The sequence below is a fragment of the Triturus cristatus genome, chromosome 8 (assembly GCF_964204655.1).
Source record: "Triturus cristatus chromosome 8, aTriCri1.1, whole genome shotgun sequence".
Lineage (NCBI taxonomy): Eukaryota > Metazoa > Chordata > Amphibia > Caudata > Salamandridae > Triturus > Triturus cristatus.
Window position 1 is genome coordinate 1,060,627,261 of NC_140591.1, and position 72,089 is coordinate 1,060,699,349.

Here is a 72,089-nt window from a genome sequence, read left to right on the forward strand (position 1 = left end):
GATTAATGTTCCTGTAAAATTGGAGCATCCCTCTTATGTCAGGTAAAATCCAAGGCATGTGGAAGCGAAGGGCCTGTGGTAAGGCAATGATAAACTGACAAAATGGGCCCATGGACAGTAGTCTCTGGTGTGGGCTCTCATGTTGCCTCATTGAGTCTCACTAGGTACATTAATCCCATATCATGTTCCTGTAACATTCTTTCAGCTCACATCTGAGGATCTCCAGGTCTGCAGGGGGAGTGCTTTGTGTATCTGTTACTTTGGGTAATATTCTCTGCCTCAGCTTGGGCCATGGAGCATGCAAGCCACATTTCAAAGTCAGTGTTTAATCTCAGCATGCTGAGGACACTGTACCCACATGACCACATATACCATACCTTGCAATATATCTAGTGCCCATTCTATATTAGCATAGTAGGTCAAAATGAAGGGGTCTGTGAGGTCTTGGTACCTGACTGATGACAGGTTGGTAATGCCTAATGTGCTGAGCACTTGGTGGGACTGTACAGTTAGATCACATGTCTCATAAAAACCCACACACAGGACATATACTCAAGTAAAGACACACATTTTTCCCTGAAATCTGCCATAACATGATAAGCAAAGTCAGCATTGTAACACAATAGGTCCATGCATGCATAGATATGTGCATTTAACTGGTGTATGGTTCAGGGGTTTATGCACATCACCTTGAATCTGTTATCTCCACAAATATCAGTGCCACATGTACCATGTACCATAACTATTAGAGTCCTATGTTATGGCCACCACATCACAATTACAATACACTAACATCAGAATGGGAATCTGATCCACAATGCGGGTCATGGGCTTGGTTAGGTTAATCCATAAGGAGTAAACTTTGCATCTGCAGTACTCACCTGCTCCTCTGGTGAGCCATAGAACTAGTGGTAAGGGAAAGGACCCCTTCTACCAGGGTCTGAAGCTCCTCTGGAGTTAAGGGAGGGGCCCTCTGCCCTGTAGTGTGTGACATGGCAGCTCTCAGAGGTGGCAAACAGCACCTGGAGATGAGGAGGTGTAGTAAGCATCAGAGTCTGGAGGCAAGTGTTTTATTTTTCAAACTGCATCCTTTAAGTATACACCACACAGCTGGTCTTCTGTGTATACAGCCACGTACATTGGACCGAGGTGGTCGCATTTTACAACGTTAGCCAATGGCTGTGGTGACAGTGGTAGAAGAAGCCTACCACACAGTTCAAATCAGTTGGCGATCACCGATTGGGCATGTTCTATAGGCGACTTCAGGCATTCATTTAGGTGGTCACCTCTGTCTGCAAAAACTTCACTAGAATCACACCGGTCACATTTTACAAGGGTAGCCAATGGCTGTGACTGCTGTGGTAGACTCCGTGTACCGTGCAGTTCATATCAGCCTGTGGTCAGCTGTCCTGCATGTCTCATTGGAGACACCTTGTCAGGGTTGAAACAGACATCATTAAATGGTTTTCTACATACATATTCAACAATATATGTATGTAATAACATCATACATGATGTATGATACCATTCCCAGGCCTATACCTTTGCTCACACATCTGTGTTGAACATGACGGCAAGTGCACATGTTTACCTGTGTACAATGGCACAAGCGGTTGTGATGTGTGCAATGCAGACTTCACTACATGATGGAGTCCTCCATACCTAAGAAGTGTGCAAGATGTGCACAATACTATTACAGACACATGTGTTCTCCAGATTGAAGATGAAGACGGCAAGTTATATGTAAAGCAGTGCATCTTAATCATCCTGCTGACTCCAGTAAATATAATGGCATGTGATATTTGTATGTGGTTCTTTAGACTGTCTTCCATATGGAAAGGGGTCTCCCACAACAGTGGCCAATGTTAGAAATGTAGTATCCAGCTATGTGTAATGCATCTCATCCAGTTGCATCATACAAGAACTAGCAAAGTAAACTGCTGTGTACTGCTCACATGTGCATTAATGTCTTTTCAAATCAGTTTTGAGTGTGACTTGGAAAATGTTTTTTGGACACTATGATCTGTATCCATGTGTCTCTATTCCACACATAGGTTTTGTGCCAGAGGGAGGAGACAACAGCCTCCAGCATACCGGCCATTCCCAGACCTCCTAACTCTGGAAGAAAGAGAAGTAATCTGGAAATGTTGTCTTAATAGGCAAACAATACAATATTTATGTGCCCAGTTGGAACCTGATTTACGTCCTCAAAGAAACTATCCCATAGCTCTGACACCAATGGTAAAAGTCATGGCAGAACTACATTTCTTTGCCACAGATTCCTTTCAGTACACTGTGGCCATATCAGGAGTAATGTCTCAACCTATGTTTAGTGGAGTACTGCGTGATGTACTTGCTGCAATGGTGAGACACATGGGCAGCTATATTCAGTTTCCCAGGAATGAAGATTTGGCCAATGTGAAGGGAGATTTTTATGGATTAGGTCACATCCCACATGTGATAGGATAGATAGATGGCACACATATCGCCTTGGTGGCACCACAGACCAATGAACAGGTCTATAGGAACAGGAAGCATTTTCATTCTATCAATGTCAAGTGTTTTGGTTAGCCGATATATACATCTCACACATCTGTTCCAGATTCACTGGTTCTGCCCAGGACTCTTTCATACTATGGAACAGCACCATAGCCAGGCTGATATCACAAGTACTACTGGAGAGGGCCTAGCTTGTTGGTGAGTATGATGTGTCCAACCTTTGTGTGTGTGATGTCAGGTATCAGGATCAGAACGTGTGTGAAAATGTTTAGCAATTCTGTCTGTATTCCATCTAGAAGACTCAGCATATTCCAACCACCCATGGTTGTTGAAATCCCTGAGGGGAATCCAATAACGGAGAGGAAGTCTGCTTCAATGAGGCCCATGGAAAAATGCAGTGGCCAGTGGAGTGGGCTTTTGTGCTCCTGAAGGCCAGATTCAGATGTTTGGACCGGACTGAGGGGGGCCCTCCTCTTCTCACCCGGGAAGGTGTGTCAGACTACCGTTGCCTGCTGTATGCTCCACAACCTCACACTGCAATGTAACATCCCTTTCATAGCAAAAGATGGAGACCTGCAGGAGCCACTGGGTGAGGATTCTGAAATGCAAAATGAAGATAATAGTGGTGTAGAGGGAAGAGTTGACATGTGTCAAGTGGTCATCAGCAACTTCTTGTCATGAGTGTAAGTATGATGTGCTCTGTCATTACTTAGCCTCTTACAGTGACTGCAGTTGGGATGATGTGAGGAGTCTGTTGCTGGCTACCTGTTTGGTGTATACAGCTGTGCACCATATGTTTGTGGAGGGAGATCTTGACACATGCTCACATAATAGTTGTTGATTCGTGTATGTGACATTTGGATATGTACTGTGTACTCCAGAAGTGGACTGTATTTGGTGTCGAATGTATGGCTTCCTTGCTAATCTCCCCGACACAGAAGGGGGCCCCTGGAAATGATGGCTGGCAGAGGGAGCAGGGGAATACAGCTACTGAAAACACAGTGAGGACACGGCCCTCTGCCCACATATAACTTTAACTGGCACTAGTAAGTCACCAATAGAAAAAACTTGGTCCTGAGGTTCCGTGTGAATTGGAACCACACTTTTGGGTGTCTTGAATATGGACGAGTCTGGTATCAGCGAACCGCAAATGACGAGTTTAGTGGGTGTACGTGTTTTCGCTACGCTGCTATGTATGGATCGTCTCATTTCCCGGTATGTCCATTCGAACCCCCGGGTTCCATTTTAGATGCGGCATCCATTTTGTCTCTTGCCCTCAAGTAGCCAGCGAACGGACCTTGTCCGCTTTGTGACCCTGGGATTCCCAAGTTTTCACGGAGGACACGTGTTCCTTTGAGGGTGTCTTTTATGATGAGGGAAGTGTCACGGCAGAGGCAGATGGCCCCGCTCAGGGCTCATCTTGCCGTATTGGTCTATTGTTTCAGTCATGCTTGTATTTAGTCACGAGGTCTTTGATTCTGCGATCTGGTTTCCGTTATTACCCTCTACACTCGTTTCTAATCTGTTGTGCATCCTTGTTCTTCCTTTGCATCTGTTTCTGTCTTTCCTCTTAATGTGTTTACAGCCGAAATGGAATGTGCTTAATGTGGGGATGATCTGCTTTTACAGTTGGGAACCGGTAATGAAGCTGAAATTGTATTCCGGGTTTCTGAAACGTCAATGCGACCCTTTTGAAGTTTACTGTGGGAACTAAACTGTAACCTTTGTCTGCCATGTTGTTCTATGACCAAAATGTGTATAAAAGGAGCGATCCACTTGTGTAATTTGAAGCAGTCTCCCAGAACCTACACGTTGTGTACTTCTTGTGACTTCTGTATCCCTGCAGTAAATAAACGCTGATCTTTGACGCCGCCGGAAGTGTCCCGAGTCTCTGTGTTTCGTACGCCGGAACAGGTAACCCACGAAGGTTTCAGGAGTTGTCCCCTGGCACCGCTGGGTCTTAGAATAGCCCAGTCCTTCAGTTGGCGCCCAACATTGGGCAACATCAGCGGTACCGGTCCAAGCCCGACGATCGTGAGGAACTTCGTGTGAAATCTCCGAGGGAAGGTGCACCCCGCTTCATCGATCCAGTTGTCGAAATAAGTGGCCCGAAGACTTTTCCCGCGAAGATTCCCGCCTCCTGACGGCTGCGACGGACTGATGCCCTGACTGTCGACCTGTTTTGGCGCCTGGCGTAGTCCTTTGTACGGCGAGACGATAGACGGGCCTTCCTGGTGACGCCATTGCTCTTTCAGTTAAGTATTCGTGGGTCGCTCCCAGAGTTCTTGGTTTAACTTGGTTGTTTGCATGGTTCCATTGCATTTGTGGTTCTTAGTTATTGGTTCTTAGTTGTTGGGTTTTATTTGACGATTGCAATTGCCAAAAACCGAGGGTCTTGCATTTTTGCGAGGACATCGTTATTCGATAGCCCTTGAAGTTTGTCAACTCGGTTAGTGTGCACGATGCCTGGCCGTAGTACTTTGTTTGGTTTCCTTAAATGTTGCAGCACGGATTCCCGACTAGAGGATTCATGCCCGATACCTCCGGTTGGAACTCCAATTTATGAGCTCTATAGTCGCCATGGCGTGGGTCCTATTGTGTATAATGACTATTGGATCCGTTACACTAAAAATGATGGTGTTCTTAGTTGGCCATCACATGGTAGTTTCGAAACTGCAATCCTAGATAATCTTGAAGCTAAATTGTTTAAGAAGAAGGCTAGACCGGCCATGTTTGATTCCTTTCGGTTATGGCGCAAAGAGGCCAAGCAGAAAGAAATCAAACAGATAAAGAAAAATAAGAGAGAAGGTGTCATCACGGTGATGCGAAATGCAGAACAGTATCAGCGGGATAAAGATGAGAAGGAGCAGGAAGTTAGTGCTCGACTTCATCATATGGCGGTGGATAGATGTTATCCGGCATTGCCGTCTGTTTCTGATAAACCTGGCGAGGAAGTGATAGAGGATCCCCTATTATCTTATCTCTTGAAATCACCACCTCCCTATGCTCCAGATATTGTGGGTCCGGTGATTCCTCCTGTTCCTCGACCTGTTGTTCTGGCGGCTGCTGGTCAGCCTGCCGTTCCTCCTGTTCTTCTGAATCCCCTTGTGCCACAGATTGTCCATCCTCCTTTATCGGCTCCTTTCCCTACTGCTCCTTTACCGGTACCTCACCAGCCTCTCGTTACCGTTACTCCTGTTACCCCGACTACTGCTACTGTTTCTTCGCTTCCTCCTACTACTGTTGCTCCTGTACCTTCTTCTTCATCCCCTTCCGTTCGTAGTCGACTATTTAATGCTGTCGCTACTCTCTATTCCCCGTTTTTTGGACCCGTACTTGGGTCAAATCTTTCTGATGTTGCTCAGAGGCGCAGTCAAATTCCTGATGGTAGGGAACGTGAGTCGTTAGTGAAAATGGCGCGTAAATGGATTCGGCATCCTGCGAAGTATTCGTCGCGCATAGTTTTCGAGACGTTTTCCCAGTTTAATGAGCCTACACAGAGATTTGTGCATGAGGAAATGTGTAAATTCTTACGAGAAGAGTGGGATACTGATGCCGTAGATAATGTACCGTCTGAGATAACTGAGCTTCAGAATCAGTTTTCGACTGGTACGATTATAGGTGATAACGTTCGACATGCTCTAGAGCGTTTATTATCTTTTCGCTCTGTGGTACAACCTCGAGCATTGTTTAAGGACGAAACTGCGGAGTGGATGGCACAACCTGGTCATTATCCTATGCGGGAAGTTCCCCCAGTATGGATGCCAGGTAATCCTAATGCTAATCCTGCTATTCCACCTCACTTTCAGAGAGTTTGGATACACCTCCCATGGAAGCGATCGGAAGTTTTGCAGGTGAAGCAAACTTTGCCCGACCCCCGTAAAAATCCTGCAGGTTATTATAAGGAATTGTCCCAATTAGTGGCCGCTACTGTTATGAATCTTGCAGATATCGACATGTTGTTTGGTAACGTAGTACCTCAACCGATTTGGGCGAAAATTCACCAAGAGGATCACGCAGCTGAGTTAGGCGGTGATTGGGCTGCTCTTGTGGCGGCTGACGCACAGCAGGTTGGTGGGGCTAAACCTGAACAGCTCATTGAGAATTTGCCTCAGAGGATCATTACGCTTATGAAGACACTTATGCCCGCCATACGTGTTACCTGGGACAAATTGTCTGCGTGTAAGCAAAAGAAGGATGAGAGTGTCTCCGATTTCTTTACGAGATTTGAGGAGGCATTTATTGATCATAGTGGTCAGGATATGAGCTCTGAGGGAGGTCAGCGATTGTTTGTTGATAAATTTGTATCTAATTTATTGCCTGAACTGAGTATCAAGTTGAAAAATTCTGAAAGTTCGTGGGCCGTCTCTACAACTGCTCAGATATTAGCAACGGCCCAATACTATGAAAATAGAGAGAAGGAAGAAAGCGAACGCGCAGATAAGAAAACGAAGGATCTTAAAACTAAGGTCTTATTGCAGCAAGCGTATCCTCCGCGCTCAAATCAAAATGACTCGCAGCAGTCACATCGGTCACAAACGCAGTTTTCTAGATCACAGCTACGTACCGACTCCTCTACGCCTCGTTTTGTGTTGGGGTATAATCAATGTGCATATTGTAGGGGTGAGGGTCATTTGAAGTTTAATTGTCCGGTGCTGCGTGACCGTAACAATGGTGTTTCGGCTCGAGGAAGTCGCAGTGGTCCTCAACAAGCATCACGTGGTAGAGGTCGCGCTGTTACTCAGAATCAGAACGAGCGTCTTGCCACTTCATCAGATTCGCAAAATTGTTTTGATCGGCGCGATCTTCCGTCTGGACGATCTGCACAGTATCATGTGGACGACTATTACGTCGAGCATGATGTTAACGCGGACGGTACTTACTAGGACAGCCATAGACAAAGAGAGGGAGTAGTATCAGTTCCGGTTGATCAGAGAGGGCCTTATGTTGCAGTTGCCACATTGGGTGTAGTTGAGCCTTTTCTGTTGGACACTGGTGCAGCGAAAAGTTCCATCATGCGTTCGAAACTCCCTGGCGCACCCTTGTCTGGCTTAACGAATGTTTCCGTTGGATTCTCTGGCGCCCCCGTTAGCAATCCGGTTTCTAGCCCTTTGCCCCTTACAATTGGGTCTCGAGAGTTAGAAGCTCCTTTGATTTTGACTACTGGTTGTGGTGAGAATCTTTTGGGTTTGGATTTATTGAAGCGGTTACATGCGACTTTGTACTGCTCCCCTGCGGGAGTAGAGTTGACGCTAGGTCAGAGAGTGATCTCTCCTATGTATCTGTCGACTGATAAGCTCCCACCGGAATTGAGTTCTCTTCCTGATTCTTTGTGGGCGACAGGCCCCAATGACGTGGGCCTGCTGGACATACCACCATATGTTGTTCAATTGAAGTCAAACGTGCGATTGCCACGCATTCCCCAGTATCGTATTTCTCTTGATGGTGAACGAGCACTTTTAGCGATCATTTACGATTTGATCGATAAAGATGTTATCAAGGAAACGCGGGGTAACGTGTGTAATAGTCCTGTGTTGCCTATTTTGAAACAAACTGATCCCTCTCAGCCTCCTGTGTATCGTTTTGTTATTGACTTACGGGAGGTCAATAAAATTGTTGTTCCGCAGTTCCCCGTGGTGCCTGGCATTACAGCTTTACTGACTTTGATTCCGGCTTCTGCATCATGGTTCTCGGTAATCGATCTTAAGAATGCGTTCTTTAGCATTCCAATTGCTGAGGAAAGCAGAGATTTATTCGGTTTCTCATTAGGTGGTTGCAGCTTCAGGTTTAAGCGCGCACCTCAGGGCTACTGTGAGAGTCCATCGATCTACAGCCAGGCTCTTAAGGGTCAACTTGATGCGTTTGTGTTGCCGGCTGGTGCGGCTTTGATTCAGTACGTCGATGATCTGTTGGTAGCTGCTGACACTGAACAGATTTGCAAAACTGCTACAGTGTCACTGTTACAGCACTTATGTGACTTACATCATAAAGTGTCACCTTCTAAACTACAATATTGTTGTCAAGAAGTAACCTATCTAGGTCACTTATTGTCAAAGGCGGGACGGAGATTGACCCCTGAAAGAATTGCAGCAATTGCTCGAATGACTGTGCCAACAACTCAGAGAGATGTGCGTGCCTTTCTGGGTATCACGTCATACTGCAGACAGTGGATTCCAAATTTTTCACTGTTAGCGAAGCCATTGATAGCTCTCACGTGCAAGGATGTCTTGACTCCTTTGCCATGAACGGAAGAATGTCAGAAAAGTTTTTCTGAACTACGTGACGTGCAGTGTTCGGCTCCTGTGTTAGGTACTCCTGACTACAGTAAGCCATTTACACTATACGTTCACGAGAGAGAAGGTTGTGCGTTGAGCGTTTTGACGCAACAATTTGGTGGTAAGCAGCGTCCATGTGCGTATTTTTCCACGACTTTAGACCCGGTAGCTAGGGCGTTGCCAAGTTGCTTGAGAGCGACGGCGGCAGCTGCAGTGTCTATTCGACAATCTGCAGGTCTGGTCATGGATAATATGCTCATAGTGATGGTTCCGCATACAGTTGACACTCTCCTGAATCGGACAAAAACTCAACATCTGACGAGTGCAAGGTTGTCCGGGTATGAGTTGACGCTTTTGGCAAGTCATACACAGATCAAGCGTTGTAATGTGCTGAATCTGGCGACATTGTTGCCGATTAACATGGAACTAGATGGTGTACCACCGCATGATTGTTATTTACGAACTGAGGAAGAAACGAAGGGTCGCGTAGACCTGAAAAACACTCCGTTGGCAGATCCTGATGGCACTCTGTATGTGGATGGTTCGTGCTTTAAATTGCCGAATGGTGATGTGACAACTGCATATGCTGTAGTGACATTGAGCACGGTTGTGGAAACCGCGAGATTGAGTCAGAATTCAGCGCAAGCAGCAGAATTGATTGCGTTAACAAGAGCGTGTGTTTTGTCTAAAGGAAAACGAGTGAATGTGTTCACCGACAGTCAGTATGCGTTCGGTGTTGCGCATAGTTTTGGGCAATTGTGGAGAGAAAGAGGATTTATGACATCGCATGGTACGAAGATCCAACACGGGCAGCTCGTGAATGATCTTTTGGATGCACTTACATTGCCTAAACAGGTAGCGATTGTTAAATGTAGTGCACATCAAAAGGTTACGGATGATGTTGGTTGTGGTAATGCATTTGCAGATGAGATTGCTAAGGAAACGGCCAAGAATCTTGCAACCCGAATGTATGTTGCGGGATCAGTGAGATGGCCGACGGAGACTGGTATGTGTGAAGACACTGTTGAAAGTGTGAAATCAATTCAGAATGAGGCCACTGAAAGTGAAAGAACCAAGTGGAAAGAAAGTACGGGCAAGTTGGACATGCATGGATGTTGGGTTGATTTGACTGAACGGCAGAGGTGGATGTTACCGGATGCGTATGTATTAGCTGTCGTGACTATGGCTCATGAGATGAACACTACCAACTGTTGGGTGTGTGGGTTAATGCCACATACCATGGATAGGGGTATTCCGTATCTGGTTCTTCCGTATAGCTCCCAAGGGTCAGCTCGAGCATTCCAAACTATGTTCCGTAGTGCACTAGATTCCTACCCCAGTCGAGAACCGCGCTCTGCAAACTTTGGTCCTGGTCCATACCACAAGCCTTTGGCAATAGCGATTGCGGATTTAGATAGAGATGTATTTGATGCATCGCTTATTCCAGATGAAGAGGTGCAAGCCTATAAGGACCTGAGTGAAGCTGAGTACAGTACGTCAGTGGGTGATAGACAGCTCAAGAGCTCGTCTCCAATATGGATCGTACCCCACCTCGGTAATTTTTGCTTGAAGGGTCTTGGTCGAAATCCGAGAGCGCAACTCGGGAACAGTGCTTGCACTGATACGTATGTTCTCCCGATGCTCTCTTCCCCTGTTTTTCTGACTGCCAAGGGTACCTATTTCGTATGTTATGAACGTGCATACACATGGTTGCCCCGTGACTTCTCGGGTACCTGTTATATCGCGAATCTTTTACCACCGACCTTTTCAGTTGCCTCCGACTATCACAAGACAAGAGTTGTGAGAGGCGTTATTAGCGAAGAGGACACTGCCGGTCAAGAAGCAGGAGACTTCTTTAAGGGTTTCTTGCCGTTTTGGGGACCTATGGTAAATAGTAGAAACCTGAGACAGTTGACCCGTGTGGTAGAGATGACTGCTAATATAACCGCGAGTGCTCTTGGTAATTTAACAGCAGAACTGCAGGCGGACAGACTCATGACGTTACAGAACCGTATGGTTCCCGATGTTGTTCTTGCAGATAGAGGTGGTGTGTGCAAAGTTATCCATTCGAGCTGTTGCATTTTCATTCCTGACAACGCTCCAACTGTTTACCAAGCCATCTCGAAGTTGCATAAAATTTCTGAGTCCATACACGTGGACGAGGGTAATTGGACACTTCTAGGATGGTTCTGGGGCCTGCTATCCACTTGGGGTTGGAAGATTCTGATGATCGTAGGGGTTGTTGGAACGTTCCTATTCACGTGTTGTCTTTGTGTGCAGTGTGGTCCTGCCTTATGTAGTCTTTGTGCTACAGCATGTATAAGACGGCCATCTGTTACCAAGGAGACATTGATGGATAGAATGATGTTCCAGCAACAGCTGAACGATCTGATGAATATCGAAATCGACTCTGATCTCGATTAGTGCTTGCCTACATGAGGGCAAAAGGAGCGTCTGAGGTTCCGTGTGAATTGGAACCACACTTTTGGGTGTCTTGAATATGAACGAGTCTGGTATCAGCGAACCGCAAATGACGAGTTTAGTGGGTGTACGTGTTTTCGCTACACTGCTATGTATGGATCGTCTCATTTCCCAGTATGTCCATTCGAACCCCCGGGTTCCATTTTAGATGCGGCATCCATTTTGTCTCTTGCCCTCAAGTAGCCAGCGAACGGACCTTGTCCGCTTTGTGACCCTGGGATTCCCAAGTTTTCACGGAGGACACGTGTTCCTTTGAGGGTGTCTTTTATGATGAGGGAAGTGTCACGGCAGAGGCAGATGGCCCCGCTCAGGGCTCATCTTGCCGTATTGGTCTATTGTTTCAGTCATGCTTGTATTTAGTCACGAGGTCTTTGATTCTGCGATCTGGTTTCCGTTATTACCCTCTACACTCGTTTCTAATCTGTTGTGCATCCTTGTTCTTCCTTTGCATCTGTTTCTGTCTTTCCTCTTAATGTGTTTACAGCCAGAATGGAATGTGCTTAATGTGGGGATGATCTGCTTTTACAGTTGGGAACCGGTAATGAAGCTGAAATTGTATTCCGGGTTTCTGAAACGTCAATGCGACCCTTTTGAAGTTTACTGTGGGAACTAAACTGTAACCTTTGTCTGCCATGTTGTTCTATGACCAAAATGTGTATAAAAGGAGCGATCCACTTGTGTAATTTGAAGCAGTCTCCCAGAACCTACACGTTGTGTACTTCTTGTGACTTCTGTATCCCTGCAGTAAATAAACGCTGATCTTTGACGCCGCCGGAAGTGTCCCGAGTCTTTGTGTTTCGTACGCCGGAACAGGTAACCCACGAAGGTTTCAGGAGTTGTCCCCTGGCACCGCTGGGTCTTAGAATAGCCCAGTCCTTCAGTCCTACAAATTCATTGTTCTCCCAAATATAATACGTACAAGTGAGTTGGAAAAATATATATATATATTTTTTAATCAATGTTATTTGATTCGTTTAGTACAAAAACTATAGAAAAGATCTGATGTCCCCCACTTCTATTTTCCTTCTGGAAAAGACAATATATTTTGGAACTGTACGAGAACTGAAGAACTGTATATTCCTCCTGTACAATTGTCGATCTTTTCTGATATTGTAACCCATGCCAATATACTTTGGTTAAGAGTCTTTTTGGCATCTGTTGAGAAGTATTAATGTGATTTGATTAACTATGAATTGTTACTTTTGGGGGTGTAGGAGTATGTGTGAGCATGTGTTTGCGTGATAGATAGACTGAATGATTGAGCGTGTGTGACTCATGATGTAAATCTATACTGATCTTTTTTTATATTTATCCTTACGTGTTTTTGTACTACACAAAACAAATAACATTAATGAAAAAAATATATATATATTTCCAACTCACTTGTACGTATTATATTTGGGAAAACAATGAACTTGTAGGACCAAGGTTTTTCTATTGGTGACTTACTAGCACCAGTTAAATATATATATGGGCAGAGGGCTGTGTCCTCACTTTGGGGCATATCAACAACACCCGGTGATAATTATTGCTCAGCGCTCTTAGCGTGAGGATAATTATCGCCGGGTAACATGGATTTTTATCGCTGAGATAGCGTGCTATTAGCAACGCTCATCTCCTCGGCGATAAAAATCCTCACGCTAACTGCCTAACGTGAGATTATCGCTGGAAACCCAGCGATAATCTCACGCTAGCTTGCTGATTGGGACTCACAAACTTAGCCATGATATCCACCTTCCATAGGATATCATGGCTAAGTCAGCCCTGAAGCAGGCGTAAGGAAAGTAGCGATAACAGGGGTTATCGCTACTTTTCCTGACGCTATGCTTCATAGCGTGGGGCTTGATGATAGGAGAAATGTCGCTTAGGGACATTTCTCCTGTCATGTTAGGTCAGGAACGCCCTCTTTGCATCTCATTAGAGATGCAAAGCTGGGCGTTAGGAATCCTGACGCTAAAGCAAGGTTTCACGCATTAGCGTGTCCTTGCTAATTAGGCGATAAAATTATCGCCGTTTTTCGGCCGAAAACGGCTGCAAAAGCAGCGATAATTTTTTAGCGCCACATTGTAAATATGCCCCTTTGTTGTCAGTAGTTCCTTGCTAATCTTGTTATATTGCCCTGTTGTAGGTACCTTCACCATGTCATCCTGAATTGGGCATTTCGGAGCTGTGACATCGGCAAGTATGTGATGCTGCTACAAAGTACAACGTGGACATGGATTGTTCCTGGAGATGTCTGGCACAGACTTTGGGTGTACAACTCCTATTCCAAGCCTGCTTGCACTCTGATAGGATGTAAGTTGCAATGAATCCATTGGACCTGTCATGTGGTGGTCCAATTGCCATATGTGTGCCATTATGTTTTCCAACAGAATCTTTTTGTTAGGCCAATTCACGCTAGTCTCCCTTCACACTGGCTAAGTCCTCCATGGGTATGGATCCGATGTAGCTGTTGATGTGTCTCATCGTTGTGAGATACAGTGCATGAGGCCCATCACTAATATTTGTGTGGGATATTCCACCAGATGCAGCTACACAGAAGTGGAAAGAATCTGTGCAGTAAAACCTGTTATTCTGCTATATATTGCTTATATTTTTTCTCACTGATTTGGGATTCCTATTGCGAGATAGTAAGTATAGCACCAGGTGATGACATGATCAAATTGGCATGTGGCAAAGGTTTTTGCCATTGTGATATGTATCCTGTCCTACCATTTTGTTCTGTTCTAGAAATGACCTTTGTGATGCATAAGACTGATTATTTCACTGTTGTATAATTTTGGCTCTGTTACTGACATTATGCCAGCCTAAGGTTGGTACTCTGGAATAAATCTGGGATGCGACTAGACACTTGTTTGTCTGTGTTGGTGTGAAATGTTTGTGATACTCATCTGCACATAGTAGACAATCCCCTTGTTGATGTTACACATGTCGGTCATAGTTAGAAATACATGATGCCCTACTAGATGTCAATGATGCTACAGTAGCCTGAGAAATTGTGAGCATGGAAATTATTGCAGTGCACAAAGTGATATAACAAAAATTAAGATTTAACATAAAATTTATGAAGGTATAAGAGTGTAGTAGTCAGTGTTGATGGGTGAAACTGTTATAGTAATAGGCACATTGTCTCTAGTTCAAAGTCCATCAGACTCCTCCAATCGGAAAGGGGAATGTGCACTTGGAGAGTCAACAAAGTGAAGGTGTGGCACATAAAGTGGGACATCAGTTGTGATGCCTCTTCCTGGCAGCGGTTGGTGCCTTGCCACCCGAATCTTCTAGAGTTTTCTTAGGATGGCCAGTTCTGCGATAGGTAGGGAGATCCGCTGCTCCATTGTCAGGCATGTCTAAGGAATCTTCTTCTGTCAGGGCTTTCCTTCCTGTGGCAGCCACAGATGTTGAAAGGCAACATGTCTTTGTACAATGGGAAAGGGGTAGTTATGGGGGGGAAATCCCTGCAGAGTGTGGTGTTTATCTCCCTGTTCAACCCAATCGGCTAGACTGCGTTTTCATTGTGTGTTTCGAGCCGCTGATGTATGGACCTCTGTAGATGCTTCTTTTCCCGGAAGTCCTCTACTATCTGCCCCATCACACCCAGGAGTCTCTCAAGGTTGGCCTGTGCTTCATTAGCAGCAGTGGCCTCCATTACCCAGCCCACTGTTACACTCCCACCATCCCTGGCCCCACAGGCCTGTGTCCTTGACACAGTCTTTACCCTCTCACTGCTTCCTATGTCCTTAGTGAGAAGGTTGTTACTTCTCAACTCTTGAGTGTTGAACTTGGCCATTTTTGCAGTGTCATCCCTGAACTTTTTGCCTTCCTCCTAGTCTTTTTTTCTGACCTGGTGTTGGTGTTTTAGGACTCTGGGCACTTTAGCACTTCTGTGCTGTGTAAAGTGCACATGCTCTCTGTGGTAAACATGGTAGGATTGGTCTACACCTGTTTGGCGTATTTAATTTACCTGTCAGTCCCTGGTAAATTGCATCACGCATGTTGTCTTTGCTGGAGAGACAACTAGAGGGGCACTTGAGATGCCTACGACCATAGGGTCCCACAGCTGCACCGCCTGATTGCGGGCAGCTGCAACGTTGGGGGCATTGTTTTGGGTCTCGAGAGAGACCAGAGTGGATTACACCCTCGTCCTCATTTTGGGTGCTGGCCTGTTGGGCCTGCACCCTGCTGCAGTGGCAACTTAGTGCCCTGACTTTGGTGGTCATAGGGCATGACAGGTTAGTCCCAGATGGGCCCCTGAGGAAAGGCCAGTGGCCTGTGAAGCACCTGATATGCTGGTAGGGCATAAGATCCTAATATGATGCACAATGTGTTTATGCCTAATGTGATGCATAATGTGTTTATGCCTAATTCAATGCTTAATGTGTTTATGCCTAATGTGATGATGCTGAGTACAGTATGTTACCAGTAGTTGCTGGTGGTTTTATATTTACTACTTTTGCTTTCTAATGGTTCTGGCAGTGGCCAGACTGGCCCTGTCCTGTATATAATCCCCTATGAAGTATAACCAAGTGCCAGTTTGCACAGTGTATATTTGTGATTATGATCTAATGAGTTTATGAGTAAGACAAAGGCTATTTTTAATATAACCTTATGTGGAGTTTCTCCTGTGGTATGCCTAGTGTGTCGCTGCTGTGTGAGTGTGTTGCGCAAACGCTTTACACATTGCATCTGGGATAAGCCTGACTGCTCGTGCCAAGCTACCAAGGAGGTGAGCTGGGGTTATCTTCAGCATGTAACTCCCTTGCCCTGACTAGAGTGGTGGTTTCTGCCTGGCTTTGGCGCTTGCCCTAGTCAACCACAAATCCAATTTCTAACATTGAGGTTATATTGGGATGCAGGAGATGTTGCCGGCTATGCTAGAAGCACCGGTTGTTGGGGCAGAGGTCAGGATAGATATTGCAGCTGGGGTGGGAGATGTGGATGTGTGCATGGAGAAACTCACAGTTGTTGTCTGCTCAGGCTCACTAGATGGGCCAAGTTGGTCCTCCACGTCTACTTCAGCAGGAGAGCCAGCATCACTTTAGGCCTGATCATGGTTTGGAGATGGAGTCTGGGTGGTGTCTTGACTCTGGGCAGATGTTGTGCCAGATTCACCGGTTCAGATAAAGAGTACATTGTCATTGTTGTAAGTGTGTTTTGTACATCCACATCTTCATTGACACAGTGGGTTGGAACCCGTGAAAAACATTGGGGTGTAGGTTAACATTGAGAGCTCTCCCTTGGAGAACAATTGAGACATAGCTGACAAGTGAGAATGGGCAAACATCACTTTTGGTGTTGAAATAACAGTGCCTCCCGGTAGATGTAGTCACTTCAGTCTCCCCTCTCCCTGACTTGAGCAATGGCTATCTGCATGTGCGCTAAACATCTGCTGCAAGATGGCTGACAAATGGGTATGGAAGAAGGACACTGGGGCATTTTGTTTGGTGTTGAGACAACAGGGCCGCATGGTAGATGTAGTCACTTCAGTCTCCCATCCCCCGACTTGAGCAATGGCTATCTGCATGTGAGCTAAACCTCTGCTGCAACATGGCTGAAAAGTGGTTATGGAGGAAGGACATAGTACATCTTGTTTAGTATACAAACAACAGGGCCTAATGCAGGTTTATCCAGCAGCTTGACATTACTATGGCAAGAACTGTGATATGTGCAAACAGAACATAGACATGTTTTGACAGTTGTTGAGGTGTTTACTTAGCAGTCTTCAATCCCCCAGGTATTCTTGTCAAGCCCTCTGAATGCAGGATTGTGTGGGTTCCAATGGTGGTTTGGGAGGACCACAGCTAATCTTCAGTGCCACAAGGTGGTGCCTGGAGGGCAATTTATTTACCCTTATCTTCAGGTTGTGCCCCCTCTTCCTGATGTCCTCTTTTGTGCGAACGGTGGTACCAACAGAATCACCTTGTTGTCTATCCGGTCTCACATTTCATTTCTTCAATTGTGAGAAGTGTGTTGGACTTGAGATCCAAAGATTATTGGCTTTACTCTAATAATTTCACCCACCAAAACTGTCAACTTGGTGTCTGAAAAATGTGGATTTTAGGCTGGTGACATTGTGCAAAAAATCAAAAAGGTGTGTGACAGAGAAGGAAATGAACAATGTGAACAGACCATGGAATGACAAAGTAATAAGTGCATAAAATGTGCGTGGAGTGTGTGATGGAATTGTGGTCATGGGTGCCTTCTCTACAAATGGTATCTAGCTGTGCTGGCGTGTAGTGGCAAAGGATCACGGTCTGGGATGGCGTGTGCTATGTACTTTGAATTGTAGCTTTGCCGACTTTGGAAATAGCCATCAGCTGTGTTTTCTTTTAAATCATCTCATGGACATGCTCTGCGACCACCGGGGTCCATGGGCAGAGTTTAGCGACCGCCACACTCCATGCCAGGTGCTCGACAACCACCATGAACCATGCCAGGAATTTTGAGAACCCTGCAATCCATGCCCAATTCATTCCAACCACCGCAAATCATACCCAGTACTTTCTGACTGCCGCGGTCCATGCTGATGGCTTTCTGACCACCGCTGTCGGATTGTGGTGGAGACTACTCCGCTGCCCCAGCAGTCAGAATCAAACTGCGGCCACCGCTGTTGGATGGTTGGTCCATCTGGTATCGTTACGAGGCCCTTTACTTTTTTTTATTATGTTATGTGTGCTTGATATTTTTATAGCTAAGTATATGAAGTCGATATTTTTATTATCGATATAACATTTCGGATATTTGTGTTTCTTAAAATTTGTTGGATCAATATTGTACCACTTATCTGTCCCTTGCAAGGATGAATATAATGAATGCTACTTTGTTTGGCTGTGGTCAGAACCTGGGTTTGGGCATTCACTCAGGGCACCAACATTCAGTGGGGCATAATGAGATACTTCCATAGCCTCACAAAGCAACAAAGCATGCCATGTTTTTTCATTAAATGGGGCAGGAGTGGCATAATTGATTCTGCACATGGCACAATCTGAGCAAAGGCCGGCCCTGATCATGGGAGTAAGCTTTCCGACAGCTGATGAAGTGGTGCGCTGCCACTGCAATTATAATAATCCACTCAGCTATAAGGAAGGCATGAGTACCATCAGTTTTGTGGACAGGGTCCTCCATCATGTTTGGGATGAGTACTCTGCCCACCAAAATCACAACCAGATAGTATATGTTCCCATGCATACCTAGGGTCTATTCTACAGGCACAGAGGTGAATTAAAGCACAATAATCTGTAATTTGACAGTGGCACTTTAGGTAAATATTTTAGGTAAAACAACATACTGGGGCCATTAATAACATGGGATAGTCCATCACATATATGGAGTATATCACATTCAGGGAATTACAAGTGCCACAGGATAAAATGCGCGTGTAATACATCCGTTCTTGTGACAGAGTATCCCATCCCCAAAGTTTGCTGCCCCTACCTTCTTAAAGAAAGTTTCTGAGATATCGTAAAAAATAATTTGATTTGCCAGCCAATAATCCAGAATCAGCCCAATATTTGTGAAGCTAAATTCACATTTGTTTTCATTACTGTATTGTTTAAATATGTGATGTTTTCCATTACATGCTTGTTAAGTGGATTTATTTTATCACCCTCAGAGCACATTAGCCCCCCCCCCGAAAACATAACTGATGGGCTATTGCTAGACGTGTGTGCCATCAGGGGTATCTATAACTGGCCCAGCAATCTACTGCAGGAAGCATTTGGAGGATCATTAGTGGGGGTCCCACCTCATTGTCTTAAATCAGCTTTCAGCAGAAAAAGTGGGTGCATCATGCTCCACTTTCTTGGGGTCCACTACCCTTACTTGTATGGAGAGCACATGTCCTGGGAGCAGCTGCAAGGGGGTGAGTTCGATCAACTTTTCAACAATTGATATTGGTTATGTGTCTGGACAAGCATTTGTGTGTCAATACCAATGACTCTTAACTAATTCTTCTCATGTATATTTGCATGTTATCATGTTGTCAACAACCTCACCCCCAAAGAACAGATTGCCAAAAAATAAAGAAAGTCTGGTACCAGCTCCTTCTTAAAAAGAAAATCAGACCTTTTCTCCCAGAAAGTGACTTTGAACTGCTTTTCAAGCCCTCATAATCTCACATCTTGAATGTGATGATGTCCTTCTCCACACTCACCTAGACTCCATACTGATTCCCTTTAATAGCCTCCTGCACACCTCAGCACATCTCATCCAGGACCTAAAGAAATATGATCCCATCAATTCCATCCTAATGAAACCCAGTAGGCTCCCCTTGCAGGCAGGCCTGCACCATCTCCAAAACCAGCTGCAACATTTATGAAACCATCCCAATCCTCACTACCGCTTATCTTGAAGACAAGCTCCCCATCTCTTGTGGTTCTTGGCACACGCACAGCCAAGACACCATCAGACTGTAGACTATGGAGTGTAAAAAAACACACAAGACAGCAAGCCTAGTCGATTTATGCACCCAGGATTTGGAACACCATCCCTGTATCCATTAGGAGCACCCCAACGCTGCTCCAGTTTAGGAAACATTTGATGACTCTCCTCTTTAAAGAACACTACATCACACTATATTAACTGACCACTAGGGCTGTGCGACATTTGTAGAATTTGCCTTCACTTAATCACGCAAAATTATGGCAAAATTACGTGATTCAGGCACAATGCAAATCTGTCATTTCACAATATTCAGAAATGCATCCTTGCATCAATTTTTAGTGCAAGGATGCATTTAAACATGAGCACCACAAACAACAGCTGCATACATTATCTTGTTCCTGGTGGTTGAGAATTACCACAAATAATGCCATTCGCAGTGATTTTTTTTACTGCAAACAGCACATAATTACACAAAGTGGCATAATGGCAACATTTTGGGAATTGCAGGTAACAAGCGTAATGCAAAATTCCCCAAATCACACAGACTATGCTAGTGAAATTAACATTTCAGCCAATCCTTTTCACAACCCAACTTCCTCTCCTGTTATTCATTATCTTTACAATTGTATTTGGCCATGTATCGTGCTCTGCTGCTTTTTGGTTATGTTTGTGCTACAGAAATAGCATGTACATCCATCCATCCATACATACATATATATATATACATAATACAGGCTGTGACAAACATGTGACAAAAAATAACTTTGGCGTTAATTGTTTTGTGACTTTAAGAATGCTAAGATTATTTGGAGATTGGTGGATAGGATACTCTGTCTGAACGTGGTGGATGTCCAGTTCAGCGTATTACAACTGTGCATAGGGAGAGCCAACAGTAACCAAAATTTAAAGTACAAGCTGAAGACACACTGATTTGCTCATACTAATATACATTATTTAAACACATCATCAAACCCCATACCCAGAGATACATGATCTCTTGATTTAGCACAAGAATTGTGATTTCAATAATATCAGCTTTAAAAGAAATCAAGTAGATTGACACTCATGTGGTGCTGGTAAAAAGTAGGAGTATGCAAAAAACATGTCAAATTACGCATAATTAAATTAAGAGAAATACAAAACTGGCATTTGGCACGTAACTTCGCACAAATTACGTTGTCGTGTTTAATTTGGATGCAAAGATGCATTTCCCTTTAAAAACCATGAAAAAACGACCAAAAAACAACAGCCGTTCGCGCTCTGCTATTTGCATTGTTCCGGTGCTCTTGTGCTACTGCATTTTGCATTTACATTTTACCAGAAATAGCGCGCAATTGCATGACTTGGCACACGAAATTCCCCAATTTCGCTATTGTACTAAGAGTAGTGGGAAATAACCAAATTGTGCAGATCACACTGGCATTATGCAAATTGTGCCCCAGTGAAGGAAAAAGTCTTGGTCACACTCAGATCGCTACAAAATGAGTTCTGAAAACATCACCATGCAACACACACAACTATGTGACAGGAAGAATATTCCTAGTGGACATCCAGGTCCGGGGCAAGGACATGACCAACATTTTTTCACAAAACAGGTCTAAGCCTACATACACACACATGCTTGGTGTGAGGGTAGGTCCTAAAAGTAAAGAAATAATAGTAACAGCTGTGAGAAGGTGGCCTGATATATGCTGTCCACTAGTTCTAGTGGGCACCTTGTATCAGTCCAAACAACCCCTTATGGTGAATGGTTAAAGACAACCTTTATTGACAGCTATCCCAGTGGTAGCTATGGAGAGCAGCTTTCAGGCTAAGTCTTGAAGAAATGTAAACCAGCTTGTTTTACCAATCTATAATCTCTTGAATGATCAAATGAAAGGACAACCACACCAAGTATCTATTAAAAATATATGTATTTAAGATACAACACACCCCTCTAGTCTCTTTATGAGACTGGAGTTTGAAGTACTTTGTTTACAAGTTAGCAATTATCAGTAATAGCACAAGTAATAGCCAGCTGGTATGTTTGTGGCATAAGGGGTTTGGTTGGTTATGCATGGTGTAGAGGAAGGCTGGCTTGTTTGGTTTTGTGTGGAAAGGGAGATGATGTGGGTAAGTATAGTAATTTTGCTTTCTTAAAGACTGTTTTTATCTTGCCCAGTTTGTTGTTTTCATTAATGTGAGTACATGGGTGGGCATTGTCATTTTCCATCATTTCATATCTTATGTTAACATTCAAGTCAATTGTTACATTCTTCTGTGCTTTCTTTGCATTTTGAAGTGAACTTGTATGCCCATTGTACTGTTCTTTCTTTTCTTTTTATCTTCACTTGTATGCCCTTTAGTCATCTTCTGCTCTTTGCAATGGGTCCTCATCTTATTTCTATGCATGTACCTTTTACCAATGCATACTTTTCCTTGGACCACTGCATTGTGTTTTTGTTCACTGATCTTACCATCTTAATAAATACTCCTTAAGCTACACCTGGAAGTCGTATCATCATTTATTTACAACACTGTCCTGATAGTTGAATTTCGTCTGTTGAACTGCCAAACCATGAAGAGGGAAAATGAAACTCCATGGTGGCCAACAGTTGAACAGATGCTCTTTGATGGTCCATAAAACTATAAGTCAGACCCATAGTGTACAGCAAGTATTGTTGGATATTTGTGAAGAAAATATGTACATGTATAATACCTAGAATTGCATCCACAACTTATCTAAAATACATGACTGTTCATTTTGACATACCCTCCTGCAACAGCACCAATGCTCTCATAACTTTTTGAATCTAGCATGTGAAAGGAACACATTACTTGAACAAGAGTGTATATAGCCTGACTACACGGGGTCCTTCTAAGCGAAATAGAGTGTAAATCATCTATTCAATCGAATTTTCCGTGTCTTCTCAGTCTATACTTTGCATATTTTTCCATCTTACTTTGGCTAAACAGTGTGACACGCTGCCGGTAAATTGTCTTCTTCCTACTCCTTCACTGAACAGAAAAAACACACATTCTCCATAGCATAACATACATGGATGCCTTAGTGAAAAAGTGTAATACATTCTGGATTTCCTTTTCTACTTTTGAGTGCATGATAGGGTAGCAAGTTATATTTAGTTCACTAAACTACGACTGGCATATTTCAGTGTTTTTTGAGTTTTGTTTTTACAAAACTGCCTCTCTAAAACACCAATCTGGTAATGGTAGTGAAGAAATTCGTTTAAAGCTGTTTCTAAATGCTGTTGACTTATTATTGTATGAGTGTTCCCTGAGCAGTGAATCAAATGACTACTATTGTTTGATTTTTTTTTATGTCCTGTAGGTCCAGATGTACTCCTGTGGGACCTACAGTCAATGATACGATGCTGCATCACTGCTGTGGGGCCTTAACTTCCTTTCCTGGCTCCCACAGGAGTACCGCAGGTCCCAGAAGTTAAAAAAAATATGTATTTACTATGAATGGATCATTTCATTTTCAGTTTTAGTCTAGGGGTCTCCTCACAAACACAAGTATCCAAGATCTGTTATAGTTTTTATTAAAATATCTGTGTTTTTAAATGTTGCTGTGCTGGAGCAGGTAGTACAAAATGTTGTATACCCCCCCATTCTGCATGTTTGTATTAATACGAATAATCAATTAATTGTAATATTATAACTTTGTTCTAAGTGAAAAACACACCAATTATATTAAAAGAATTACACGTGGGATTTGCATTTTGCATTGCTAAACTAATTGTTTACTAATATATGTACGCATACTAATGGTAGAAAATTAGAGTATTGCATGATATATGTTGCTTTTGTGCCGTAATTGTGAGTTGCACCAGATGACATCACTGGGTGAATATAAACGCTTTGAATGTTGCTATCCTGCTAGATAATTACTTACACATAGAGGACTTAGTGAGGTTTATCATTTTATTAGCTATTTCAATGTTTTTATTACGTTTTTGTGTTTGTTTTGCTTAAGTTGACCATTCGGACCTTCACAAAGATGGCTGACTGAGACGCACGACGTGACTGCTACTGTCCCACGAGGTTTTGGGTGAAGTGCGCCTGCGCCACCGCCAGCAACAATGGCCTCGTCCTAACCCCAGGAGAGATGTACCCACCAAGATCATACTGGGAGAGTTGCCAGGACCTCTAACAATGAAATGTCTTTAAAACCGGAACCAGCAAGTGCGATGACTTAATCTTACGGACTATGTGAGAACTTCACAGAGTGACCCCAAATCCACCAGTCAGGACTTTCTAAAACTCATTCTTGATACATTTTGACATTAAAATCATTATAAAAGAAGGTAGAATAGTGAGTTAACGCGCTGTCGATTGATTTGTCTTGCTGCAAATTTCCTGACGTTATGCTGACGGAGAGGACGGTGACACTGCTGGACAGCTGTTATCCTGAATCTTTGAGAGACTGAATTGCGGCCTGACTTTGATGAATTTAAAGATTTTTTCACGACTTGACTGACTTAGAGGACGACTATCAGCCAGATTAGGTAAATATGATGTTCTGCTGTTTGGACGATGAGTTTTAAAATTTACAATTTAATTAGATAAACCATACTTTGATTAATAGACAAACATGCTGTGTCGATTATTTGAAGAAATTAGAATAAGAAAAGAGTATAAATAAATGAATTGAATTATCAAACTATAATACAACTAACTGATTCATCGCCAAGTGAGGGGAATATCACGAGGTTTGAAGTTAATAAAAGTATTCAATGCACATTAGTGTTTAGGTGAAAAGATATTCCTTTCATGTCAGCGTTTGGAAACTTATCCCTCTAGGAAACAGATCAATGAAGTGTGAGTGTTGGTGATATGGGCCCCACCAATGAATGTATTTGAGTGAATGTGTTATTGCGATATTTGGTCTGTGATGAAGGGATGATTTGACATTCCACGCTGCAGCAGTTTTTCTGGAAACAGAATGATGGTTGTTATTTTTTTGGTTTGGTGATTATTGCTTGTAAATTGCTTATTGATTATTGGTTATTGATTGATATTGGTTTATGTACTAACACTCTATGTTGAGTCGCGTTGAGTTTTATGTTGTTTGCTCAGCTTCTGGGATGTAGGAAGTCGGAAGTTTGTAACGGTTCTGTAGTGAAGCAGAGGTAAGCGCTGCTCTCGAGAAAGACAGAATTATTGTTGCCCTGTAGGTACACAGGGAGAAACGTGTAATGATTGAAGTTGCACGACGCATTGTCTGGGTTCGATCCGGTGACATCGTCGCGTGTTGCCATTAGAAATAACTCTTGTATGAAAGAAGTGTGTGGTAGCGAAGGTCACCTGTGAAATTTTGGTCTTAGGTACCAGGAGTCCAAATGGTATTCCGATAACGCTTATCACTGGAAAGGTAACAGATGTTCTCTGAGCTTGCTAGACGGATAAAGTAGAGGGAAGTGCTACTTTGTTAACGTATGTCATAATTCTGTAGTAGGACAGACTGTTCGCTGTTCTCGGGAAAGACAGGATTCTGTGTGAATGTACTACATTTTCTCGTATGAAAGTGCGTGAATGTGAAGGCATTCGGGTTAATTGTGAAACTCTAGTTTTATTTCTCAGGAGCATTGGGTCTCCAACCATGTGTCTTAATTCTGGAGAAACGGTTAGCTAATGTTTGTTAGAAGGGTAAGGTAAAGGGATGTGCTACTTTATCAACTGAAGTAACGATTCCGGAGTAGGGCAGAGGTAAGCGCTGCTCTCGGGAAAGACGGCATTCTCGTGAGAAAGGTCTATTGCTATTCCTTGGTTAGCAAAGAGGACAATGGTGGTGTTTTTATGTTGTTACTAACAGAATTGTAAATTTGAAACAAAACTTACAGAGTGGATTTTGTGAAGGAGGGGTAGAAAGGAGCAGGAGCTGCGGCAGTGGCTGCTGACGTCAGAACGACCGCGCTGGGATTGGCCAGTCAGTCGGAAACGTAGAACGCTCCGGATTAGTGCGTTAGTGTACGCCGCGCTAGGAGTGGAGAATTGCAAAAGTGACGTAGACGCTCCGGATTGGTGCGTTAGTGTGAGTCGCGCTACGATTGGACAGAATAACGGTACAATTATAAGAAGAGACTAGCGATACACGGAAGACAGGAAAATGTATTACGATCCACCAGAAAAGGAGAAAAAGTCCTGGTTTGGTCAAATTAAAAAGTGGTTTAAGAAGGACAAACCGATTGTAACTAGGGAAAGACAGTTACTTCCTCCACCGAAAACCCCTGCATCCTTTATGGTTGTGAAATATGGATATCACACTTGTATTTGGTTAGACAATTGGGTCATGTATACTGAGAAAGATGGAGTGTTGGCTTTTCCAGAACATGGTTCATTTAATTTTGGCAGTTTTGAGAAATATAAGAGAGAAAATGATGAATTTAGAACCAAGACCTAGACCGAAACAATTTGAAGCATTGACAGAATGGGAAGATGAGATGCACAACAGAGAACGACAGAGAAGTGGCGGAAGGTATAGGTACATGTTTGGTAGGTCGTACGGACATGAGAACCATGATGATCGAATGAGAAGGTGGCGGGATGCGAGTATGACTGAGGGTTTGTTTCCCATAAGAACTGCAGGAGAAAATGAAGGAAGAAAATGCATAGAAAAGAGACATAATGTGGAATCGAGAGGGTATGGAGTGAATGAATCAGAGGATGATGTTCTTGATGACATGTTCTATAAAAATCCACCCCCATTTCGACCAGAACCAGAAATATTAACCCCAAGTGCCCCAATGGAAGAAACTGTACGAATCATAAAACCGCACCAGAGTTGTAAGATTTGGGAAAGACAATTCCATTAGAGAGGTAGAAAAGAAGTCTGGAGGTAAAATAAATGATGAAAATTCAGCAGAACTAGCAAAGACAACCCTAGAATTAACCGAGAAAATAAGAGAATTGACCAAAAATCTGGAAGCTGTAACGGTTCCCGTAACGATAGGTCCAGTAATGCCTATTTTTGATAAACAGAAAGATAGCGAACATTGTTTGACGGTGCCTTATAAAAGCAATAAACAGGTTAAACAACCAAAACTGAGTCAAAATGATAATCCATGGAGACAGACAATAAGTATGATTGAACCAAATGTTTCAAATAATCCATTTGTAGGCCAGAATTGTGCAGAAAGGCGTATAATGACAGTGGAGTCAATATTAGAAACACAAAAGGACTTTGGACAAGGAAATGTAGAGAAGTCAGTAGGACCATCTACAGAGGAATTAAGTGAATGGTTGAGAAGCTTGCAGAAGAAAGACAAAGAATCTCAGTCAATAGATGTGGCCAAACTACGAATGGTACTGGAAGAGTTAATAGTAGGAACTATCCCTAAGGTGAAGATAAAAACCTACCAAGATGAGGAATTGTTATTTCTGTGTAAAAGCATAACGTGGAGAGCAAAAAGTCTCCATGAAAGATTAGAGGAAGTGTGTTGGAAAAACCCCACTCCCACACCTGAAGAGGTTGGTGGTAACGGGGTCTTCCCAGACATACACAGTGGTAGCTTGGCTCGAGTGGTCAGGAATCAGGCACCGTGCTAAGCATACGTCATACCCATACAATAACCATGCGTGCATCCGTTCCAAAAACGACTCTACACCGTAAAAATTATGAAAATATCTCTGTTTATCTTCTTTTTCTCTTAGTTACTGATTAAATAAATAATAACACAATCACCATATACAAGGCTTTTTCTGTGGAAGGGTACGTCAAATAAATACTGTCTTAATGATTCAATAAATAGGGGAGATCATAAATAATTAAGGCATAAATATAAGTGCATCACATACAGGCAATTAAATATTATGAGGCAATAAATACTGCAGGCCAATAAATATTGTGCGACAATAAATACTGTGGAACAATAAATACAGTGAAGCAATAAATAGGTTAAATACAATAAATACAGTGCTCTCAATAAATAATTAAAAGCTGACAGTGACACTCATATTTAGATTTCTATGGGCTGATTTGGCCCAGGCACAGCTTGTGGTTAGATGGATGGCTTGAGGGTGTCTATTCCCTGGCTTGGACAAGGCTGAGGCCCAAACTGAGGTAGATAAAGGGGGGAGATTCTAGAGACCTGGCTCTCTCACTCTACACAACCCCTCTGAATTAGTCTCAGCTCACCCCTGGCACAATCAAGCTGGTTCCAGCACCTCTCTAGCCCCTAGGGTAGTCTCTCAGGATTCCACAGGGCCTTAGGCGCCCTCTATTCCACTTACTGCCCTTTTTCTGAAGCTCCGACGCCGCTGGAGTCGTGTCGACGCCGTGAGGCGGTTCCGGTTCGATGGCGGCGGCCTCGGCGCAATGTCAGTTCTTGACGACGCCGGTAGGCGGTTCCGGTTCGATGTCGGCGGCCTCGGCTCGATCTCGACCTCCGGTTCGATGACGTCGGGCAGTCTTGGCTCGATGTCGACTTCGGGCGGCTCCGGTCCGATGGCGATCTCAGGTTCGATGACGTCGGCCGGCCTTGGCTCGATGTCGTCTTCTGGCGGCTCCGGAGTGCGATCCCCACTCCCGACCTCCGGTGCTCCTCTCCTTAGGTTCCGGCGACTCCGGAGTGCGACCTCCACTCCCGACCTCCGGTGCTCCTCTCCTCAAGTTCCGGCGACTCCGGAGTGAGATCTCCACTCCCGACCTCCGGCACGCTTCACCTCGGTCTCCGGTGACTCCGGAGGGCGGACTTCACTCCCCCGTCGACGCCGCTCACTCGACCTCGGGTGACTTCCTCCTCGACCTCTGGTACTCTCTACGACCTCCGTCGGCGCCCTCTCTCGACCTCTAGTGGCTCCGGGTACGACGTCTGCTTTTCCAGTCAGCGCCGCTTCTCCACCTCGGGCTCCGGGTCTCTAGGCTTCTCGACGTCGGTCTCCAGGAAAACCAATAATCAGGTCAGGACTTTGCTGTTCTTTGCTTCTAAGGCCTGTTCCTGCTGTCCAGGTCCTCAAGATGGTTTTTCTTGCTTCTTCCCACACAGGGCTCCAGGCTGGGCTCAGTCAGTAGGGACTAGTATCAAGGGTGGGTTTATGAACCCCACTCCAGGCACAAGTTTCCACCCCTGCTGCCTCACTCCTTCCTCCTTCAGGTTTCTGCTGCTCTCTCTTCACCAGTCAGGTGCCAACTGCCAACTCCAACTGTCAACTCTGGCTTTAGCTTCCAAACATTCCAAACCGCCTCCAACTGTCACAGGGTTCTGGAATGTTCTGGAAGGTGCTGGTAGGTTCCAGTGGGTTCTGATGATGTCACAGGTGGCCACCATTTTGTGCTCCAGGCCCTCAGACAGAAGTTCCAGGGGTAGATAAAATGGCTCCCTGAATCTGCATCAATACTAAAAAGTCTGGTGGTTCCCAAAAAGGAAAAATACTAACAGGGTTTGAGGCAAAAGTGGGACAAAATAAATAATGATGAGGAGGGACCACCCAAAGGGCTGACAGGTCTAACACGCGTCCCCCCCAGCTGAAATTGGGGAGAGCTACCCAACCCCTTGGGAGTTCTCATCACTAAGGCGGAAATACCTTGAGAGACCGTCTGCATTGGCGTGGTCCACTCCAGGCCGATGTTCCACCTGAAAGTCCATTCCCTGTAGGGAAATAGACCACCTCAACAACTTGGGATTCTCCCCCTTCATCTGCATCAGCCAACGAAGGGGTCTGTGGTCGGTCTGAACTAGGAAGTGCGAGCCAAACAGGTATGGCCGCAACTTCTTCAGAGCCCATACCACTGCAAAGGCTTCACGCTCTATTGCACTCCACTTCTGTTCCCTGGGAAGTAGTCTCCGGGATAGGAAGACCACGGGTTGATCCAGACCCTCTTCATTGAGATGCGATAACACTGCCCCAATGCCATGTTCTGATGCATCCGTCTGGACAATGAACTCCTTGGAAAAGTCTGGGGCCCTTAAGACCGGGGCCTCGCACATGGCTTTCTTCAGTCTCACAAAGGCCTGCTGACAAGCCTCCGTCCAGACTACCCGTCGAGGTTGTTTCTTGGACGTGAGCTCCGTGAGGGGGGCTACAATGGTACCGTACCCCTTCACGAAGCGGCGGTAATATCCCGTGAGGCCCAGAAAAGCTCGGACCTCAGTCTGTGTCTTGGGGGGTTCCGAGGCCATGATGGCCTCGATCTTCGCCTGGAGGGGTTGCACCGCTCCCCTACCCACCAAGTGTCCAAGGTACACTACCGACCCCTGCCCGATCTGGCACTTGCTGGCCTTGATCGTCAATCCAGCTTGTCTCAGGGCCTGGAGAACAGCTTGCAGGTGACGCAAGTGATCCTCCCAGCTGTTACTGAAGACGGCTATGTCATCCAGATAAGCAGCAGAGAAACTCTCCATTCCGGTGAGGATCTGGTTTACCAGGCGCTGAAATGTGGCAGGTGCGTTCTTGAGCCCAAAGGGCATCACACAGAACTGGTAGTGGCCATTGGGCGTGGAGAAGGCTGACCTTTCCCTTGCTCCATCAGTCAAAGAGATCTGCCAGTACCCAGAAATAAGGTCAAAGGTACTTAGATATTGGGCAGCTCCCAGCCGGTCAATCAATTCATCCGCCCTAGGGATCGGATGAGCATCAGTTTTGGTTACTGAATTCAGTCCCCGGTAGTCCACACAGAACCTCAGTTCCGGTTGGGCACCCGGTGGTGCAACTTTTGGTACTAGTACCACCGGACTGGACCATGGGCTGCTAGAAGGTTTGATCACTCCTAGCTCCAGCATCTTAGTGACTTCACTGTTAATGCTGGCCTTCACCTTGTCTGACATCCGGTAGATCTTGGACTTCACAGGTGGGCTGTCTCCTGTGTCCACGTCATGGACGCACAGGTGAGTCCTACCCGGGACAAGGGAGAACAACGAAGAGTACTGCCCCAGGACCTGGCGGCAGTCCTCCTGCTGTTCAGGAGTTAGAGATGGGGAGAGAATCACTCCCTCCACCGACCCATCCTTTTCTTGAGACGCAAACAAATCGGGGAGAGGCTCGCTTTCCGCGTCCTCTGCTCCGTCAGTCACCATCATCAAGATGACTTCGGGCTCTCGTGGTGGGGTTTGAGGCGGTTGGCGTGCAGCACCCGTAGGGGCTGACGAGGGGTCTTCAGGTCCACCAAGTAGGTAGCCTTACCCTTCTTCTCCAATACCTCAAAGGGTCCTGACCAGCGATCCTGGAGGGCACTAAGCTCTCCTGGTTCGATCACCCACACCTTCTGGCCAGGCTCCAACTCCACCGGGTGAGCATTGTGGTCATACCACGCCTTCATCACTGCTTGGCTGGCTTCCAAGTTGTCAGAAGCTTGCTTCCACAACTTAGCCATTTGGCTCCGGAAGGCCAGCATGTAGCTCACCACGTCCTGGGGAAGCTTTCTGGGAGTTCTTTCCCATCCGTCTCTCACCAGGTTGAGAGGTCCACGTACAGGGTGCCCATACAGAAGCTCGAAGGGGCTGAAGCCCACTCCCTTCTGTGGCACTTCCCTGTAAGAAAAGAGTAAACAGGGTAGGAGGACGTCCCATTTCCTCCGCAGGCTTTCAGGCAGACTTCTGATCATGCCCTTCAAGGTTTTGTTAAACCTCTCCACCAGACCATTGGTCTGGGGGTGGTAAGGAGTTGTGAACCGGTAGGTCACTCCACACTCCTTCCACATCGCCCGCATGTACGCTGACATGAAGTTGGTCCCCCTGTCGGACACAACTTCCTTGGGAAAACCCACTCGGGTAAAGATTCCCATCAGGGCCCTCGCCACAACAGGTGCTGTTATGGTCCTCAGAGGTATTGCCTCTGGGTACCGTGTGGCATGATCCACCAGAACCAGGATAAACCTGTGACCAGCTGTAGTAGGTGGATCTAACGGGCCCACAATGTCGTTGCCCACCCTTTCAAAGGGGGCGCTAACGACAGGAAGTGGTTCCAGGGGAGCTTTCAGCTTCACCCCTGTTTTCCCACTGGCTTGGCAAGACACACATGTCCGGCAGTAGGTATCGGATGACACTTTCATTTGAGGCCAATAAAAGTGTGGGACAAGACGGGCAAAGGTCTTGTCTTGCCCCAGGTGTCCTGCCAAGGGGATCTCGTGAGCCAACTCCAGAAGGAAGGCTCGATAACGTTGAGGGACTACCAAGGCTCGTGACGATCCATGTAGGGGTGCCTTGGGTTCACTGTAGAGGAGGCCATCCTCCCAGTAAACACTGTAGTTCCCTTCAACGTTCCCTGCTGCCTGGGCTTGGGCCTGACGCCTTAGCCCCTCAAGGGTAGGGCACTCCCTCTGGCCCTGGCAGAATTCCTCCCTGGACGGGCCTCCCTCCACGTGCCACTCGGCCGGGATGGGTAGGTCCTCCAGTTCGGTGACATCCCCCACCGCAGACTCCTGGTCCACCACCTCCGGTGGCCTATCCGTCCTACGGGGTGTGGACGCCGAGGCAGGCTCCTCCTGTCCTCGGTTCTTCCCTTGACTGGCAGCTGGCTGGGCCTTTGTTCCAGGCTCCAGCCGAAACGAACTCCCTCTCCGGGTAGTCGCGGACCTTGTGCTCACACAGGCCCAGTCAGGTGTACCCAGCATCTCAGTATGAGTCCGGTATTCCACCTCCTTCCAAGCGTTGTGCTCCATGTCATTCCCCAGTAGACAATCGACTGGCACGGCAGGGCTTACGGCAACTCGAAGTGAACCTGCAACCCCCCCCATTCAAAGGGAACCTCGGCCACTGGATAGTGGCCTGTTCTGCCGTCAGCCATCGCGGCTGGGTGGAGTACATCGGGAATTACCTGCTCTGGAGACACCAGTTGGCTACGTACCATAGTCATACTGGCTCCTGTGTCTCTCAGAGCCTCCCCTCTTTGGCCGTTGATGGTGACCCACTGCCCATACTTTACGGTATTTGCGGGCACCTGGATCTTAGGAACCATCTCCCGTTCTCCCAGGGACACTGAAGTGACACCCGCCCACTCCCTTCCCTTAGTTAAGGGCATCTCCTCCCCGAGCACTGCACTAGCTACTCCGGGGGTCTTTCCTCCAATGGGAGGGGGTGGTCGTTTCAGGCACTTCGGATCTCCCTTATAGTGTCCAACGCCACCGCACTCGTAGCAATGGACAACCCTTGGCTGCTGACTCTGGCCAGGATTAGGGTTTCTGGGTGGGTTAGCCCCTGGGGTGAATCCTGTTCCCTTTCCTTGGAAATTATTTTGGGGGCCTTTGGAGAACTCCTTTTTCTTTTCCCCTCCCTCTTTCTTCTGGGGGGCGCCCTGTCCGGCCTTTTGAGTATCCCCTCCAGTCCCCCTTGTGGACACCCGGGTACTAGCCTAAATGTCCGCCTCCTCAGCAAGCTTCCGGGGATTGGTCAGCTTGCTATCTACCAGGTGTTGACGCAGTTCAGGGAAACATTTTTCGAGCAGGTGTTCCTTCAGTACTAAATCAAACAACCCCTCGTAGTTCCTCACTTCACTGCCCTGAATCCAACCCTCTAGTGCCTTCTTTGCATAGTCCAGGAAGTCCACCCAATTCTGTATGCCCAGTTTGTGACTACCCCTGAACTTCTGTCTGTACTTTTCGGGTGTTAGTCCAAACTTTCTTATGAGCGCCAGTTTCATGGTGGGGTAGTGGGTCTGCTCATCCTCCTCGAGGGCCAATAATGCATCCCTACCAGCTGGAGGCATGTACTTGTACAATCCCCCTCCCCAGTACTTCTCTGGATCCCCATGGGCCCTTAACAAGACCTCATAGGCCGCTAGCCACTTGGCGATATCGTCACCCACCCCATAGCTAGCTACTATGTCCTTTGGCAGGTAGGGTTTGGGTTCCCTGGTGTACTCTCGTTCTTCGCTGCCACCGTTAGGTACAGGGTGTGCCCCGATTCTCAGGATCTGAAGATCTATCTCTTTCAGCCTTATCTCATGAGCCATCCTCTGTTCCTCCTTCTCTTTCTCCAGCCTTGCTAAGTCCCATGTGAGCTGTCTTTTCTCCCTCCGGTCTGTTAACTCCACTTCAGACAAGCCACCGCTAGAGGCACTGCTGCCCTTCCTGGAAAGTGTCCTGGGCCCCGCTAACAGGTTCCCCACCTCAGGTTGGTACAAACCAGCTCCCTCACTGTCGGGCTCTCTATCCCTGTCCTCCTCCTCAGCCTTGCTTTCTCGGCGTGCCTCCCCCCAAGCCCTTAAGCTGGTTTGGAGTGCACCCTTCTTTGCTCCTGGGGGACAATACACCCCCTCCCGCTGGCAAAACTCCCTGAGTTGGGCCACAGTGTACGTTTCTAAATTCTCCAGTACAAACTCCATCTTGCCCACTCAGGTCAGAGGACAGTTATTTGCAGTAACTATGCAGGGGGGTACCTTATATAATACCTCCTCCCACCACCAGAGTAAATTTGGAAAAACAAAAGCTCACAATTAGGAAGGCCGCTTTGAGAAAACTCCCGGTGTAGGCCTATGGACTACCCACAGTTATTGTTGAGTATACGTAGGCACAGCTCAATCCCACCACTGAACACCAATTATGTTGGAAAAACCCCACTCCCACGCCTGAAGAGGTTGGTGGTAACGGGGTCTTCCCAGACATACACAGTGGTAGCTTGGCTCGAGTGGTCAGGAATCAGGCACCGTGCTAAGCATACGTCATACCCATACAATAACCATGCGTGCATCCGTTCCAAAAACGACTCTACACCGTAAAAATTATGAAAATATCTCTGTTTATCTTCTTTTTCTCTTAGTTACTGATTAAATAAATAATAACACAATCACCATATACAAGGCTTTTTCTGTGGAAGGGTACGTCAAATAAATACTGTCTTAATGATTCAATAAATAGGGGACATCATAAATAATTAAGGCATAAATATAAGTGCATCACATACAGGCAATTAAATATTATGAGGCAATAAATACTGCAGGCCAATAAATATTGTGCGACAATAAATACTGTGGAACAATAAATACAGTGAAGCAATAAATAGGTTAAATACAATAAATACAGTGCTCTCAATAAATAATTAAAAGCTGACAGTGACACTCATAGAATCAGATCACATTTAGATTTCTATGGGCTGATTTGGCCCAGGCACAGCTTGTGGTTAGATGGATGGCTTGAGGGTGTCTATTCCCTGGCTTGGACAAGGATGAGGCCCAAACTGAGGTAGATAAAGGGGGGAGATTCTAGAGACCTGGCTCTCTCACTCTACACAACCCCTCTGAATTAGTCTCAGCTCACCCCTGGCACAATCAAGCTGGTTCCAGCACCTCTCTAGCCCCTAGGGTAGTCTCTCAGGATTCCACAGGGCCTTAGGCGCCCTCTATTCCACTTACTGCCCTTTTTCTGAAGCTCCGACGCCGCTGGAGTCGTGTCGACGCCGTGAGGCGGTTCCGGTTCGATGTCGGCGGCCTCGGCGCAATGTCAGTTCTTGACGATGCCGGTAGGCGGTTCCGGTTCGATGTCGGCGGCCTCGGCTCGATCTCGACCTCCGGTTCGATGACGTCAGGCAGTCTTGGCTCGATGTCGACTTCGGGCGGCTCCGGTCCGATGGCGATCTCAGGTTCGATGACGTCGGCCGGCCTTGGCTCGATGTCGTCTTCCGGCGGCTCCGGAGGGCGATCCCCACTCCCGACCTCCGGTGCTCCTCTCCTCAGGTTCCGGCGACTCCGGAGTGCGACCTCCACTCCCGACCTCCGGTGCTCCTCTCCTCAAGTTCCGGCGACTCCGGAGTGCGATCTCCACTCCCGACCTCCGGCACGCTTCACCTCGGTCTCCGGCGACTCCGGAGGGCGGACTTCACTCCCCCGTCGACGCCGCTCACTCGACCTCGGGTGACTTCCTCCTCGACCTCTGGTACTCTCTACGACCTCCGTCGGCGCCCTCTCTCGACCTCTAGCGGCTCCGGGTACGACGTCTGCTTTTCCAGTCAGCGCCGCTTCTCCACCTTGGGCTCCGGGTCTCTAGGCTTCTCGACGTCGGTCTCCAGGAAAACCAATAATCAGGTCAGGACTTTGCTGTTCTTTGCTTCTAAGGCCTGTTCCTGCTGTCCAGGTCCTCAAGATGGTTTTTCTTGCTTCTTCCCACACAGGGCTCCAGGCTGGGCTCAGTCAGTAGGGACTAGTATCAAGGGTGGGTTTATGAACCCCACTCCAGGCACAAGTTTCCACCCCTGCTGCCTCACTCCTTCCTCCTTCAGGTTTCTGCTGCTCTCTCTTCACCAGTCAGGTGCCAACTGCCAACTCCAACTGTCAACTCTGGCTTTAGCTTCCCAACATTCCAAACCGCCTCCAACTGTCACAGGGTTCTGGAATGTTCTGGAAGGTGCTGGTAGGTTCCAGTGGGTTCTGATGATGTCACAGGTGGCCACCATTTTGTGCTCCAGGCCCTCAGACAGAAGTTCCAGGGGTAGATAAAATGGCTCCCTGAATCTGCATCAATACTAAAAAGTCTGGTGGTTCCCAAAAAGGAAAAATACTAACAGGGTTTGAGGCAAAAGTGGGACAAAATAAATAATGATGAGGAGGGACCACCCAAAGGGCTGACAGGTCTAACAAAGTGGCAAATGAAATGGGTATAGATATTGAACTCTAGAAGTAGACCAGACAGGCCCATTAGTAGATGGAAAGGTTAATAATGAAAATATTATCTTCCTAGTTGATACTGGTGCTACTCGATCAACTGTTAGATCAGCTGATGTTAAGAATCTTCCTCTCTCGAATGAAACGATCCAAGTAGTTGGTGAATCCAACAGGCAGATTAAAACTTACCTTACAGAACCGGTGAAAGTTAGCATAGGGAAATTTTCTGAAATGCACCGCTTTGTCGTGTGCGACACCAGTCCTGTGAATTTGTTAGGTAGAGATTTGTTGTACAAGATGAACTGCACTATATTTTGTACCCCAGACGGGAATAGCATTTGAAACACCAGATGATGATGTGCTGTATAAAATGACAATGGCAAACAGGGAGAAGGAACTTACTGAAACCTATGCTTTATTTAACCCTGACAAATTACCTAAAGAATTGAAACAATCTGTTAAAGCAGAAGTTTGGGATTTCACCGGAGAAGATGTAGGATTAATGAGAAATGTAGATCCAGTAAAAATTACAGTAAAAGAAGGAGTAAGTTATCCAAATGTTCCCTAATATAAATTGACACCTGAAATAATTTGAAGGAGTAACTTCTGTGACTGAAAAAATGATAAAACAAGGTATTATGAGAGAAATAATGAGTAGCCCATGTAATTCACCAATAATGGGACTGAAAAAGCCTAGTGGAAAGTTCAGGATAGTACAAGATCTGAGAAAGATAAATAAAATTGTTGTGACATGCTTTCCTATCGTACCGAATCCATCTGTGATTTTATATCAGATTCCCCATGATGCAGAATGGTATACAGTGATTGATCTATGCCATGCTTTCTTTTCCATCCCATTGCACCATGACAGTCAGCAAATTTTTGCATTTCGTTTCGGGGAGCGTATTTTGGCTTGGTGCCGAATTCCACAGGGGTATACAGAAAGCTCCTCAATATTTAATCAGCTATTGAAGAAGTCTTTGGAAAGTCTCTAAATGCCCGAAAATTCAGTACTAGTCCAGTACATCGACGACCTGCTTGTGGCATCGAAAACCCGTGAGGCTTTTGCCCTACAGAAACCGTATCGAGTAGATTTCACTGAAAAGGACATTGAAAATATGAATACCACAGGACGAATGAGTCAGATTAAAGAAATAATTATTTTGTTGAGAAAATGAGGAGATGTGGACAAATGGAAAAGTAGATGGTATCGGAAACGAGATGATGTTTCAGATAAAACCTTTTCAGCTTTCCCTGTTAGAGAAAAAGAGAAGGTAGTGGCAGAATGCCCTATGAGAGAAATTCCAGTAGGAGGATATGTACATGTCCCATGGACTAGGCAAGATATTTTGTCATTTATAAATGACTTCCCTCGACTACGTGAAAAACCCTTCGAGTGGTATAGATGGGTGGACAGATTTGTAAAATTGTCCAAAGTATTGTGGATTGATCTAAACAGCCTGTTTGACATAATATTACCAGTAGATCTATGGACAGAGTGCAAAATCATGATAGATTGGCCAACACAAGAATACCCAAGGGATCCAAAAACAGGGGCTCCAGACCCCGAGGTAATGAAGAAATACGAACAAGTTATTGCGTTTCTATAAAACAAAGTACCTCCTAAAGAGACAGATTGGGTCAAAATTAACAGAACACATCAGGAAAGCAAAGAGTCAGTACATGCATATTATGAGAGGTTAATTTTGGCCTTTAAATAATTTAGTGGAGACGAAAATCTGAGTGAGAAAGATCTAAGTCATTTTGTGTACAGGTTCGTATATGGTCTTCGTCCAGAAATTAGTGAGAAGATAAAACATCATACTGTAGACTGGCAAAATAGGAAAATAGACGAAGTACTGAGACATGCTAAATATTTCAGTGATGAGATTGAAGCAAAACAGCGAAAATTGAAAGAAAAGGCTATGTGGGCACAAGTAAAGGTAGCGGAGAGACAGGAAGCTCAATTAGCAGAACAAGCGAATAATACAGGATCAAGACAAAAATTTAGCCCTGGGAAAGGTAAAGGAAATATAGAGGAAGCTAAGAAGAAATTTCCATGTCATAATTGCGGTAGGATAGGGCATTGGAAATCCGAGTGTAAATTTCCCCCGAGTACTAACGATGAAAATGCATCATTGAATCCACAGAAGCAGAATGAGGTGAGTGGTCAACCGCAGCGACAGCAGCAGGTTGTAACACAACAGAAGCAGGTGCCAAAACCACCTTTTCCACAGAGCAAAAATTACCAGAAGTATAGTAATGAAACGGGATTCTACAACGGAGAACAGGTAAATAAAATGCAGCGCGCTAGTGCTGCTTCGTAGTATTGGCTGCAACGCGATGAGAGTGATTCAGAAGAGGGTTATTGATGGTGCCTAAGGGCGGAAGAAGAGTGCGTACTTGGCGCAACTCTAGAAGTAGACCAGACAGGCCCATTTGTAGATGGAAAGGTTAATAATGAAAATATTATCTTCCTAGTTGATACTGGTGCTACTCGATCAACTGTTAGATCAGCTGATGTTAAGAATCTTCCTCTCTCGAATGAAATGATCCAAGTAGTTGGTGTATCCAACAGGCAGATTAAAACTTACCTTACAGAACCGGTGAAAGTTAGCATAGGGAAATTTTCTGAAATGCACCGCTTTGTCGTGTGCGACACCAGTCCTGTGAATTTGTTAGGTAGAGATTTGTTGTACAAGATGAACTGCACTATATTTTGTACCCCAGACGGAATAGCATTTGAAACACCAGATGATGATGTGCTGTATAAAATGACAATGGCAAACAGGGAGAAGGAACTTACTGAAACCTATGCTTTATTTAACCCTGACAAATTACCTAAAGAATTGAAACAATCTGTTAAAGCAGAAGTTTGGGATTTCACCGGAGAAGATGTAGGATTAATGAGAAATGTAGATCCAGTAAAAATTACAGTAAAAGAAGGAGTAAGTTATCCAAATGTTCCCTAATATAAATTGACACCTGAAATAATTTGAAGGAGTAACTTCTGTGACTGAAAAAATGATAAAACAAGGTATTATGAGAAAAATAATGAGTAGCCCATGTAATTCACCAATAATGGGACTGAAAAAGCCTAGTGGAAAGTTCAGGATAGTACAAGATCTGAGTAAGATAAATAAAATTGTTGTGACATGCTTTCCTATTGTACCGAATCCATCTGTGATTTTATATCAGATTCCCCATGATGCAGAATAGTATACAGTGATTGATCTATGCCATGCTTTCTTTTCCATCCCATTGCACCATGACAGTCAGCAAATTTTTGCATTTCGTTTCGGGGAGCGTATTTTGGCTTGGTGCCGAATTCCACAGGGGTATACAGAAAGCTCCTCAATATTTAATCAGCTATTGAAGAAGTCTTTGGAAAGTCTCTAAATGCCCGAAAATTCTGTACTAGTCCAGTACATCGACGACCTTCTTGTGGCATCGAAAACCCGTGAGGCCTGTGAGGTAGACACGATAGCCTTGCTAAATCATTTGGCAGATGGAGGACTAAAGGTGTCACCATCGAAATTACAGTTTTGTAAGAAGGAAGTACAATATTTAGGACATAACATTGAAAAGGGACTGAGAAGAATAACCATAGACATAATCAGGATCATAAAAAGAATGAGTCCACCTATGACCCAAAGAGAAGTGAGAACTTTTTTGGGAATGTTTGGATATTGTCATCAATGGATCAGCAATGTTTCGTTGATCGCAAAACCTTTGGTACGACTGACAAGAAGTGATGTGAAAGATCCCATTGATTTGAACAAAGAGGAATTGGCAGCATTCAAAAGATTGAGAGATGGATTGTGTTAAGCACCTACATTGGGTATGCCTGATTATGAGAAAGAATTTGAGTTGTATTGCAGTGAGAGAAAAGGATGAGCACTCTCTGTTCTAGTACAGAAGCATGGAAAACTGAGGAGACCAATTGCATATTTTTCATCAATGTTGGACCCGGTAGCTGTAGCCCTACCTGGGTGTTTGAAAGCAGTAGCTGCTACATGTCGGAGTTTGGAACAGAGTGAGGGAATTGTGATGGCATATCCTGTGAAAGTGTTTGTACCTCATGATGTAGCGATCCTTTTAACAAGGAGTTGTACTCAGTATATGACACATAGTCGGCTGACTAAGTATGAAAAGGTCATACTAGGTGCAACAAATGTAAGTCTTGTGAGATGTTTGAATGTGAATCCATCAACATTGTTACCTGATGCTGAGATTGTGGAAGTAAGAGATGAAGCAGATCATGACTGTCTGGATGTACTTGATTTCTGTACAAAACCACAACCTGACATAAAAGATTAACCTTTACCAGAAAGTGATTTCGTTATGTTTGTTGATGGGTCTTGTTTGAGGACAGATGATGGAGTGTTAAGTGCAGCATATGCGGTATGCAGCAGTAATGGAAGCATCCTATTTGAAAGGAGTAAAATCAGCCCAAGTAGCTGAACTCATTGATTTGACGAGAGCATGCAAGATTGGGAAATGTATGAGAGTGACTGTGATAACTGATAGCCAGTATGGCTATGGAGTTGTACACGACTTCGGCCAGATATGGCTGCAGAGAGGATTCTTAACCTCAAGTGGAACTCCCATTAAGAATGCTGAAGTTGTTGGAAAGTTGCTTGAGGTGATACAGCTGCCTAGGCAATTGGCTGTTGTAAAGTGTGCTGCTCATAGTCGCAGTGGTGATTATATCACTACTGGAAATAAATTTGCAAATGACATGGCACAATACTGTGCAACGAAATCAGAATTCAATTAATCGGGCTAAGGGAAAAGAGGTAATTTCTTGCTCTTTGATGTTTAGTAACACTGTGGGAAGAAGTAAGACAATTGCAGGAGGAAGGATGAGAGGAGGAAATGAAGCAGTGGGTAAAAGCAGGATGTGCACCCAGAGAGAAAGATCATGTGTGGGTCTATCGAGATGGAAGACCAGTCATGCCTGATAGCATGATGTCTGCCATGGCACGGATGTATCATGTACAGGGACACATAGGGAGAGATGCTATGATCAGGTCCTTTAAACAAACCTGGTATAATGCTAAGTTCAGACTTGTGGCAGAAAGCCTTTGTCAGAGATGCCTATTATGTCAGCAATACAATCCAGGAAGAAAGACAGTAGTGAGTCTAGGAACAATAGGTCGAGAAGGAGGGCCTTTTACAAGAATACAAGTGGATTTTATTGAAATGCCTCCCTGTAACAGGTTGAGGTATGTCTTGGTTATGGTCTGTCTATTTTCCAGATGGGTAGAGGCATTTCCAACAAGGAGAAATGATGGGATGACAGTGGCAAAATTACTTTTGAGGGAATTTATCCCTAGATTCAGATTCCCAGTGACAATTGAATCAGACCGAGGAGGACATTTTCATAATGAGATCATAAAACTGATTTGTGAAGCATTAAATGTACGACAAAAACTACATTGTGCCTACCGACCAGAGGCTTCTGGTGTGGTGGAACAGATGAATGGTACTATCAAAAACAGGATAGGGAAAATGTGTTTAGCCACAGGTATGAAATGGCCAGATGTCTTGTCTCTAGTACTCATGACTATTAGATCAATTCCAGACAGAACTACAGGGTTATGTCCTCATGAAATCATCGTGGGACGAGCCATGCGCCACGTGTTTATACCAGTCAACAAGCTGATGACTATAACTGATGACACGGTGTTGGAATACTGTAAAAGCCTGGCTGACGCAGTTCATTCTGTGTTTCATCAGGTTGGAGCGGATGCCACCACCATTGAAAAGAAGCCAGCCCATGATCTAAGCCCAGGGGACTGGGTAAGGATAACAGTCAATAGAAGAAGAAACTGTTTGGTTCCAAGGTGGGGAAAACCAAGACAAGTCATCTTGACCACGACAACAGCTGTGAAGTGTGCTGGATTGAAGAACTGGATTCATGCAAGCCATACTTTGAGAATTCCAAACCCAGTGGACAGCACAGAAAAAGAGTATTTTGATGAATCAGAATCCAGTACTGAATCAGATGACGGAGAGCCAAAAGACAAAGAAACCCCTGAAAGGGGGAGGCAGAACCAAGTTTAACTTTTGTCCCCAGAAGTAGTTCCCTGAGGAGATGGTTACAGATTTCTGATACCAGTTCAGACTCAGAAACCGAATGAGGAGCACAAACTTCCAGGAAAGAACAAGGAAAGCACAAAGCAAAAGACAGTGGAGAGACGATAAGAGAGATTCATGAGAAGGAAGTGCCAGATGAAAGATTAAGAGAAATTCCACCTGAAACAACACATTTAGATGGACAGGTGCCAGGTACAGAGAGAGGGAAAGATTATTGCGGAAGACGCCGGAGGAGGTGTAGGGAAATCCAACATCCAGTTAGAAACAGGGACAAGTAGACAGCAGGTAGATTGCGTGTCGGAGATTCGAGGAGGGGCAGAAGTAGGGAAAACAAAACAAGTGGTGGAAAAGGAACGTGTTGAGAGCAAAACGCAAGTTGAAACAGAGTCAGAGGAGAGCGAAGATGAAATACCTGAAGGTCGAGTTCTAAGAAAGAGAGCTTGGAGAACTGAAAAGAACGATGAAGGGAGTAAATTGAAAAGAACTGCAAAAGACGACATTTGGCCGAATAACATAAAAAGATTGAGATATCGACTGACATGAGTAAATTCACCAAGGGCTGAACAGGTGAATGAAGTGACGAGTCAGGAGAAATCAAAAGAAGAAGAAACAATTGTAGTTAAAGAAAACAAAAGAACCAGAAAAACTAACCAGAAGTATAAATCACCAGAATGGACGTATGAGGCCCTGCCTGAAGTAAAAGAAGAGGCGGATAGCCAAGGAAATTCAGAGGTGGTTGTACCAGAAGTGGTTGAGAAAGACGAAGAATCGGAAATCCTGAGAGTTATCTTGTCCGATATTGGAGAAGAAACGGATGTTCAGGACATTCTGTATACAGATCACGAAGGAAAAGTGAAAGATGATGAAATGCCAAACTGAATGAGGAAAGAAAACTATTGATGGAAAGACAATAAAATACAGAAAAAGACAAAAACTGGTAGAACCTCGTAGGTGCTTAGAGCCTTGGGTTAGGAAACTAGTTGTGAAATAGAAGAGGCTAAGTCAAAAGACACGGTCCATTTTAGCAAAGATGGCGAACATAGATAGTAGCAAAAGAAGATGTATATTTTTGAGGAGATGGTGTAAAATGTGTTGTTGTACAGGATTATTAATGCTTCTATGGAGCATACTTGCTCTGCTGACCTCATTTAAAGTTACTATAGATACATTAGAAGGACATAGTGAAAAGATAACTAATATAGGAAAGAATCAAAAGGTAGTTCCGACTAGAATAGATAACAATTATTTACATAAAGACAGGTCTATAACTGATTTTTCTAATAATGTGTTCTCAAAATTGTTGTATGAATATGTAAAGACAATGGACGTAAGGGACTGCTATGTCTGCATGCAGTTACCTGCCTCTGTATCGGAGGGAGTGACTTATCACCACCTTCCAGTAACTTATGGAATAACATGTAGTGTAATAGCTAGTTTATTTTATCAAACAAGTAAATTAGAGTATTATTTTTCAGATGTAGATACTATATTTTCACAAGTACCGTCAATTAACAAACTAAACAAGGTAAAACCTGCAAAGGTATTAGGTGAATTTTTCTTAGAGACTAAAGAACTAACATTAGAATATATATTTAGAAATAATTTGACTTGCAGTTTAAAGAAAGAGGAAAATACTTTTTTAGATATGGTTGAAGAAAGGGGACTGAAAATGCAAAGAAAAGCATCTGAAGGAAAGGTGGAGAAGACAGTCTGGGATGTAGATATGGAAAAACATCTGAGAGGTGAAGCTAGTCCAACTATGGCTTTAGATTGGCCTCAGACAGGGAAGTTGTGTATTAGGAGGAATCAAACTGCATATGATAATTATTTTGAAGGGAATATCGAGTGCCATGATACATACCGAATCATGGGTGGATGGGGATTTAAAGGTGGAAAGATCCAGTTTTTCCTGGACTATATTTCATTTGTGGGAACAGGGCATATTATCGTTTGCCAGACCATTGGTATGGCACATGTTATGTAGGCCTGATTTTTACAAAGACTTTTCATATGGATAGAGGAGAAGATGGTGTACATAGTTTAGGTAGTTATTTAGCACGTAGTAAGAGAGAATCTTGGACAGAAATTGTGGGTGACATTTTTGGAGCATTGATACCAGCAGTGGGAATATCTCTAAATGCAAACAAAATTAGAAGACTTTCAACAGTAGTGGATCGCTTGCCAACAAGCACCGCTGGAGGATTTTTATTAGTAAATACTGAAATGGTTGCCATGCGTGCTATGGTAATGCACAATCGACTTGCCCTTGATATATTATTGGCAAAAGAGGGTGGAGTCTGTGGAATGCTGAAAGTTCAACACTGTTGTACGTACATTCCTGACGAAAGTAAAGATTTGAAAATTTATATTAAAAATATTACAGAATTGCATGATGAAATTGCACCACTGGAGGTTGAAGGTGTTTGGGAAAAGATTGGAAAGAAATTATCAGCTTTTAAAGATTTCATAGTAAAACTAGGTAGTACATTTTAAGGTAAGATTTTATTTCCATTAACATGTGTGATTTTCATAGTATTAATAATTAGATTAGGGTGTATTTGTCATAAAAAGGATACAAATCAGAAAAAGTTAAGAAGAGAAAATTTAAGGAGAAGAGATAAGAAACAAGAAAGAGAATTTGAAGAAATAGAATTGGAGGAAATCAAAGAAAGTATGTATAAATCAGCAAAAAGAGAGGAAACAGGGGAAACTGAAATATGAATAAAAACAAGAAATAACTTTGAAATTCTGTAAAAGGGATACAAAATTTTGTTGGTGTGGTGATATAATCACCAAAGGGGGGATTGCTGGAGCGGGCAGTACAAAATTTTGTATTCCCCCCATTCTGCATGTTTATATTAATCCGAATAATCAATTAATTGTAATATTATAAATTTGTTCGAAGTGAAAACTCACCAATTATATTAACAAAAGAATTACACGTGGGATTTGCATTTTGCATTGCTAAACTAATTGTTTACTAATATATGTATGCATACTAATGGTAGAAAATTAGAGTATTGCATGATATATGTTGCTTTTGTGCCGTAATTGTGAGTTGCACCAAATGACATCACTGGGTGAATATAAACGCTTTGAATGTTGCTATCATGCTAGATAATTACTTACACATAGGGGACTTAGTGAGGGTTTATCATTTTATTAGCCATTTCAATGTTTTAATTACGTTTTTGTGTTTGTTTTGCTTAAGTTGACCATTCGGACCTTCACAAAGATGGCTGACTGAGACGCACGACGTGACTGCTACTGTCCCACAAGGTTTTGGGTGAAGTGTGTCTGCGCCACCGCCAGCAACAATGGCCTCGTCCTAACCCCAGGAGAGATGTACCCACCAAGGTCATACTGGGAGAGTTTCCAGGACCTCTAACAATGAAATGTCTTTAAAACCGGAACCAGCAAGTGCGATTACTTATCTTACGGACTATGTGAGAACTTCACAGAGTGACCCCAAATCCACCAATCAGGACTTTCTAAAACACATTCTTGATACATTTTGACATTAAAATCATTATAAAAGAAGGTAGAATAGTGAGTTAACGCGCTGTCGATTGATTTGTCTTGCTGCAAATTTCCTGACGTTATGCTGACGGAGAGGACGGTGACACTGCTGGACAGCTGTTATCCTGAATCTTTGAGAGACTGAATTGCGGCCTGACTTTGATGAATTTAAAGATTTTTTCACGACTTGACTGACTTAGAGGATGACTATTAGCCAGATTAGGTAAATATGATGTTCTGCTGTTTGGACGATGAGTTTTAAAATTTACAATTTAATTAGATAAACCATACTTTGATTAATAGACAAACATGCTGTGTCGATTATTTGAAGAAATTAGAATAAGAAAAGAGTATAAATAAATGAATTGAATTATCAAACTATAATACAACTAACTGATTCATCGCCAAGTGAGGGGAATATCACGAGGTTTGAAGTTAATAAAAGTATTCAATGCACATTAGTGTTTAGGTGAAAAGATATTCCTTTCATGTCAGCGTTTGGAAACTTATCCCTCTAGGAAACAGATCAATGAAGTGTGAGTGTTGGTGATATGGGCCCCACCAATGAATGTATTTGAGTGAATGTGTTATTGCGATATTTGGTCTGTGATGAAGGGATGATTTGACATTCCACGCTGCAGCAGTTTTTCTGGAAACAGAATGATGGTTGTTATTTTTTTGGTTTGGTGATTATTGCTTGTAAATTGCTTATTGATTATTGGTTATTGATTGATATTGGTTTATGTACTAACACTCTATGTTGAGTCGCGTTGAGTTTTATGTTGTTTGCTCAGCTTCTGGGATGTAGGAAGTCGGAAGTTTGTAACGGTTCTGTAGTGAAGCAGAGGTAAGCGCTGCTCTCGGGAAAGACAGAATTATTGTTGCCCTGTAGGTACACAGGGAGAAACGTGTAATGATTGAAGTTGCACGACGCATTGTCTGGGTTCGATCCGGTGACATCGTCGCGTGTTGCCATTAGAAATAACTCTTGTATGAAAGAAGTGTATGGTAGCGAAGGTCACCTGTGAAATTTTGGTCTTAGGTACCAGGAGTCCAAATGGTATTCCGATAACGCTTATCACTGGAAAGGTAACAGATGTTCTCTGAGCTTGCTAGACGGATAAAGTAGAGGGAAGTGCTACTTTGTTAACGTATGTCATAATTCTGTAGTAGGACAGACTGTTCGCTGTTCTCGGGAAAGACAGGATTCTGTGTGAATGTACTACATTTTCTCGTATGAAAGTGCGTGAATGTGAAGGCATTCGGGTTAATTGTGAAACTCTAGTTTTATTTCTCAGGAGCATTGGGTCTCCAACCATGTGTCTTAATTCTGGAGAAACGGTTAGCTAATGTTTGTTAGAAGGGTAAGGTAAAGGGATGTGCTACTTTATCAACTGAAGTAATGATTCCGGAGTAGGGCAGAGGTAAGCGCTGCTCTCGGGAAAGACGGCATTCTCGTGAGAAAGGTCTATTGCTATTCCTTGGTTAGCAAAGAGGACAATGGTGGTGTTTTTATGTTGTTACTAACAGAATTGTAAATTTGAAACAAAACTTACAGAGTGGATTTTGTGAAGGAGGGGTAGAAAGGAGCAGGAGCTGCGGCAGTGGCTGCTGACGTCAGAACGACCGCGCTGGGATTGGCCAGTCAGTCGGAAACGTAGAACGCTCCGGATTAGTGCGTTAGTGTACGCCGCGCTAGGAGTGGAGAATTGCAAAAGTGACGTAGACGCTCCGGATTGGTGCGTTAGTGTGAGTCGCGCTACGATTGGACAGAATAACGGTACAATTATAAGAAGAGACTAGCGATACACGGAAGACAGGAAAATGTATTACGATCCACCAGAAAAGGAGAAAAAGTCCTGGTTTGGTCAAATTAAAAAGTGGTTTAAGAAGGACAAACCGATTGTAACTAGGGAAAGACAGTTACTTCCTCCACCGAAAACCCCTGCATCCTTTATGGTTGTGAAATATGGATATCACACTTGTATTTGGTTAGACAATTGGGTCATGTATACTGAGAAAGATGGAGTGTTGGCTTTTCCAGAACATGGTTCATTTAATTTTGGCAGTTTTGAGAAATATAAGAGAGAAAATGATGAATTTAGAACCAAGACCTAGACCGAAACAATTTGAAGCATTGACAGAATGGGAAGATGAGATGCACAACAGAGAACGACAGAGAAGTGGCGGAAGGTATAGGTACATGTTTGGTAGGTCGTACGGACATGAGAACCATGATGATCGAATGAGAAGGTGGCGGGATGCGAGTATGACTGAGGGTTTGTTTCCCATAAGAACTGCAGGAGAAAATGAAGGAAGAAAATGCATAGAAAAGAGACATAATGTGGAATCGAGATGGTATGGAGTGAATGAATCAGAGGATGATGTTCTTGATGACATGTTCTATAAAAATCCACCCCCATATCGACCAGAACCAGAAATATTAACCCCAAGTGCCCCAATGGAAGAAACTGTACGAATCATAAAACCGCACCAGAGTTGTAAGATTTGGGAAAGACAATTCCATTAGAGAGGTAGAAAAGAAGTCTGGAGGTAAAATAAATGATGAAAATTCAGCAGAACTAGCAAAGACAACCCTAGAATTAACCGAGAAAATAAGAGAATTGACCAAAAATCTGGAAGCTGTAACGGTTCCCGTAACGATAGGTCCAGTAATGCCTATTTTTGATAAACAGAAAGATAGCGAACATTGTTTGACGGTGCCTTATAAAAGCAATAAACAGGTTAAACAACCAAAACTGAGTCAAAATGATAATCCATGGAGACAGACAATAAGTATGATTGAACCAAATGTTTCAAATAATCCATTTGTAGGCCAGAATTGTGCAGAAAGGCGTATAATGACAGTGGAGTCAATATTAGAAACACAAAAGGACTTTGGACAAGGAAATGTAGAGAAGTCAGTAGGACCATCTACAGAGGAATTAAGTGAATGGTTGAGAAGCTTGCAGAAGAAAGACAAAGAATCTCAGTCAATAGATGTGGCCAAACTACGAATGGTACTGGAAGAGTTAATAGTAGGAACTATCCCTAAGGTGAAGATAAAAACCTACCAAGATGAGGAATTGTTATTTCTGTGTAAAAGCATAACGTGGAGAGCAAAAAGTCTCCATGAAAGATTAGAGGAAGTGTGTTGGAAAAACCCCACTCCCACACCTGAAGAGGTTGGTGGTAACGGGGTCTTCCCAGACATACACAGTGGTAGCTTGGCTCGAGTGGTCAGGAATCAGGCACCGTGCTAAGCATACGTCATACCCATACAATAACCATGCGTGCATCCGTTCCAAAAACGACTCTACACCGTAAAAATTATGAAAATATCTCTGTTTATCTTCTTTTTCTCTTAGTTACTGATTAAATAAATAATAACACAATCACCATATACAAGGCTTTTTCTGTGGAAGGGTACGTCAAATAAATACTGTCTTAATGATTCAATAAATAGGGGAGATCATAAATAATTAAGGCATAAATATAAGTGCATCACATACAGGCAATTAAATATTATGAGGCAATAAATACTGCAGGCCAATAAATATTGTGCGACAATAAATACTGTGGAACAATAAATACAGTGAAGCAATAAATAGGTTAAATACAATAAATACAGTGCTCTCAATAAATAATTAAAAGCTGACAGTGACACTCATATTTAGATTTCTATGGGCTGATTTGGCCCAGGCACAGCTTGTGGTTAGATGGATGGCTTGAGGGTGTCTATTCCCTGGCTTGGACAAGGCTGAGGCCCAAACTGAGGTAGATAAAGGGGGGAGATTCTAGAGACCTGGCTCTCTCACTCTACACAACCCCTCTGAATTAGTCTCAGCTCACCCCTGGCACAATCAAGCTGGTTCCAGCACCTCTCTAGCCCCTAGGGTAGTCTCTCAGGATTCCACAGGGCCGTAGGCGCCCTCTATTCCACTTACTGCCCTTTTTCTGAAGCTCCGACGCCGCTGGAGTCGTGTCGACGCCGTGAGGCGGTTCCGGTTCGATGTCGGCGGCCTCGGCGCAATGTCAGTTCTTGACGACGCCGGTAGGCGGTTCCGGTTCGATGTCGGTGGCCTCGGCTCGATCTCGACCTCCGGTTCGATGACGTCGGGCAGTCTTGGCTCGATGTCGACTTCGGGCGGCTCCGGTCCGATGGCGATCTCAGGTTCGATGACGTCGGCCGGCCTTGGCTCGATGTCGTCTTCTGGCGGCTCCGGAGTGCGATCCCCACTCCCGACCTCCGGTGCTCCTCTCCTCAGGTTCCGGCGACTCCGGAGTGCGACCTCCACTCCCGACCTCCGGTGCTCCTCTCCTCAAGTTCCGGCGACTCCGGAGTGAGATCTCCACTCCCGACCTCCGGCACGCTTCACCTCGGTCTCCGGCGACTCCGGAGGGCGGACTTCACTCCCCCGTCGACGCCGCTCACTCGACCTCGGGTGACTTCCTCCTCGACCTCTGGTACTCTCTACGACCTCCGTCGGCACCCTCTCTCGACCTCTAGTGGCTCCGGGTACGACGTCTGCTTTTCCAGTCAGCGCCGCTTCTCCACCTCGGGCTCCGGGTCTCTAGGCTTCTCGACGTCGGTCTCCAGGAAAACCAATAATCAGGTCAGGACTTTGCTGTTCTTTGCTTCTAAGGCCTGTTCCTGCTGTCCAGGTCCTCAAGATGGTTTTTCTTGCTTCTTCCCACACAGGGCTCCAGGCTGGGCTCAGTCAGTAGGGACTAGTATCAAGGGTGGGTTTATGAACCCCACTCCAGGCACAAGTTTCCACCCCTGCTGCCTCACTCCTTCCTCCTTCAGGTTTCTGCTGCTCTCTCTTCACCAGTCAGGTGCCAACTGACAACTCCAACTGTCAACTCTGGCTTTAGCTTCCAAACATTCCAAACCGCCTCCAACTGTCACAGGGTTCTGGAATGTTCTGGAAGGTGCTGGTAGGTTCCAGTGGGTTCTGATGATGTCACAGGTGGCCACCATTTTGTGCTCCTGGCCCTCAGACAGAAGTTCCAGGGGTAGATAAAATGGCTCCCTGAATCTGCATCAATACTAAAAAGTCTGGTGGTTCCCAAAAAGGAAAAATACTAACAGGGTTTGAGGCAAAAGTGGGACAAAATAAATAATGATGAGGAGGGACCACCCAAAGGGCTGACAGGTCTAACACGCGTCCCCCCCAGCTGAAATTGGGGAGAGCTACCCAACCCCTTGGGAGTTCTCATCACTAAGGCGGAAATACCTTGAGAGACCGTCTGCATTGGCGTGGTCCACTCCAGGCCGATGTTCCACCTGAAAGTCCATTCCCTGTAGGGAAATAGACCACCTCAACAACTTGGGATTCTCCCCCTTCATCTGCATCAGCCAACGAAGGGGTCTGTGGTCGGTCTGAACTAGGAAGTGCGAGCCAAACAGGTATGGCCGCAACTTCTTCAGAGCCCATACCACTGCAAAGGCTTCACGCTCTATTGCACTCCACTTCTGTTCCCTGGGAAGTAGTCTCCGGGATAGGAAGACCACGGGTTGATCCAGACCCTCTTCATTGAGATGCGATAACACTGCCCCAATGCCATGTTCTGATGCATCCGTCTGGACAATGAACTCCTTGGAAAAGTCTGGGGCCCTTAAGACCGGGGCCTCGCACATGGCTTTCTTCAGTCTCACAAAGGCCTGCTGACAAGCCTCCGTCCAGACTACCCGTCGAGGTTGTTTCTTGGACGTGAGCTCCGTGAGGGGGGCTACAATGGTACCGTACCCCTTCACGAAGCGGCGGTAATATCCCGTGAGGCCCAGAAAAGCTCGGACCTCAGTCTGTGTCTTGGGGGGTTCCGAGGCCATGATGGCCTCGATCTTCGCCTGGAGGGGTTGCACCGCTCCCCTACCCACCAAGTGTCCAAGGTACACTACCGACCCCTGCCCGATCTGGCACTTGCTGGCCTTGATCGTCAATCCAGCTTGTCTCAGGGCCTGGAGAACTGCTTGCAGGTGACGCAAGTGATCCTCCCAGCTGTTACTGAAGACGGCTATGTCATCCAGATAAGCAGCAGAGAAACTCTCCATTCCGGTGAGTATCTGGTTTACCAGGCGCTGAAATGTGGCAGGTGCGTTCTTGAGCCCAAAGGGCATCACACAGAACTGGTAGTGGCCATTGGGCGTGGAGAAGGCTGACCTTTCCCTTGCTCCATCAGTCAAAGAGATCTGCCAGTACCCAGAAATAAGGTCAAAGGTACTTAGATATTGGGCAGCTCCCAGCCGGTCAATCAATTCATCCGCCCTAGGGATCGGATGAGCATCAGTTTTGGTTACTGAATTCAGTCCCCGGTAGTCCACACAGAACCTCAGTTCCGGTTGGGCACCCGGTGGTGCAACTTTTGGTACTAGTACCACCGGACTGGACCATGGGCTGCTAGAAGGTTTGATCACTCCTAGCTCCAGCATCTTAGTGACTTCACTGTTAATGCTGGCCTTCACCTTGTCTGACATCCGGTAGATCTTGGACTTCACAGGTGGGCTGTCTCCTGTGTCCACGTCATGGACGCACAGGTGAGTCCTACCCGGGACAAGGGAGAACAACGAAGAGTACTGCCCCAGGACCTGGCGGCAGTCCTCCTGCTGTTCAGGAGTTAGAGATGGGGAGAGAATCACTCCCTCCACCGACCCATCCTTTTCTTGAGACGCAAACAAATCAGGGAGAGGCTCGCTTTCCGCGTCCTCTGCTCCGTCAGTCACCATCATCAAGATGACTTCGGGCTCTCGTGGTGGGGTTTGAGGCGGTTGGCGTGCAGCACCCGTAGGGGCTGACGAGGGGTCTTCAGGTCCACCAAGTAGGTAGCCTTACCCTTCTTCTCCAATACCTCAAAGGGTCCTGACCAGCGATCCTGGAGGGCACTAAGCTCTCCTGGTTCGATCACCCACACCTTCTGGCCAGGCTCCAACTCCACCGGGTGAGCATTGTGGTCATACCACGCCTTCATCACTGCTTGGCTGGCTTCCAAGTTGTCAGAAGCTTGCTTCCACAACTTAGCCATTTGGCTCCGGAAGGCCAGCATGTAGCTCACCACGTCCTGGGGAAGCTTTCTGGGAGTTCTTTCCCATCCGTCTCTCACCAGGTTGAGAGGTCCACGTACAGGGTGCCCATACAGAAGCTCGAAGGGGCTGAAGCCCACTCCCTTCTGTGGCACTTCCCTGTAAGAAAAGAGTAAACAGGGTAGGAGGACGTCCCATTTCCTCCGCAGGCTTTCAGGCAGACTTCTGATCATGCCCTTCAAGGTTTTGTTAAACCTCTCCACCAGACCATTGGTCTGGGGGTGGTAAGGAGTTGTGAACCGGTAGGTCACTCCACACTCCTTCCACATCGCCCGCATGTACGCTGACATGAAGTTGGTCCCCCTGTCGGACACAACTTCCTTGGGAAAACCCACTCGGGTAAAGATTCCCATCAGGGCCCTCGCCACAACAGGTGCTGTTATGGTCCTCAGAGGTATTGCCTCTGGGTACCGTGTGGCATGATCCACCAGAACCAGGATAAACCTGTGACCAGCTGTAGTAGGTGGATCTAACGGGCCCACAATGTCGATGCCCACCCTTTCAAAGGGGGCGCTAACGACAGGAAGTGGTTCCAGGGGAGCTTTCAGCTTCACCCCTGTTTTCCCACTGGCTTGGCAAGACACACATGTCCGGCAGTAGGTATCGGACGACACTTTCATTTGAGGCCAATAAAAGTGTGGGACAAGACGGGCAAAGGTCTTGTCTTGCCCCAGGTGTCCTGCCAAGGGGATCTCGTGAGCCAACTCCAGAAGGAAGGCTCGATAACGTTGAGGGACTACCAAGGCTCGTGACGATCCATGTAGGGGTGCCTTGGGTTCACTGTAGAGGAGGCCATCCTCCCAGTAAACACTGTAGTTCCCTTCAACGTTCCCTGCTGCCTGGGCTTGGGCCTGACGCCTTAGCCCCTCAAGGGTAGGGCACTCCCTCTGGCCCTGGCAGAATTCCTCCCTGGACGGGCCTCCCTCCACGTGCCACTCGGCCGGGATGGGTAGGTCCTCCAGTTCGGTGACATCCCCCACCGCAGACTCCTGGTCCACCACCTCCGGTGGCCTATCCGTCCTACGGGGTGTGGACGCCGAGGCAGGCTCCTCCTGTCCTCGGTTCTTCCCTTGACTGGCAGCTGGCTGGGCCTTTGTTCCAGGCTCCAGCCGAAACGAACTCCCTCTCCGGGTAGTCGCGGACCTTGTGCTCACACAGGCCCAGTCAGGTGTACCCAGCATCTCAGTATGAGTCCGGTATTCCACCTCCTTCCAAGCGTTGTGCTCCATGTCATTCCCCAGTAGACAATCGACTGGCACGGCAGGGCTTACGGCAACTCGAAGTGAACCTGCAACCCCCCCCATTCAAAGGGAACCTCGGCCACTGGATAGTGGCCTGTTCTGCCGTCAGCCATCGCGGCTGGGTGGAGTACATCGGGAATTACCTGCTCTGGAGACACCAGTTGGCTACGTACCATAGTCATACTGGCTCCTGTGTCTCTCAGAGCCTCCCCTCTTTGGCCGTTGATGGTGACCCACTGCCCATACTTTACGGTATTTGCGGGCACCTGGATCTTAGGAACCATCTCCCGTTCTCCCAGGGACACTGAAGTGACACCCGCCCACTCCCTTCCCTTAGTTAAGGGCATCTCCTCCCCGAGCACTGCACTAGCTACTCCGGGGGTCTTTCCTCCAATGGGAGGGGGTGGTCGTTTCAGGCACTTCGGATCTCCCTTATAGTGTCCAACGCCACCGCACTCGTAGCAATGGACAACCCTTGGCTGCTGACTCTGGCCAGGATTAGGGTTTCTGGGTGGGTTAGCCCCTGGGGTGAATCCTGTTCCCTTTCCTTGGAAATTATTTTGGGGGCCTTTGGAGAACTCCTTTTTCTTTTCCCCTCCCTCTTTCTTCTGGGGGGCGCCCTGTCCGGCCTTTTGAGTATCCCCTCCAGTCCCCCTTGTGGACACCCGGGTACTAGCCTAAATGTCCGCCTCCTCAGCAAGCTTCCGGGGATTGGTCAGCTTGCTATCTACCAGGTGTTGACGCAGTTCAGGGAAACATTTTTCGAGCAGGTGTTCCTTCAGTACTAAATCAAACAACCCCTCGTAGTTCCTCACTTCACTGCCCTGAATCCAACCCTCTAGTGCCTTCTTTGCATAGTCCAGGAAGTCCACCCAATTCTGTGTGCCCAGTTTGTGACTACCCCTGAACTTCTGTCTGTACTTTTCGGGTGTTAGTCCAAACTTTCTTATGAGCGCCAGTTTCATGGTGGGGTAGTGGGTCTGCTCATCCTCCTCGAGGGCCAATAATGCATCCCTACCAGCTGGAGGCATGTACTTGTACAATCCCCCTCCCCAGTACTTCTCTGGATCCCCATGGGCCCTTAACAAGACCTCATAGGCCGCTAGCCACTTGGCGATATCGTCACCCACCCCATAGCTAGCTACTATGTCCTTTGGCAGGTAGGGTTTGGGTTCCCTGGTGTACTCTCGTTCTTCGCTGCCACCGTTAGGTACAGGGTGTGCCCCGATTCTCAGGATCTGAAGATCTATCTCTTTCAGCCTTATCTCATGAGCCATCCTCTGTTCCTCCTTCTCTTTCTCCAGCCTTGCTAAGTCCCATGTGAGCTGTCTTTTCTCCCTCCGGTCTGTTAACTCCACTTTAGACAAGCCACCGCTAGAGGCACTGCTGCCCTTCCTGGAAAGTGTCCTGGGCCCCGCTAACAGGTTCCCCACCTCAGGTTGGTACAAACCAGCTCCCTCACTGTCGGGCTCTCTATCCCTGTCCTCCTCCTCAGCCTTGCTTTCTCGGCGTGCCTCCCCCCAAGCCCTTAAGCTGGTTTGGAGTGCACCCTTCTTTGCTCCTGGGGGACAATACACCCCCTCCCGCTGGCAAAACTCCCTGAGTTGGGCCACAGTGTACGTTTCTAAATTCTCCAGTACAAACTCCATCTTGCCCACTCAGGTCAGAGGACAGTTATTTGCAGTAACTATGCAGGGGGGTACCTTATATAATACCTCCTCCCACCACCAGAGTAAATTTGGAAAAACAAAAGCTCACAATTAGGAAGGCCGCTTTGAGAAAACTCCCGGTGTAGGCCTATGGACTACCCACAGTTATTGTTGAGTATACGTAGGCACAGCTCAATCCCACCACTGAACACCAATTATGTTGGAAAAACCCCACTCCCACGCCTGAAGAGGTTGGTGGTAACGGGGTCTTCCCAGACATACACAGTGGTAGCTTGGCTCGAGTGGTCAGGAATCAGGCACCGTGCTAAGCATACGTCATACCCATACAATAACCATGCGTGCATCCGTTCCAAAAACGACTCTACACCGTAAAAATTATGAAAATATCTCTGTTTATCTTCTTTTTCTCTTAGTTACTGATTAAATAAATAATAACACAATCACCATATACAAGGCTTTTTCTGTGGAAGGGTACGTCAAATAAATACTGTCTTAATGATTCAATAAATAGGGGAGATCATAAATAATTAAGGCATAAATATAAGTGCATCACATACAGGCAATTAAATATTATGAGGCAATAAATACTGCAGGCCAATAAATATTGTGCGACAATAAATACTGTGGAACAATAAATACAGTGAAGCAATAAATAGGTTAAATACAATAAATACAGTGCTCTCAATAAATAATTAAAAGCTGACAGTGACACTCATAGAATCAGATCACATTTAGATTTCTATGGGCTGATTTGGCCCAGGCACAGCTTGTGGTTAGATGGATGGCTTGAGGGTGTCTATTCCCTGGCTTGGACAAGGATGAGGCCCAAACTGAGGTAGATAAAGGGGGGAGATTCTAGAGACCTGGCTCTCTCACTCTACACAACCCCTCTGAATTAGTCTCAGCTCACCCCTGGCACAATCAAGCTGGTTCCAGCACCTCTCTAGCCCCTAGGGTAGTCTCTCAGGATTCCACAGGGCCTTAGGCGCCCTCTATTCCACTTACTGCCCTTTTTCTGAAGCTCCGACGCCGCTGGAGTCGTGTCGACGCCGTGAGGCGGTTCCGGTTCGATGTCGGCGGCCTCGGCGCAATGTCAGTTCTTGACGATGCCGGTAGGCGGTTCCGGTTCGATGTCGGCGGCCTCGGCTCGATCTCGACCTCCGGTTCGATGACGTCAGGCAGTCTTGGCTCGATGTCGACTTCGGGCGGCTCCGGTCCGATGGCGATCTCAGGTTCGATGACGTCGGCCGGCCTTGGCTCGATGTCGTCTTCCGGCGGCTCCGGAGGGCGATCCCCACTCCCGACCTCCGGTGCTCCTCTCCTCAGGTTCCGGCGACTCCGGAGTGCGACCTCCACTCCCGACCTCCGGTGCTCCTCTCCTCAAGTTCCGGCGACTCCGGAGTGCGATCTCCACTCCCGACCTCCGGCACGCTTCACCTCGGTCTCCGGCGACTCCGGAGGGCGGACTTCACTCCCCCGTCGACGCCGCTCACTCGACCTCGGGTGACTTCCTCCTCGACCTCTGGTACTCTCTACGACCTCCGTTGGCGCCCTCTCTCGACCTCTAGCGGCTCCGGGTACGACGTCTGCTTTTCCAGTCAGCGCCGCTTCTCCACCTTGGGCTCCGGGTCTCTAGGCTTCTCGACGTCGGTCTCCAGGAAAACCAATAATCAGGTCAGGACTTTGCTGTTCTTTGCTTCTAAGGCCTGTTCCTGCTGTCCAGGTCCTCAAGATGGTTTTTCTTGCTTCTTCCCACACAGGGCTCCAGGCTGGGCTCAGTCAGTAGGGACTAGTATCAAGGGTGGGTTTATGAACCCCACTCCAGGCACAAGTTTCCACCCCTGCTGCCTCACTCCTTCCTCCTTCAGGTTTCTGCTGCTCTCTCTTCACCAGTCAGGTGCCAACTGCCAACTCCAACTGTCAACTCTGGCTTTAGCTTCCCAACATTCCAAACCGCCTCCAACTGTCACAGGGTTCTGGAATGTTCTGGAAGGTGCTGGTAGGTTCCAGTGGGTTCTGATGATGTCACAGGTGGCCACCATTTTGTGCTCCAGGCCCTCAGACAGAAGTTCCAGGGGTAGATAAAATGGCTCCCTGAATCTGCATCAATACTAAAAAGTCTGGTGGTTCCCAAAAAGGAAAAATACTAACAGGGTTTGAGGCAAAAGTGGGACAAAATAAATAATGATGAGGAGGGACCACCCAAAGGGCTGACAGGTCTAACAAAGTGGCAAATGAAATGGGTATAGATATTGAACTCTAGAAGTAGACCAGACAGGCCCATTAGTAGATGGAAAGGTTAATAATGAAAATATTATCTTCCTAGTTGATACTGGTGCTACTCGATCAACTGTTAGATCAGCTGATGTTAAGAATCTTCCTCTCTCGAATGAAACGATCCAAGTAGTTGGTGAATCCAACAGGCAGATTAAAACTTACCTTACAGAACCGGTGAAAGTTAGCATAGGGAAATTTTCTGAAATGCACCGCTTTGTCGTGTGCGACACCAGTCCTGTGAATTTGTTAGGTAGAGATTTGTTGTACAAGATGAACTGCACTATATTTTGTACCCCAGACGGGAATAGCATTTGAAACACCAGATGATGATGTGCTGTATAAAATGACAATGGCAAACAGGGAGAAGGAACTTACTGAAACCTATGCTTTATTTAACCCTGACAAATTACCTAAAGAATTGAAACAATCTGTTAAAGCAGAAGTTTGGGATTTCACCGGAGAAGATGTAGGATTAATGAGAAATGTAGATCCAGTAAAAATTACAGTAAAAGAAGGAGTAAGTTATCCAAATGTTCCCTAATATAAATTGACACCTGAAATAATTTGAAGGAGTAACTTCTGTGACTGAAAAAATGATAAAACAAGGTATTATGAGAGAAATAATGAGTAGCCCATGTAATTCACCAATAATGGGACTGAAAAAGCCTAGTGAAAAGTTCAGGATAGTACAAGATCTGAGAAAGATAAATAAAATTGTTGTGACATGCTTTCCTATCGTACCGAATCCATCTGTGATTTTATATCAGATTCCCCATGATGCAGAATGGTATACAGTGATTGATCTATGCCATGCTTTCTTTTCCATCCCATTGCACCATGACAGTCAGCAAATTTTTGCATTTCGTTTCGGGGAGCGTATTTTGGCTTGGTGCCGAATTCCACAGGGGTATACAGAAAGCTCCTCAATATTTAATCAGCTATTGAAGAAGTCTTTGGAAAGTCTCTAAATGCCCGAAAATTCAGTACTAGTCCAGTACATCGACGACCTGCTTGTGGCATCGAAAACCCGTGAGGCTTTTGCCCTACAGAAACCGTATCGAGTAGATTTCACTGAAAAGGACATTGAAAATATGAATACCACAGGACGAATGAGTCAGATTAAAGAAATAATTATTTTGTTGAGAAAATGAGGAGATGTGGACAAATGGAAAAGTAGATGGTATCGGAAACGAGATGATGTTTCAGATAAAACCTTTTCAGCTTTCCCTGTTAGAGAAAAAGAGAAGGTAGTGGCAGAATGCCCTATGAGAGAAATTCCAGTAGGAGGATATGTACATGTCCCATGGACTAGGCAAGATATTTTGTCATTTATAAATGACTTCCCTCGACTACGTGAAAAACCCTTCGAGTGGTATAGATGGGTGGACAGATTTGTAAAATTGTCCAAAGTATTGTGGATTGATCTAAACAGCCTGTTTGACATAATATTACCAGCAGATCTATGGACAGAGTGCAAAATCATGATAGATTGGCCAACACAAGAATACCCAAGGGATCCAAAAACAGGGGCTCCAGACCCCGAGGTAATGAAGAAATACGAACAAGTTATTGCGTTTCTATAAAACAAAGTACCTCCTAAAGAGACAGATTGGGTCAAAATTAACAGAACACATCAGGAAAGCAAAGAGTCAGTACATGCATATTATGAAAGGTTAATTTTGGCCTTTAAATAATTTAGTGGAGACGAAAATCTGAGTGAGAAAGATCTAAGTCATTTTGTGTACAGGTTCGTATATGGTCTTCGTCCAGAAATTAGTGAGAAGATAAAACATCATACTGTAGACTGGCAAAATAGGAAAATAGACGAAGTACTGAGACATGCTAAATATTTCAGTGATGAGATTGAAGCAAAACAGCGAAAATTGAAAGAAAAGGCTATGTGGGCACAAGTAAAGGTAGCGGAGAGACAGGAAGCTCAATTAGCAGAACAAGCGAATAATACAGGATCAAGACAAAAATTTAGCCCTGGGAAAGGTAAAGGAAATATAGAGGAAGCTAAGAAGAAATTCCCATGTCATAATTGCGGTAGGATAGGGCATTGGAAATCCGAGTGTAAATTTCCCCCGAGTACTAACGATGAAAATGCATCATTGAATCCACAGAAGCAGAATGAGGTGAGTGGTCAACCGCAGCGACAGCAGCAGGTTGTAACACAACAGAAGCAGGTGCCAAAACCACCTTTTCCACAGAGCAAAAATTACCAGAAGTATAGTAATGAAACGGGATTCTACAACGGAGAACAGGTAAATAAAATGCAGCGCGCTAGTGCTGCTTCGAAGTATTGGCTGCAACGCGATGAGAGTGATTCAGAAGAGGGTTATTGATGGTGCCTAAGGGCGGAAGAAGAGTGCGTACTTGGCGCAACTCTAGAAGTAGACCAGACAGGCCCATTTGTAGATGGAAAGGTTAATAATGAAAATATTATCTTCCTAGTTGATACTGGTGCTACTCGATCAACTGTTAGATCAGCTGATGTTAAGAATCTTCCTCTCTCGAATGAAATGATCCAAGTAGTTGGTGTATCCAACAGGCAGATTAAAACTTACCTTACAGAACCGGTGAAAGTTAGCATAGGGAAATTTTCTGAAATGCACCGCTTTGTCGTGTGCGACACCAGTCCTGTGAATTTGTTAGGTAGAGATTTGTTGTACAAGATGAACTGCACTATATTTTGTACCCCAGACGGAATAGCATTTGAAACACCAGATGATGATGTGCTGTATAAAATGACAATGGCAAACAGGGAGAAGGAACTTACTGAAACCTATGCTTTATTTAACCCTGACAAATTACCTAAAGAATTGAAACAATCTGTTAAAGCAGAAGTTTGGGATTTCACCGGAGAAGATGTAGGATTAATGAGAAATGTAGATCCAGTAAAAATTACAGTAAAAGAAGGAGTAAGTTATCCAAATGTTCCCTAATATAAATTGACACCTGAAATAATTTGAAGGAGTAACTTCTGTGACTGAAAAAATGATAAAACAAGGTATTATGAGAAAAATAATGAGTAGCCCATGTAATTCACCAATAATGGGACTGAAAAAGCCTAGTGGAAAGTTCAGGATAGTACAAGATCTGAGTAAGATAAATAAAATTGTTGTGACATGCTTTCCTATTGTACCGAATCCATCTGTGATTTTATATCAGATTCCCCATGATGCAGAATAGTATACAGTGATTGATCTATGCCATGCTTTCTTTTCCATCCCATTGCACCATGACAGTCAGCAAATTTTTGCATTTCGTTTCGGGGAGCGTATTTTGGCTTGGTGCCGAATTCCACAGGGGTATACAGAAAGCTCCTCAATATTTAATCAGCTATTGAAGAAGTCTTTGGAAAGTCTCTAAATGCCCGAAAATTCTGTACTAGTCCAGTACATCGACGACCTTCTTGTGGCATCGAAAACCCGTGAGGCTTGTGAGGTAGACACGATAGCCTTGCTAAATCATTTGGCAGATGGAGGACTAAAGGTGTCACCATCGAAATTACAGTTTTGTAAGAAGGAAGTACAATATTTAGGACATAACATTGAAAAGGGACTGAGAAGAATAACCATAGACATAATCAGGATCATAAAAAGAATGAGTCCACCTATGACCCAAAGAGAAGTGAGAACTTTTTTGGGAATGTTTGGATATTGTCATCAATGGATCAGCAATGTTTCGTTGATCGCAAAACCTTTGGTACGACTGACAAGAAGTGATGTGAAAGATCCCATTGATTTGAACAAAGAGGAATTGGCAGCATTCAAAAGATTGAGAGATGGATTGTGTTAAGCACCTACATTGGGTATGCCTGATTATGAGAAAGAATTTGAGTTGTATTGCAGTGAGAGAAAAGGATGAGCACTCTCTGTTCTAGTACAGAAGCATGGAAAACTGAGGAGACCAATTGCATATTTTTCATCAATGTTGGACCCGGTAGCTGTAGCCCTACCTGGGTGTTTGAAAGCAGTAGCTGCTACATGTCGGAGTTTGGAACAGAGTGAGGGAATTGTGATGGCATATCCTGTGAAAGTGTTTGTACCTCATGATGTAGCGATCCTTTTAACAAGGAGTTGTACTCAGTATATGACACATAGTCGGCTGACTAAGTATGAAAAGGTCATACTAGGTGCAACAAATGTAAGTCTTGTGAGATGTTTGAATGTGAATCCATCAACATTGTTACCTGATGCTGAGATTGTGGAAGTAAGAGATGAAGCAGATCATGACTGTCTGGATGTACTTGATTTCTGTACAAAACCACGACCTGACATAAAAGATTAACCTTTACCAGAAAGTGATTTCGTTATGTTTGTTGATGGGTCTTGTTTGAGGACAGATGATGGAGTGTTAAGTGCAGCATATGCGGTATGCAGCAGTAATGGAAGCATCCTATTTGAAAGGAGTAAAATCAGCCCAAGTAGCTGAACTCATTGATTTGACGAGAGCATGCAAGATTGGGAAATGTATGAGAGTGACTGTGATAACTGATAGCCAGTATGGCTATGGAGTTGTACACGACTTCGGCCAGATATGGCTGCAGAGAGGATTCTTAACCTCAAGTGGAACTCCCATTAAGAATGCTGAAGTTGTTGGAAAGTTGCTTGAGGTGATACAGCTGCCTAGGCAATTGGCTGTTGTAAAGTGTGCTGCTCATAGTCGCAGTGGTGATTATATCACTACTGGAAATAAATTTGCAAATGACATGGCACAATACTGTGCAACGAAATCAGAATTCAATTAATCGGGCTAAGGGAAAAGAGGTAATTTCTTGCTCTTTGATGTTTAGTAACACTGTGGGAAGAAGTAAGACAATTGCAGGAGGAAGGATGAGAGGAGGAAATGAAGCAGTGGGTAAAAGCAGGATGTGCACCCAGAGAGAAAGATCATGTGTGGGTCTATCGAGATGGAAGACCAGTCATGCCTGATAGCATGATGTCTGCCATGGCACGGATGTATCATGTACAGGGACACATAGGGAGAGATGCTATGATCAGGTCCTTTAAACAAACCTGGTATAATGCTAAGTTCAGACTTGTGGCAGAAAGCCTTTGTCAGAGATGCCTATTATGTCAGCAATACAATCCAGGAAGAAAGACAGTAGTGAGTCTAGGAACAATAGGTCGAGAAGGAGGGCCTTTTACAAGAATACAAGTGGATTTTATTGAAATGCCTCCCTGTAACAGGTTGAGGTATGTCTTGGTTATGGTCTGTCTATTTTCCAGATGGGTAGAGGCATTTCCAACAAGGAGAAATGATGGGATGACAGTGGCAAAATTACTTTTGAGGGAATTTATCCCTAGATTCAGATTCCCAGTGACAATTGAATCAGACCGAGGAGGACATTTTCATAATGAGATCATAAAACTGATTTGTGAAGCATTAAATGTACGACAAAAACTACATTGTGCCTACCGACCAGAGGCTTCTGGTGTGGTGGAACAGATGAATGGTACTATCAAAAACAGGATAGGGAAAATGTGTTTAGCCACAGGTATGAAATGGCCAGATGTCTTGTCTCTAGTACTCATGACTATTAGATCAATTCCAGACAGAACTACAGGGTTATGTCCTCATGAAATCATCGTGGGACGAGCCATGCGCCACGTGTTTATACCAGTCAACAAGCTGATGACTATAACTGATGACACGGTGTTGGAATACTGTAAAAGCCTGGCTGACGCAGTTCATTCTGTGTTTCATCAGGTTGGAGCGGATGCCACCACCATTGAAAAGAAGCCAGCCCATGATCTAAGCCCAGGGGACTGGGTAAGGATAACAGTCAATAGAAGAAGAAACTGTTTGGTTCCAAGGTGGGGAAAACCAAGACAAGTCATCTTGACCACGACAACAGCTGTGAAGTGTGCTGGATTGAAGAACTGGATTCATGCAAGCCATACTTTGAGAATTCCAAACCCAGTGGACAGCACAGAAAAAGAGTATTTTGATGAATCAGAATCCAGTACTGAATCAGATGACGGAGAGCCAAAAGACAAAGAAACCCCTGAAAGGGGGAGGCAGAACCAAGTTTAACTTTTGTCCCCAGAAGTAGTTCCCTGAGGAGATGGTTACAGATTTCTGATACCAGTTCAGACTCAGAAACCGAATGAGGAGCACAAACTTCCAGGAAAGAACAAGGAAAGCACAAAGCAAAAGACAGTGGAGAGACGATAAGAGAGATTCATGAGAAGGAAGTGCCAGATGAAAGATTAAGAGAAATTCCACCTGAAACAACACATTTAGATGGACAGGTGCCAGGTACAGAGAGAGGGAAAGATTATTGCGGAAGACGCCGGAGGAGGTGTAGGGAAATCCAACATCCAGTTAGAAACAGGGACAAGTAGACAGCAGGTAGATTGCGTGTCGGAGATTCGAGGAGGGGCAGAAGTAGGGAAAACAAAACAAGTGGTGGAAAAGGAAACTGTTGAGAGCAAAACGCAAGTTGAAACAGAGTCAGAGGAGAGCGAAGATGAAATACCTGAAGGTCGAGTTCTAAGAAAGAGAGCTTGGAGAACTGAAAAGAACGATGAAGGGAGTAAATTGAAAAGAACTGCAAAAGACGACATTTGGCCGAATAACATAAAAAGATTGAGATATCGACTGACATGAGTAAATTCACCAAGGGCTGAACAGGTGAATGAAGTGACGAGTCAGGAGAAATCAAAAGAAGAAGAAACAATTGTAGTTAAAGAAAACAAAAGAACCAGAAAAACTAACCAGAAGTATAAATCACCAGAATGGACGTATGAGGCCCTGCCTGAAGTAAAAGAAGAGGCGGATAGCCAAGGAAATTCAGAGGTGGTTGTACCAGAAGTGGTTGAGAAAGACGAAGAATCGGAAATCCTGAGAGTTATCTTGTCCGATATTGGAGAAGAAACGGATGTTCAGGACATTCTGTATACAGATCACGAAGGAAAAGTGAAAGATGATGAAATGCCAAACTGAATGAGGAAAGAAAACTATTGATGGAAAGACAATAAAATACAGAAAAAGACAAAAACTGGTAGAACCTCGTAGGTGCTTAGAGCCTTGGGTTAGGAAACTAGTTGTGAAATAGAAGAGGCTAAGTCAAAAGACACGGTCCATTTTAGCAAAGATGGCGAACATAGATAGTAGCAAAAGAAGATGTATATTTTTGAGGAGATGGTGTAAAATGTGTTGTTGTACAGGATTATTAATGCTTCTATGGAGCATACTTGCTCTGCTGACCTCATTTAAAGTTACTATAGATACATTAGAAGGACATAGTGAAAAGATAACTAATATAGGAAAGAATCAAAAGGTAGTTCCGACTAGAATAGATAACAATTATTTACATAAAGACAGGTCTATAACTGATTTTTCTAATAATGTGTTCTCAAAATTGTTGTATGAATATGTAAAGACAATGGACGTAAGGGACTGCTATGTCTGCATGCAGTTACCTGCCTCTGTATCGGAGGGAGTGACTTATCACCACCTTCCAGTAACTTATGGAATAACATGTAGTGTAATAGCTAGTTTATTTTATCAAACAAGTAAATTAGAGTATTATTTTTCAGATGTAGATACTATATTTTCACAAGTACCGTCAATTAACAAACTAAACAAGGTAAAACCTGCAAAGGTATTAGGTGAATTTTTCTTAGAGACTAAAGAACTAACATTAGAATATATATTTAGAAATAATTTGACTTGCAGTTTAAAGAAAGAGGAAAATACTTTTTTAGATATGGTTGAAGAAAGGGGACTGAAAATGCAAAGAAAAGCATCTGAAGGAAAGGTGGAGAAGACAGTCTGGGATGTAGAAATGGAAAAACATCTGAGAGGTGAAGCTAGTCCAACTATGGCTTTAGATTGGCCTCAGACAGGGAAGTTGTGTATTAGGAGGAATCAAACTGCATATGATAATTATTTTGAAGGGAATATCGAGTGCCATGATACATACCGAATCATGGGTGGATGGGGATTTAAAGGTGGAAAGATCCAGTTTTTCCTGGACTATATTTCATTTGTGGGAACAGGGCATATTATCGTTTGCCAGACCATTGGTATGGCACATGTTATGTAGGCCTGATTTTTACAAAGACTTTTCATATGGATAGAGGAGAAGATGGTGTACATAGTTTAGGTAGTTATTTAGCACGTAGTAAGAGAGAATCTTGGACAGAAATTGTGGGTGACATTTTTGGAGCATTGATACCAGCAGTGGGAATGTCTCTAAATGCAAACAAAATTAGAAGACTTTCAACAGTAGTGGATCGCTTGCCAACAAGCACCGCTGGAGGATTTTTATTAGTAAATACTGAAATGGTTGCCATGCGTGCTATGGTAATGCACAATCGACTTGCCCTTGATATATTATTGGCAAAAGAGGGTGGAGTCTGTGGAATGCTGAAAGTTCAACACTGTTGTACGTACATTCCTGACGAAAGTAAAGATTTGAAAATTTATATTAAAAATATTACAGAATTGCATGATGAAATTGCACCACTGGAGGTTGAAGGTGTTTGGGAAAAGATTGGAAAGAAATTATCAGCTTTTAAAGATTTCATAGTAAAACTAGGTAGTACATTTTAAGGTAAGATTTTATTTCCATTAACATGTGTGATTTTCATAGTATTAATAATTAGATTAGGGTGTATTTGTCATAAAAAGGATACAAATCAGAAAAAGTTAAGAAGAGAAAATTTAAGGAGAAGAGATAAGAAACAAGAAAGAGAATTTGAAGAAATAGAATTGGAGGAAATCAAAGAAAGTATGTATAAATCAGCAAAAAGAGAGGAAACAGGGGAAACTGAAATATGAATAAAAACAAGAAATCACTTTGAAATTCTGTAAAAGGGATACAAAATTTTGTTGGTGTGGTGATATAATCACCAAAGGGGGGATTGCTGGAGCGGGCAGTACAAAATTTTGTATTCCCCCCATTCTGCATGTTTATATTAATCCGAATAATCAATTAATTGTAATATTATAAATTTGTTCGAAGTGAAAACTCACCAATTATATTAACAAAAGAATTACACGTGGGATTTGCATTTTGCATTGCTAAACTAATTGTTTACTAATATATGTATGCATACTAATGGTAGAAAATTAGAGTATTGCATGATATATGTTGCTTTTGTGCCGTAATTGTGAGTTGCACCAAATGACATCACTGGGTGAATATAAACGCTTTGAATGTTGCTATCATGCTAGATAATTACTTACACATAGGGGACTTAGTGAGGGTTTATCATTTTATTAGCCATTTCAATGTTTTAATTACGTTTTTGTGTTTGTTTTGCTTAAGTTGACCATTCGGACCTTCACAAAGATGGCTGACTGAGACGCACGACGTGACTGCTACTGTCCCACAAGGTTTTGGGTGAAGTGTGTCTGCGCCACCGCCAGCAACAATGGCCTCGTCCTAACCCCAGGAGAGATGTACCCACCAAGGTCATACTGGGAGAGTTTCCAGGACCTCTAACAATGAAATGTCTTTAAAACCGGAACCAGCAAGTGCGATTACTTATCTTACGGACTATGTGAGAACTTCACAGAGTGACCCCAAATCCACCAATCAGGACTTTCTAAAACACATTCTTGATACATTTTGACATTAAAATCATTAGAAAAGACGGTAGAATAGTGAGTTAAGGAGCTGTCGATCGATTTGTCTTGCTGCAAATTTCCTGACGTTATGCTGACGGAGAGGACGGGGACACTGCTGGACAGCTGTTATCCTGAATCTTTGAGAGACTGAATTGCGGCCTGACTTTGATGAATTTAAAGATTTTTCCATGACTTGACTGACTTAGAGGACGACTAATAGCCAGATTAGGTAAATATGATGTTCTGCTGTTTGGACGATTAGTTTTAAAATTTACAATTTAATTAGATAAACGATACTTTGACTAATAGACAAACGTGTTGTGTCGATTATTTGAAGAAATTAGAATAAGAAAAGAGTATAAATAAATTAATTGAATTATCAAACTATAATACAACTAACTTATTCATCGCCAAGTGAGGGGAATATCACGAGGTTTGAAGTTAATAAAAGTATTCAATGCGCATTAGTGTTTAGGTGAAAAGATATTCCTTTCATGTCAGCGTTTGGAAACGTATCCCTCTAGGAAACAGATCAATGAAGTGTGAGTGTTGGTGATATGGGCCCCACCAATGAATGTATTTGAGTGAATGTGTTATTGCGATATTTGGTCTGTGATGAAGGGAGGATTTGACATTCCACGCTGCAGCAGCTGTACCAGAATACTAGATAATGGTACCACCGTACCTGTGACTCACAGTGAAACTACATCTCATTGGCTAATGTGGTTGTATTGACATATTTTGAAGACGTTCTGTTCCTATACTCTTATTATGGAGAGGCACCCGAACGTATTGACATCCTTTTCACTCTCTGCTCAATTTTTGTGTAGTTATTCCCCATTTAATTATAAAAACAGGTAAAATTGCATCAGGAGAACACCAGAGAAGACTTGAAGAGTACCTTGAAGACCGAGTCGAGAATTTCTTCACAGTTCACTATTTGTGACTTTTTTCCATCCCAGAAGGTGAAAAGAAAGAGTCAGCAAAGGAGGTGCAACCTCTGCCACCGAGTTTTCGAGGGTTCGTGGAAATAACACTTCTGGGAAGATCAAGCATCAAGATGTTTTGCACACTACGCAGTTCAATGCTGGGAAGAAAAAACAAATATTAAAATGACAGTAAAACATTTAAAATGTATTTTTTTTAAATGGTTCTTGTTAGAAACTCCCTTCTTGGTTACAAAAATAGGAAACAATTCACTTTTTTGTCATGATATACATAAAGAAATTATTACAAAGATGCCTGTTCCTTCTACTAACCACAGTTCAACAAACACCTTTTATCATTATTAACACTTCTAGAGGACTGCTGTCTATGTTTCGCCCCTATGTGTATGTGTTAGTAATTAGACGTAATGGTAGGGCTTCCTCAGGACTAGAGGGATGTGGACAGCCTAAATGATGTATTAATCTAGGAAAAATGAACTCCTCCAAGCCCAGATGGAGTCAACAACGCAGATCCACAAGTATCCGTAACCATATAACCAAAATCCAATATGGGGAGACCCCCAATGGGGTTCAGTTTCCAAATTTTAACATGGGTCCATGTTAAAATAAAGTGTACTTTCTTTCTAATCCCCAAATGATTCAAGGACAGCTTGCATCCCCCAAAAAATGTCCCCACGGCGAGTGAATACGAAATGCAACTTGAGAACGGAAGTATGTCGTCCGGCATGTTTCATGCCGGAGTGTGTTTCGACATTTATCCTCTACAGATTATTGTTCCTGTGAGACTGCCTGTTTCCTTGGCATAATGCTGTCATGTTTTGAGTCATATGATAAGGATTTGGGGGCAGATTTACAAGCAAGTGACGCATCTATAGAGATGCGTCACTTTCCTTGCGCCACCCTAAAAAAGGCTTGCACCACCATGGATGCTCCGTATTTACAATACGGCGCACCATGGCGGAAGGATTGACAGATGTGTCAGAAATTCTGACGCATCTGTTGGGGCAAAAGTCACGCATTTCTGGAGTCGTATCACAAGCACGACACAACTCCAGCAATGCATTTTGTGGCCTATTCCCTCTACACTGCATCACTCTTTAATCCTGCTTCAAGCAGGCGTGAGGATTTGACGCAGTGGCGTCCTAAAAGTGACGCAGTGAAATCTTGTAGATTTCACTGCGTCACTTTTACCAGGCTTTCCTGCGTGGGAACGCCCCCTGCATACATTATACCTGACGCAGGTATAATGTGACGCAGGGCTTTACAACATGATGCATCTCTCTAGAAGCATCACGTTGTAAATAGGGCGCATTGTTTGCGCCACCGTTGCGTCAAAAAAAGTGACGCAATGCCGGCGCAAAGAGGCGCAAGGGGCTTGTAAATCCACCCCTTCATTTTCAAAATGTAAAAACGATATTAATAGCAATCCTACAGCACCAGAAAAAATCTGTATGAGTATTGTGAAAGTAGTGAATATTGCTGCTGCTTAGACAATTCTCTTTATAATGCCATTGGTTCATATTCTCTACTTCAACAGCCAAATAAGTACCACTTTAGGGGTTCTTTGACCATCTGGTGCCCACATTCAATGCTCATGTTGTGTGGATTTGACATTCCTTACACTTGTTTCCGTCTTGCTAACCCCTGTGGTTGCAAGGAATGTTATTGGAAATATGTGATCTAAAAACTGGGGGCATATTTATCGAATATTCATGTAACTCAGCAAGCCATCTTGCTGTGCTACACTGCGTAAAGGGAGAGGGCATGGAGAGACCAGGGACATTAAATGGCACATTCCTGCACTCTCCCTACACTGGCACTCAAACGGGCTTAGCGCACATGCAGTCACACTTACACCATGGTGAAAGGGTGTCTGTGCTGTAGGCAGGATTGTTTTTGTGCAGGAAGGGACACCTTCCTGCACAAAAACAATCCTGAGTCATTTTCCTCTTTCTCTGTGTGCTGCCGAAGGCAGCATATGTAGAAAGACTAAATAATGGGTAGAAATAAACATATTTCTCCTTGTTATGCCTCCCCGGGGGATGCATAGCATTTTGACGCAGTCCCAGGTTTTCCACTAATGGTAAATCTAGGAATGCTCCAAAATACATAGGTGGATGCTCAGGAACACCCACGTTGCACCCATGTAATGCTTCCTTGGGGTAGAGTAATGCAAGGCGGGAACTTGTGGTTACTCCACATTTACCAAGGCATGCAGGGCCAGGCAAGGTTACCTTGAATGGCTTGGTAAATATCATTCTAGCTTTCGCGCCACACAAACCCTTGATACATGTGGCCCATTGTCATTGTTCATTCTCCAATGTCTGGCGTACACATGATGCCCACGATTTGTCTTCAACCATTCTATGTTGTTGCATAATATCAGCTAGTACAGCCTTCTCTCTGAAATATTTCCTCATAAACTAATATGTAACAGGTACCGATACAGCCATTAGTTCTGGCTTCTAAATGAAAGTGTGTGTAAAAGAGAGAGTGTGTGTAAAAGTGCATGGTGTGTGTGTGCGAGCGTGTGTAAGTGCATTGTTGATGAGTGGCTGAGTTGCATAGGAGGATGGTTCATGAATTGGCTGTTTATCGTTCAGGAGGGAAACCAGCACTGGAGCGCACTGCAGTGCAGTGTGCAGTCACAGCGGAAGGCTCGGCACCTACCAGCCGTGAGGGGAACGGCACAGCACCGGGCTCCATATCTCCAGATGCCACCCAGATTCCACGCTGCCGTGAGGGGAACGGCCATCCGGACTACCATTCCCAGCACCCCTAGCCCCTGCGCATGCTGGTGACGACATCGGACAGCGCCAGTCCCGGTTAAAGTCCGCCAGGCGCCCCCGCAGTGCGGGACGTCTTCCTTTTGCCCATAGCACCTACCAGCCGTGAGGGGAACGGCACAGCACCGGGCTCCATATCTCCAGACGCCACCCAGATTCCACGCTGCCGTGAGGGGAACGGCCATCTGGACTACCATTCCCAGCACCCCTAGCCCCTGCGCATGCTGGTGACGACATCGGACAGCGCCAGGCCAGGTTAAAGGCCGCCAGGCGCCCCCGCAGCGTGGGACGCGCACGGGCAGCGCCCGGGCCAAGGGCGGGCCCGTCCTTGCCCGTCACTGACCGGAGCGGACTGGACTGGATGCCCTCCCCCTAACACTGCACCTTCTGCACAAATCTAAAGGTACTGTAGTTGTTATGCCCCTGTACTAGAGGTGTCTGGCAAAGTGACTGTTTGGGAACTAACTGGATCACTGGTCTAAATTGGTTTGTTTACTCCCCACTCGAGTTGTAAAGCTCACTGTGTCTACCCTGTTGTCGTGAGCTTTTACCTTTATTATGCCAGCTAAAGATAGTAGGGGTAGAGCGCCATCTATTCATGGTTCTGGAACAATGGATCAATTTATCACCAAGGTCAACTGTGTGATCGACCAGGAAATTACGTTGTTACAACGACGCGTCTCACAGGACCTTGCGGCAGCTAGAAGGTCC